The 63,277-nt window shown below is 42.6% G+C and overlaps 2 protein-coding genes and 1 long non-coding RNA gene across 4 annotated transcripts; 1 reads left to right on the top strand and 2 right to left on the bottom strand.

Annotated features, from left to right (window-relative positions):
• Positions 1-5,488: 5,488 nt before the first annotated feature.
• On the bottom strand, positions 5,489-21,047 carry ANKS4B (ankyrin repeat and sterile alpha motif domain containing 4B). Its single transcript, XM_032242894.1, has 2 exons — positions 20,742-21,047; positions 5,489-6,818 (listed from the first exon to the last, which is right to left on the bottom strand). Exons 1-2 carry the CDS (start codon positions 20,903-20,905, stop codon positions 5,729-5,731), a joined length of 1,254 nt encoding a protein of 417 aa, XP_032098785.1. The 5' UTR covers positions 20,906-21,047; the 3' UTR covers positions 5,489-5,728.
• A 3,615-nt stretch (positions 21,048-24,662) lies between these two features.
• LOC116526533 lies at positions 24,663-36,319 on the bottom strand. The gene is made up of 3 exons (XR_004258189.1): positions 36,308-36,319; positions 27,669-27,672; positions 24,663-25,026 (listed from the first exon to the last, which is right to left on the bottom strand). It is a non-coding gene; the product is annotated as an uncharacterized LOC116526533 (long non-coding RNA).
• Positions 36,320-42,629: 6,310 nt separating this feature from the next.
• Positions 42,630-58,830, top strand: ZP2 (zona pellucida glycoprotein 2). Of its 2 annotated transcripts, none has more exons than XM_032242893.1 (19): positions 42,630-42,858; positions 42,949-43,037; positions 44,323-44,406; positions 44,789-44,883; positions 47,439-47,591; positions 48,617-48,661; positions 48,806-48,967; positions 49,975-50,071; positions 50,168-50,349; positions 51,121-51,247; positions 52,066-52,253; positions 52,335-52,426; positions 52,834-52,958; positions 53,106-53,295; positions 56,393-56,528; positions 56,605-56,701; positions 57,407-57,487; positions 58,430-58,522; positions 58,660-58,830. In XM_032242893.1, the coding sequence occupies exons 1-19, from the start codon at positions 42,797-42,799 to the stop codon at positions 58,800-58,802; spliced, it is 2,241 nt and encodes a 746-aa protein (XP_032098784.1). In that variant the 5' UTR covers positions 42,630-42,796; the 3' UTR covers positions 58,803-58,830. The 2 variants fall into 2 exon arrangements, with proteins under 2 accessions (XP_032098784.1, XP_032098783.1); XM_032242892.1 differs by having other exon boundaries at positions 48,803-48,967.
• The last annotated feature ends 4,447 nt before the right edge of the window (positions 58,831-63,277 follow it).

Raw genomic sequence — 63,277 nt, 5'->3', positions numbered from 1 at the left:
AAGGATGTATAGAGAAGAGCATGGAATGATGAGAATATTCATATATTTTTTTTCTTTCATTCTTTTCACAAGAGCCCCTATCATAACCCTGTGCTAGGATACTTAGATACAACAGAAAAGTAGTCCTCAGCCCCAGAGAATGCACTCCCAAAGAGAAGACAGATATTTTAAAAAATTACAGTTCAGTAATTTGGTGTTACGGGAACATGGTTCAGGGTCCCTGCAGGAAATGCAGATATTCCTTGACTTATGATGCAGTCCTGTCTCAGTAAATTCACCAAAAGTTGGAAATATGTGTCCAGGCATGTGGCTCATGCCTGTAATCCCAGCTACATAGGAGGCTGAGGCAGGAGAATTGCTTGAACCCAGGAAGTGAATGTTCCAGTGAGCCAAGATCATGCCACTGCACTCCAGCCTGGGCAACAGAAGGAGACTCTGTCTCAAAAAAAAAAAAAAAAAAAAAAAAAAAAGGTGGGAAATATGTCAAAAATGCATTTAAAATATTTGGGCAAAATCACCTGGTAACACTGTACACTATCAATTGATTACCCTGGATGTTCACGTGGCTAATTGGGAGCTGTGGCTCACCGCCTCTGCCCAGCATCCAGAGAGAATATCTTACCAGTTTCTACTGAATGCATATCCCTTTCACACCACCGTAAAGTAAAAAAAATCTTAAATTGAACCATTGTAAGTCGGGAACCATCTGTAGATGCCAAACTCAAAAGGCGTGATTGAAGAGAATTTAATAAAGAGACTGTTTAGGAGGAAGCGCCCCTGGGTTAGCAATAGTGGGAAATTGCTACCACTGCTAAGCTTGAAAGAGTGGTTGGTGAAACCCAGAAACAACTCCAGCTATTGCAGAGGGCTGCCAGATGGGAGACGCAAGCTTAGATGAAGGCAGCTGCTTCCCTGAATGGAAGAAACAGATGGAATAAATGCCTCAATCTTTCTTCCTTCCTTCCACTTTCTGGTCTCTTGTTAGTACCTCCCATTGGCCAAACCCAACCAGGATCCTAAGGGCAAGGGAGTTCTTTGATGCAGTCCAGAGGCCAACCACCTGGGACACAAAGTAGGATGAAAAATAGTAGAGAGAAGTTCTGGATAGACAAACAGAAGACAGTTTGCAAAGATAGGAAGTTACTCAACCCAGACTAGGGGCAGAGAGACAGGCTATCTCTCCCAGTGAGGGTGGCTGCATGGAGGAAGGCTTTTCCAGGCAGAGGGGTGATGGTGTGCTAAGACATAGGCATGTGAGAGGCATATATTTAGGAAGCCACCAGAAATCTAGTATAGCTGAAATTAGGGGACAGGGAGAGGAATGGTCAGAGATGGGACCAGAGGTTTGGAGGAGAGAATAGGGCTTTTTAATCATGAGGGTCTCTCCTATGTGGTGGTGAGAGTTTGAAAAGCAACAGGGGCCAAGTGTGGTGGCTCATGCCTCTAATCCCAACACTTTGGGAGGCTACCTGAGGTCGGGAGTTCGAGACTAGCCTGACCAACATGGAGAAACCCCGTCTTTACTAAAAACACAAATTTAGCCAGGCATGGTGGCACATGCCTGTAATCCCAGCTGCTTGGCAGGCTGAAGCAGAATTGCTTGAACCCAGCAGGCAGAGGTTGCGGTGAGCCAAGATCATGCCATTGCACTCCAGCCTGGGCAACAAGAGTGAAACTGTCTCAAAAAAAAAAGAAAGAAAGAAAGAAAAGTAATGGGAAGGTAGAAAGTGACAGGAGACTTGCATATTATAAAGATTGCATGACTCAACCAGCCTCGTGGAGAATGAATTAAAGACAGATGAGGATACTTACAGCAATTCAGTGAGTGATGGTTGGGGGCATGAACTAATAGGTCATCTTGCAAACATCAAAGAGAATTTAGCTTTGATACTGAAAAGTTGAAAGGGCCTGGTGACCAACTGGGTGATAAAAAGAAGTAGTGGGTTAAATTTTCCATTTATGAAAAATGGAGATTTAGAGCTGTATGTTTCAATGCAGCTGAAACTGAGCACAATCACTGTTTGGGTCTGCATAATTCATTGTTGTGGTGGGCTGTCCTGCACATTCTAGGATGTTTAGCACCCACTGTTTCTACCCAATGGATGTCCATTGCACCACTGTTCCCTATCATGGCAATCAAAAATGACTCCAGACATTGTCAGATGTCCTCTAGGAGACAAAGGGCAAAATCACCCAGGTTGAGAACTGCCTGGGTGGAAGAAAATGGGTTCAGTCCTGGACATGAGTTTGGGCTGCTTGTGAGACATGAGAGAAGAGATGTCAGGTAAGACTTGGGCTTCTCTGGATTTGGTGCCCAAAGCAATGGCCTGGGCTGGTGACTTGGACTTAGGAATTATGAGCATATAACTGACCTGATTTACACAATGACCTGAAATATAAGCACAACACACATTTACCACAACATAACTTCTCAAACTCTCCTCTTCAGTGAAATACTCCTAACTGGTTTTCCCTCTTGTTGACTTTTATTTCTAGCTACATAGAGGAGAAAAAGAGGAGAAAAGGGAGGTGGTAGGGGCAATCAGATATTATTGGATTGAGCTATTGTAAACATCTAGTTTAAGAGATGGAGGTTTGAGATCAGTGAGTACTTGAAACCCATCCTAGCTCATAATCCTCTTGTCTTTGTCTCCCATCAAGGCCTTTGTATTGCTCTGGCATCTTCTCTTAGGCCCCTGTAGCTGGTATTTACTTTGAAAGATACGGAATTCTTAGAACATTGATAACCTCTTATAACATGGTGGAAACTTTTTTTATTATATAACAATACTCTGTGATGGGATGTTCTCAGCATCAAGAGGCTATATCCTTGATGCTGAGAACTTCGGAGAACGCTCACCTATTAATTCTGTCAATCATAAAATAATAGAACCCCCAACATGAGCATAAAGGTACTTGATGGGACCCCTAGTGGCAAACTTCTTCCCAAAAGGGATGAGAGTCAGTGTTCAAGGTCATTTCTACCAACCTGAGTGATGGCTGTCTTGCTATTATGCAGCAAGGGCAGGAGGTGGAGCAAGAATCCCATTAGGCAGATTTCGGGGAATGGGTGAAGAGGGGATCCTGGCATCTATGATGATGAAATATAATAGTGGCAGGCTCAGACTACAAACGTTTTTTGAGCTCTTTCTATTTGCCAACTGCTTCTGTGCGCATTAATGAAGGCGAGCACAACTTCAGTTTATTCCAGAACAAGATATGGTATTTGTAAACATAATCATCCCCTAATGCAATGTATTTATTCAATGACTAACAAGCTTTCTGAATTTATCTGTTGAGGGAGAATGAGCCAATTGTTCATCAGATTTGAGCATTTGTATCCTCCCTAAGCTTGACTCCTCCGCGATGCCTCTTGGAGTAACCCAAACAGATGTGCATTAGAAAGCAAGCTGAATAGAAACAGCTGTTTCTGTATTATACCCAGAATCAACAGTAAATTCCACTTGATATAAGTCAGGCTGTAGAAAGCTAATGAAGCTTAGCTATTCAGTGGGGTTTCAGTTCAAATTTGGGATTGCCACTGAATGAATGTCAGCAGCAGTGTTGTCAGTTTCTTTTTTTTTGGAGACGGAGTCTCACTCTTGTTGCCCGGGCTAGAGTGCGGTGGCATAATCTCTGCTCACTGCAACGTCTGCTTCTTGGGTTCAAGCAATTCTCCTGCTTCAGCCTCCCAAGTAGCTGGGATTACAGGCGTACGCCACGACGCCCAGCTAATTTTTGTATTTTTAGTAGCGACAGGTGTCTGCATTGTTGGCCAGGCTGGTCTCGAACTCCTGATTTCAGGTGATCTGCCCGCCTTGGCCTTGCGAAGTGCTGGGATTTCAGGCATGAGCCAGGTGTTGTCAGTTTCTATCATGGAACCTACACATATTCAGATATGCGGCAATGTGACAGACAACAGTAAATAAACCATACATCCATAATAAGCATGAAGATGTGGAATTTCCTTTTATGATCAAATCTTCCCTCCAAAGAACTTAGATTTTTTTTTTCCCTTTTTTAAGTTTCAGTGGGTGTTTACCCTTAAATAACTCATCAGTTGGCCAGACACTTTTTTCCTGTATCCTTCTTTGTCTCCTCCCTCACCCTCTTACTTAGGACTATGTTATTCTGCTACGACTGTCATAACAAAACGCCACAGACTGGGTGCCTTCAACAACAGAAGTTTATTTTTTCCACACCTTCGGAGGCTGGAAGTCCAAGATCAAGGTGTTGGCGGGGTTGGTTTCTCCTGAGGCCCCTCTCCTTGGCTTGCAGACAGCTGCCTGAGGTTCTCACTGTGTCCTCACGTGGCCTCTCTGTATGGCTTCCATCTACATGTCTCTTCCTCTTCTTAGAAGGACACCAGTCCTAGGCCAGGTGCAGTAGCTCACACGTGTAATCCCAGCACTCTTGGAGGCCAAGGCAGCTGAATCACCTGAGGTTAGGAGTTTGAGACCAGCCTGGCCAACCCCGTCTCTACTAAAAATAGAAGAAATTAGCCAGGCATGGTGGTGCATGCCTGAAATCCCAGCTACTCAGGAGGCTAAGGCATGAAAATCGCTTGAACCTGGGAGGCAGAGATTGCAGTGAGCTGAGATTGCACCACTGCACTCCAGCCTGGGCGACAGATCAAGGCTCTATCTCAAAAAGAAAAAAAAAAAAAAAAAAAAGAATAAAAGGCCACCAGTCCTTCGGGATTAGGGTCTTGTTCTTATGACATCATTTAACCTTAATCACTTCTTTAAAGGTCCTATTTCCACATACAGTCACATTAGGAGTCAGAGCTCCAACATATGAATTTGACCCAATTCAGTCCACAACAGGTACCCTGTATTCTATTTCTTTCTTCACTTTCCCCACTACCACTCTGTCTGTATTCTCAGGCAGGAGTATTATAGACCCATTTCCATTACTTGTAAACAAGTACACATTTGTTAGAGGGTTAGATGCATTTAAGTTGGGCATCAAGCCTCAGGCCAGGGAATAGCTTTAGTCTCTACCACTAGGCAAAGTCTTAAGCTCAGGACAGAAAAAGAGTTATAATCCCCAGGTTATACACATCAGAAAGCAAGCAGCAGGATAATGTGATGAGATTATAATTTTACATCCAGAGATAGAAAAGTAAAGAAAGTTTCTTTCATTTTCCTGTCATGCACATGACCTTTTCTTTATTCAAAAGTATTAAAAAGATAGGCTCGGTACAGTGGTTCACGCCTGTAATCCCAGTGTTTTGGGAGGATTGCTTGAGGTCGGGGGTTTGAGACCAGCCTAGGCAACGTGGCAAGACCCCAACTCTACTAAAACACGCAAAAGAAGCCAGGTGTGGGGGTGCACACCTGTAGTCCCAGCTGCTTGGGAGGCTGAGGTGGGAGGATCACTTGAGCCCAGGAAGTCGAGAATACAGTGAACTATGATCATACCATTGCACCCCGGCCTGGGTAAGAGAGTAAGACCCTCAACTCAAAAAACCAAAATTATACATATGTATATAACTGCAGAGAAATGCCATCTTCTTGTTATGAAGTCTCCTCAAGTTTCTCATGATTTATTTGGATGGGCATAGTCTACTTCCCAGAGTGAAGTTTGGGCCTCTCTCTCAGGTAGGCATCTCGAATGCCCTAGAATCCATTCCCAGTGACCTGGAATTGGGTAGAGAGGGGGTGCTGCCAGGAGTGCGACCAGCGGGACACAGCATCACTCCAATGCTGTCCACCAAGGCTCTGCATCACAGGCTGGTGTCGACCAGCTGCCCAGGCTGTTGTAGCGCCTGCTTCCTCCTGTTGATAGCATTCAGAACTTTCTTCCTGGGACCCAGCTGCATTTGTATGCTCTGAAGGTCCTCATCAGAGCAGAGCAGCAGAGCTTCTAGATCAATCTGCTCTCTCATAAAGATAGGCAGGAATTCTTCCAGGTGCTGAGACAGCAAGAACACTTCCAGGGGCGTGGCATCAACCACGTCTTCCTCCCACTCCACTTCATCCTCATCCCATGGCAGATCATCTTTGAGGCCGTTTTTCTCTCCCTCTTCATCACCTGCGTCCTCATCAGCTGCTGCTCCTCCTTGTCTTTGAAGCAATTCACTGGGCAGTTTAAAACCCAACTCCGTCTTGCTATCTGAGATGTCTTCAGGACTTGATATCCTGCTCCTTCTAAAAACAATATTTCCTAGACCTGGACGATTGAGAATGGATTCGTGGTGCACACTGCTGTCCTCCTCTGCCGACAACTGGAGCTTCTCTTTGAAGTCCCCTGAGAAGGAGTCTTCCTCTTCCTCTCTGAACACTTCCATCACATTCCTCTGCCCACTTCTGCCTTCCTTCCCCACCTGTTCTGCTGTATCTTTGTTCTTCTTGAATTTGATCTTGAAAGTGTCTTTGATACCCTTAGATAGTGACCCGAATGTGCCAGGAGCAGAAGCATTTGAAGGAGATAACCTGGAGAAGGTGCCCTTGGAAGAAGAGAGAGTCCCAGATTCCTCCTTGCTGTAGGTACGGGCCATCTTATTTTGGTGCTTCTCCTGGAGCCTCTCACACTCTTTGATCTGCCTCCTGGCATTCTTCTGAGCCTGCTCCTTCAGCCTGGCAACTTTCTTGGGGTTCATGATGTTCTGGGCAGTGGCAGCCTTGTCCAGGAGAGCAACACATTCATTCTGCTCCCTGCTGGCAGCAGCCTCCAGTGGAGTCTGTAAATCATTATCCAGGGCAAAGATGTTGGCACCAAAGTTGACCAGGAATGAGACGCAGTAGGCATGGCCATTGGAGGCTGCAAAATGTAAAGGAGTGTTTCCCCAGATGTCACACCTATCAGGGTCCCCTCTAGAAGAGAAAATACAAAAAAAAAATATGTGTTGGACTCTTTTTCTCTGATCATGGGTCCAAAAAAATCAGAACAAAAATAAAGAACTAAAGGCATGTTAACGCAAACATGTTCATCCTGACTTCTTGTTAGAAGACACTGGCTGCAGGTCCAGCTGTCCTACAGCCGTCCCATCTTGAGACCACATGACCAGAAACAGCCCATCTCCATCTCCACCCTGTGCCTCCTTTTTGTTTGTCTCTTTTGTTTTGAGATAGGTTCTCACTGTGTTACCCAGGCTGGAGTGGAATGGTGTGATCACAGCTCATTGCAGCCTTGACCTCCCAGGCTCAGGTGATTCTCCCCACTCAGCCTCCCAAGTGGCTGAGACTACAGGCGTGCACCATCACACCTAGCTAAAGTTTGGCGAGACGGGGTTTCGCCATGTTGCCCAGGCTGGTTGCAGACTCCTGGACTCAAGCCATCCACTCGCCTTGGCCTCCCAAAGTGTTGGGATTACAGGTGTAAGCCATTGCACCTGGCTGTATCTCCTTTTTAGAAGCAAAAAAAAAATATTTCTAAGAAATTCTCCAAACAACTTTCTTGTCTCATTGGCCAGCACTGGGTCACATGCCTAAAAGAAGGGAAATATAGTATTGTGTTTAACTTAGATCAATTAGCTTTTGCCCTGAAACTAGGGATAGATTGTTCAATGGCTCATCAAGGAAATAATAAAATCAAAATCCTATAGCATGTGCCAATTTCTGTGGTGTAAATATATCTACCATTGCAAATTTCAAGCTACTAATGTGACATCACTGGACACAGAGTTTGGAAGAGATACACAGCAGCATATCATTATCAGTTATTTCCACCATGTAGATATCATTGTCGTGAATAATCTTAAGAGCATAGGTAATGGTGAAATGTATTAAAAATAGGATGTGAGAGTTTTGTGTTACCTTTTTAATATAATTTGGTAAATTATAAGTTTACATAATTTTTTTTTTGAGACAAAGTCTTGCTCTGTCACCTAGGCTGGAGTGCAATGGCATAATCTCAGCTCACTGCAACCTCCGCATCCCAGGTTTAAGCAATTCTTCTGCCTCATCCTCTGGAGTACCTGGGATTACAGGCCCCTGCTACTGCACCCAGCTAATTTTTGTATTTTTAGTAGAGATGGGATTTCACCATGTTGGTCAGGCTTGTCTGGAACTCCTGACCTCAAGTAATCCACCTGCCTCAGCCTCCCAAAGTGCTGGGATTACAGTTGTGAGCCACCACACCCAGCCTGTAATTTTATTTTTAAGAATGGCTATGTTCTCAGGAGCTCAAGGCTACATTAAGCTATTATGGCATCACTGTACTACAGCCTGGGCAACACAACAAGACCCTGTCTTTAAAAAAAAAAAAAAATCTAGGCTCAGTGGCTCATGCCTGTAATCCCAGCACTGGCAGGCTGAGGTGAGAGTTTTGTTTGAGCCTAGGAGTTGAAAACCAGCCTGGGAAACAAGACCTGTCTCCATTAAAAACTTTTTTAATAAAAATAAATACAAAGTAAAAAAGAATGGCTATGCTTAACTGTCAAACCTTCTAATATTTAGCAATAACTCCTGAGAAGCTGGTTCCAGCATGCCACTGCTACCCTCCTGAGTTGAGTCACATGTGAGGAAATAAATAACTGAACCAAACTCAGACCCCATCAGCAGGAAAGAAGAAAGAAATGGATGTTGGGGAGGTAGCAAATAGTGTGTTATAAACATTATTCACGAAAAGGGTATTACATTTCTATTTATTCCTCAACTTACTTCTGAACCTGACTGCAGGTTCATATAAGTGTGTCCTACAAGAGTTTATGGTGGAATTGGGGATACTATCAGATTAAGGTCAGAGAGCCAATGCCTGGCACAGAACAGGGACACAGTAGGTGCTTCAGTACTGGTGGAATGAATGAAAACCTACTGGAGTCCTGCCTAAGGCAGCAAACCCTCCTCTTCTATGAAGACTTGGGTTATAAACATGCACAGATGAAAAGTTGAGTAACTTTTTTAAAATTTTTATACTTTAAGTTCTGGGGCACATGTTCAGAACATGCAGGTTACATAGGTATACACATGCCACGGTGGTTTGCTACACCCATCAACCCATCATCTACATTAGGTATTTCTCCTAATGCTGTCCCTCCCTTAGCCCCCCATTCTCTGAGAGGCCCCAGTGTGTAATGTTCCCCTCCCTGTGTCCATGTGTTCTCATTGTTCAACACTCACTTATAAGTGAAAACACGTGGTGTTTGGTTTTCTGTTCTTGTGTCAGTTGGCTGAGAATGATGGTTTCCAACTTCATCCATGTTCCTGCAAAGGACATGAACTAATCCTTTTTTATGGCTACATAGTATTCCATGGTGTGTATGTGCCACATTTTCTTTATTTAGTCTATCATTGACGAGCATTTGGGTTGGTTCTAAGTCTTTGCTGTTGTGAACAGTGGCACAATGAACATGTGTGTGCATGTGTTTACATAATAAATGATTTATAATCCTTTGGGTATAGACCCAGTAATGAGATTGCTGGGTCAAATGGTATTTCTATTTCTAGATCCTTGGGGAACTGCCACACTGTCTTCCACAATGGCTGAACTAATTTACACTCCCACCAACAGTGAAAAGCGTTCCTGTTTCTCCACATTCTCTCCAGCATCTGTTATCTTCTGATTGTTTGATCGCCATTCTAACTGGCGTGAGATGGTATCTCAATGTGGTTTTGATTTGCATTTCTCTAATGACCAGTGATGATAAGCTTTTTTTCATGTTTGTTGGCTGCATAAATGTCTTCTTTTGACAAGTGTCTGTTCATATTGAGTAACTCTTTGTAACGATGGCCAGAGCCACACTCCAGTGCTGAGAACTCTGATAATACCGATATTAAGGGGTCCTTCCTTTGCTCTAGACTCCAAAATCAGAATCTCATTAGACTCTGGCCAGGCTGGCCCCATGGAAAGAGGACAGTGAGTCTAAGAAGTCCTCGTAACATTCCCAGGAAGTAGAGGACAGATACAGAAGGGAAGATCAACACCCTTCCAAATGACCTGTTAGTGCACCATGACCCTTCTACTAGTTCCTGGTTTCTCAAAGTTTGGTCTCCAGACCAGCAGCAGAATCATCACCTGTGAGTTTGTTCGAAGTACAGAAGAATCCCAAGCCAGACTTACTGAATCAGAATCTACACTTTAGCAAGATCCACAGGTGATTTGTAGGCTCACTACAGATTGAAAAGAACTTCAGCAAGGTTTACATGATCCAACCAGTGTCCTATACTTTGATAAATCAGATTTGTAGTTGCTCCATGCGAATCCCTGGCTCTTTGATGCTTGTTACAAAGAAGCACTTTCACATTCTTTGCCGTCAACCATCACAATCTCCCTCTTAGAGAAGGCAGGCAAGAATCAAAACAAGACTCAGCCAAGGGTGATAGGCAACATGCTTTGGATCAGGCTGGTCTCCAAGTCATGTGTTTCCCACATAATACATCCTAGAAAACACAGGAAAAGCCCGTTTTACCAGCTACACAGCCTAAAGCTTAACTTTTCTAGGACTTGGTTTCCTCATCTGTAAATTGAAGATAATACTATCACCTATTCATACAGTTATGTGAATTAAATAAGTTAATCTACATAAAGCATGAGAAAACTGCTTGGCACATAGTAAATATTGAATAAAACTTGCTTATTATCCATCCTCTTGCTTTCAAACATACAAGCCTTAATTTCATGTATTTATTTTTTCTCATATTCAACTAGTAAATTCCTGGAGCGCAGTGACTGTTGTGGGTTTTTAAAATCACTTATAGGCCAGGTGAGCCGGCATCAGCACTTTGGGAGGCTGAGGCCAGTGGATCACCTGAGGTCAGGAGTTTGAGACCAGCCTGTTCGACATGGTGAAACCCCATCTCTACCAAAAATACAAAAATTAGCTGGGCATGGTGGTGTGGCCCTGTAGTCCCAGCTACTCAGGAGGCTGAGGCAGGAGAATGGCTTGAGCCTGGGAGGTGGAGGTTGCAGTGAGCTGAGATTGTGCCACTGCACTCCAGCGTGGGTGACAGAAAGAGACTCCATCTCAAAAACATAAAAATAAAAATCAATCACTTATAGTCTGAATTTGACAAATATTTATGCTCTGTCTCCTTAGTTGCGTAATATGCCCCAGGGGGCAAAGCCTGTGTCTCTTTCACCTTTGTGTCATCCACATGTCCCAGCAGAAGTCTTGACCCCAATCCAAAGAAGCCACCCAAGTCATGTAAGTGACTGAATGGGGTCAAGTTTGTTCTTTGAACAAAGTCACAGTTGAATACATACCCCATCTAGAAAGGACAGCCACAGCTCAGCTACCTTGGGTAAAAGCAGAAATGATATTGCCAGAGCTCCTATTTTTTCAAATGAAGCCACAAATCCAGAATTTCATGTGAAATTTTGTGATTTTCAAGTGTTGGCTCAAATTTAAAAGAAAAATATAGTAAAGTCCAAATAAAACACATTTGTGGACCAGCTCCAGCCCATAAGCTGGCAACCGGTAACCTCCTTCTGAGCAGAGAGAACAGTGTGAGCAGAGGCACAGATGGCTGATATTACAAGGCATATTCGGGGAACCAGGAGTATAGATCAGCGTGACCAGAGTGCAGGGAGTTGAGGGTAAGGGAAAAGAGCGGAAAATGAAATTGAATCTAAGGAAAGCAAATATTAAGTAACACAGTTTTGCTGGGAAGCCACTTTCCAGAAGGTTCTGGTCAGTCAGCCTGATTTGATTGTTAGGGATGAAAGGAGACCCTTCAACCTTGGCACAGACCCGCATCTTATGGGACTGCAGTGCCTCACCTCCAAACATGTGGTTTCACTTTTTATTTTAAATAAGCACTAGAGGCAAAAGACTCCTTAAGTATCCTAGATATCAAAGAGGGATTGTAAAACACGATGTTACTAAGACGTCGTTACTTAAGATGTTACTATAAACAGAAACATACTGATTAAAGATGCCTGAAGTTATCCTTGAATTGGATAAGTTGAAAACAAAATTATTGAGAGGAATGAGCTGCAGTAGGAATGCAGAAGGGTGCTAAGATGTCTGGGATAAATGTAGATGTTTAAGACCATAGAGTGACGGCATTTTCCCATTTCATTGACTTTTTTTTTTTTAAAATTTTGCTTTAAGTTCTAGGATACAGGTGCAGAATGTACAGGTTTGTAACATAGGTATACATGTGCCATGGTGGTTTGCTGCACCTGTCAACCTATCATCCAGGTTTTAAGCCCTTCATGCATTAGGTATTTGTCCTAATGCTCTTCCTCCCTTTGCCCCCCACTCCCTGACAGGCCCCGGTGTGTGATGTTCTCCTTCCTGTGTCCATGTGTTCTCCTTGTTCAACTCCCACTTGTGAGTGAGAACATGCAGTGTTTGGTTGTTTGGTTTTCTGTTCCCGTGTTAGTTTGCTGAGAATGACGGCTTCCAGCTTCATCCATGGCCCTGCAAAGGACATGATCTCATTCTTTTTTTATGGCTGCACCCATTTCACTGAATCTTAAATGATGCCTTCAAAACAGAAGGAAAAACAGTAAACCTGAGGTGACCCCAAATGTGGGTCTTCTTCTGAGAAAATTTCAAATGCAAAATTCCAGATGACACCGTCAGTAAGACAATTTGTGGGTTTTCCTAGTGGCTTTAAGTGATTTCAACTTGCAAAACTTCTATTTACAGATACATTTCCAAACTGATATATGATTTAAATGAAAATATTTTCTACAGACAAGTTGCATGGAGTCCTTCTAAACTCCATACTTGTCATTGTTCACAATCCTTGATAGAACCATTGCATATACCTGCCCAGGTCACAAGCTGGTCTCCCTTGTTTGATAATCTGAGGTCAGCATTGATGCCCTGTAGTTTTCTTGAGCTAAGCGTTTTTTCTATTTCCCCTTTTTCTCCCAAAACAGAAACTCACCAAAGAGATTTTAAAATAATCCATTTTTTCCCTTGGTTTTTGGTAGATGAGTGCATTTGGGCAATAAATTTTAAAGCTGGCTTAGCACTATTGTCACTAAGTAGGCAATTTGCTTAAATTACCCTGAGCATCTGTTCCACTCCAATTTCTCCTCCTGAAGTTGATTTTTTATGACGTTCCCAGAAAACAACTATTCTTTCAAAAATGTTTTTTCTGCATGAAAAGAAATATTTGGATTCACTAATAATCAAAGAAATGCAAATTAAAACAATACTCTGCCATTTGCCAATCAGATAAGCAACGATTAAAAAGAACAGTAATACTTAGTTTTGGCAGGAGTGTGGGGAAAGAAATACTGCTGGAAGAAGCAGAAAGGGGTTCAAATTTCCTGGCACAACACATACAAAAAGCCTTTAAAATGAGGCACCCTTTCGAATCTACAATTCTACCTTTAGGAATCTGTCCTAAGGAAAGAAATAACAGACCTTTGTGCAAAGATGAATGAACAAGAATGTTCCTCCCAACCTTACTTGTAACAGAAAAAAGACTGGATTCAAATTAAGCATCATGAATAGTCAACTGATTACATATATTACGGCATCAACCTGTGTCCATTAGTGGAAGAACGGATAAATAAAATGTAGTGGCTCCACACAATGGAATACTACCCAGTCTCAAGAAACAAAGAAATCCTGCCATTTTCAGCAACACAGATGAGGCTAGAGGACAGTATGTTAAGTGAAAAAAGACAGGCATAGAAAGAAGAATACCACCTGATCTCACTTATATGTGGAATCTAAAAAAGTCTAGAAGCAGAAAGTAGAATGGTGGTAACTAGGGAGAATGGTGATAACCTGTCATTCTAGGCTGGAATTGTGCCAGTGCATGCCAGCCTGGGTGACAGAGCAAGACTCTGTCTTAAAAAATAAATAAATAAATAAATTGCTTGAACCGGGACCCAGGAGCAGAGGTTACAGTGAGCCAAGATCATGCCACTGCACTCCAGCCTGGCCTACAGAGCAAGACTCCGTCTCAAAAAAAAAAAAAAAAAATTCGGATCAGCCTGGCCAACATGGTGAAACCCAGTCTCTATGAAAATTACAAAAATTAGCTGGATATGGTGGCAGGTATCTGTAGTCCCAGCTGTTCTGGAGGCTGAGGCAGGAGAATTACTCGAACCCAAGAGGTTACAGTGAGCCAAGATCCTGCCATTCCACCCCAGGCTGGGTGACGAGAGAGAGACTCCATCTCAAAAGAAGGAGAGGAAAGAGGAAAGAGGAAAGAGGAAAGAGGAAAGAGGAAAGAGGAAAGAGGAAAGAGGAAAGAAAGAGGAAAGAAAGAGGAAAGAAAGAGGAAAGAAAGAGGAAAGAGGAAAGAGGAAAGAGGAAAGAGGAAAGAGGAAAGAGGAAAGAGGAAAGAGGAAGGGAAGGGAAGGGAAGGGAAGGGAAGGGAAAGGAAAGGAAAGGAAAGGAAAGGAAAGGAAAGGAAAGGAAAGGAAAGGAGAGGAGGAGAAGAATCATCTGGGGAAAAATGTCTAGTTTCTGTTTTAAAAAATGAAACCAAGAAATTTCATACACTTTAAAGTAAAATAATTTTTTTTGTAATTGGGCCATTATGCTTCCTAGTGCAGAAAAATACATGCAATGATTGCTTTCCATCTTTAAATTTTAAAAAGACAGAAAGGAATATAGTTTTCTAACAAAGCCAGAGTTTTTATATTAATGGTTGCTATAGGATTTGTCTATCAGGTAATGACAGATTAAATTCTGAAATCATTAGACTGGAATGAAGTTCAGCAGTTGGTTAGCTTCTAAATTCAATTTTTAATTTTCTTTTTTTTTAATTTCAGGTTTGGGAGGTTACATGTGCAGGTCTGTTGTATAGGTAAACTGGTGTCGCAAGGTTTTGTTGTACAGATTATTTTGTCACCCAGGAACTAAGCCAATGTATTCTCATCATTTAGCTCCCACTTATAAGTGAGAATATGTGGTATTTGGTTTTCTGTTCCTGTGTTAGTTTTCTAAGAATAATGACCTCCATCTCCATCCATGTTCCAACAAAAGATGTGATTTCATTCCTTTTCAACTGCATACTATTCCAGGGTGTGTACGTACCACATTTTCTTTATTTAATCTGTCATTGATGGACATTTAGACTGATTCCATGTCTTTGCTATTGTGAATAGTGCTGCAATGAACCAATGAACATTCATGTGACTGTGTGGGTAGTGTTTTGTTTTTTTGTTTTTTTTTTTTTTGAGATGGAGTCTCACTCTGTTGCCCAGGCTGGAGTGCAGTGGCACAATCTTGGCTCGCTGCAACATTCTTGTGGATTCAAGCAATTTTTGTGCCTCAGTCTCCTGAGTAGCTGGAATTACAGGTGTGTGCCACCATGCCCAGTTAAGTTTTTGCATTTTTCTTTTAGTAGAGTTGAAGTTTCAACATGTTGATCAGTCTGGTCTTGAACTCCTGACCTCAAATGATCCACCTGCCTCAGCATCCCCAAGTGTTGGAATTACAGGCACGAGCCATGTATGTGTCCTTACAATAGAATGATTTATATTCCTTTGGGTATATACCCAGTAATGAGATTGCTGGCTCAAAGGATAGTTCTGCTTTTAGCTCATGGTGAATTGTCACACTGCTTTCCACAATGGTTGAACAAATTTACACTCCCACCAACAGTGTATAAGCGTTCCCTTTTCTCCTCAACCTCACCAACATCTGTTATTTTTTGATGTTATAATAGCCATTCTGATTGGTGTGAGATGGTAATTTTCTTCCCTTTTCAGTTTCCTTAAATCTAATTGGAAATTTGACCTGACATTGGTTCCGAGGATTGTCTATGGTCTAAAAGAGAGATCACCTATGAAAATTCTCACAAGAAAAGCAAGGTTAAAAGAATATTTGCACCCATAGCCAGTGTTTAATAAATATTAATATAAGCCAACAGGAAGCTGGATATTTATATCATATTGAAAGAAATTATGTTACCATGTCAAATTAGTGGAGAAAAAGAAAGATTACAACAACTATTTGCATTGGAACGAATGAGTAGCCGCTTGGAGAATGCAGTTAGATCATAATTTCAGATCTTAAACAAATTATATATAAAGTTTTTAAAATAAAAAAGAAACTAAAAAAAAGCACTAAATTATCAGTCAATATCGAGGCATGGCCTCAAAGTTAGAATCACACAACAAAGATTGAAGACTTATATATACTTAAATATATATAATGTTTACATTTGTATTTAAAATACCTGTTGTCAAAAATAGAAATTGTGTATTGTAAAATAGTTGTAACCTATATGACAAAGAGTTGACATTGTTAACTTTAAAAAGCATTTTAATAAATCAAAGAAATGTTGAAACCCCAATATAAAAGTGGAATAAGGTTATAAACACGCAGTTCACAGAAGTGGCATTCAAATGGCCGATTCAAGTATAAAAAGAATTTTCAACCTCATTAGTAACCAAAGAAAAGAACACGAAAGCCACACTGATATAGCATTTTGTTTTGTTTTGTTTGAGACAGAGTCTAGCTCTGTTGCCCAGGCTGGAGTGCGGTGGCCTGATCTCGGCTCACTGCAACCTCTGCTACCTGGGTTCAAGGGATTCAGGAGCAATTTGTGCCTCAGCCTCCTGAGTAGCTGGGATTACAGGTGTGTACGACCACAGCATGCTAATTTTGGATTTTTAATAAAGATGAGTTTTCGCCATGTTAGCCAGGCTGGTCTTGAACTCTTGGTTTCAAGCGATCCCCTCGCCTTGGTCTCCCAAAGTACTGGGATTACAGGAATGAGCCACTGCGTCCAGCCTCATCTATCATTTTGGATCTATCATATTGGCCAAAATGGGAACTCGCTTTCTGAAGGACAACATGTCTATTTACACACACAGAAAGTCTTTAAATTGCACACATGCTACTACGGTTTGAATGTTTGCGTCCCCTCCATAATTCATGTTGAAACTTAATCCTCAGTGTAACAGTGTTAAGCAGTGTGGCCTTTAGGAGGTGATTGAGTCATGAGGACTCTGCCCTCATGATGGGGTTAGGCACCTTTATAAAAGGTCTTGACACAGGGAATTTGCCTTTTTTTGCCCTTTCCTTCCCTTCCTCCATGTGAGGACACAGCCAGAAGATCCAATAACAAGGCACCATCTTGGAAGCAGAGACAGGGCTCTCACCAGACACCAGTCCTGCTGGTGCCTTGATCTTGGAAGTCCCAGCTGCCAGAACTGTAAGAAATAAATTTCTGGTTTTTATAAATTACCTAGTCTAAGTTATTCTGTTATAGCAGTACAAAGGGACTAACACAAATGCCAATTGCTCCAGAAATTTCACTTTAGAGAATTTATTCTCAAGAAAATGTGGCCGTACCCAGTGGCTCGCCCCTGTAATCCCAGCACTTTGGAAGGCCGAGGCGGGCAGAACATCTGAGGTCATGAGTTCGAGACTAGCCTGGCCAACATGGTGAATCCCCATCTCTACTAAAAATACAAACATTAGCTAGGTATGGTGGCACATGCCTGTAGTCCCAGCTACTCAGGAGGCTAAGGCAGGAGAACTGCTTGAACCCGGAAGGTGGACGTTGCAATGAGCCGAGATCGTGCCACCACACTCCAGCCTAAGTGACGGCAAGACTCCATCATCTCAAAAAAAAAAAAAAAAAAACAGCTGAGTGTGGTAGCAGATGCCTGTGATCCAAGCTCCTTGGGAGGCTAAGACAGGAGGCAGAGGTTGCAGCAAGCCAAGATTGCACCATTGCACTCCAGCCTGGGCAACAAGAGCAAAATTGCATCTCAAAAAAAAAAAAAAAAAAAAGAAGAAAAGAAAGAAAGAAAGAAAGAAAGAAAATATCAGCAAAGATATGTACAGGGATAGTCATCATAGCACTATTCAAACCAGGGAAAACAAACTATGTGTCCAAGAGAGGTGCTGGCTGAGAAATGTATTTGTTGAGTAGAGTCCTACAAAGTTCCTGAAATTTATAGAAGAATATTGACATGTATTTATACACACTGTGTTTTATATAGAGACAACTATATCAATCCTAGTAGCATGGCATTATAGGACATTTTTTCTTCATATTTTGTGTGCATATGTGTGGTTTAATTTTCTGGGTTCAGCTCATGTTACTTTTGTAATTAAAGACTAGCAGAATAAGGCTGAGTGCTGCGGCTCACATCTATAATCTCAATAATTTGGGAGGCGAAGGTAGGAGGATTATTTAAGTTCAAGACTTTGAGACCAGCCTGGGCAACAAAGCAAGACCTTGTCTCTAGTAAAAATAAAAAATAAAAGATCGGCAGAACACTTACTGTGACAGAATATTTCAGGCTTTCAAAGGAGAGAGAGAGAACACCTAACCATTACTACTCAAAATGGTCCTCAAATGGAACAAGAGCTCTCTGCTGACGGAGAAGACCCCCAGACCCTCCTCTAGGAGGACAAACTCACTGATTGATATGGTTTGGATCTGTGAGATCTGGTGGAGAACAAATCTCAAATCAAATTGTAATCCCCTATGTTGGAAGTAGGGACGGGTGGGAGGTGGTTGGATCATGGTGGTGAATTTCTCATGAATGTTTAGGACCGGAATCCCCCTTGGTTCTGTCCTCATGAGAGTGAGTTCTCATTAGATCTGTTTTCTAGCACCTCCCTGCCTCACTCTCTAGCTCTTGCTCCTGTCATGTGAGATATGCCTTTTCCTTCTGCCATGATTAGAAGCTTCCTGAAGCCTCCCCCAAAGCAGAAGCCACTATGATTTTCCTGTGCAGCCTGCAGAACTATGAGCCAATTAAACCTCTTTTCTTTACAAATTACCCAAGTGTAGGTATTTCCTTATAGCAGTGCAAGAATAGACTAATACATTGATTTTAAAGTAACTGACATCTTGCAGTTTGTGGAAGGAGGTAAACTTTCAGTAGATGGAGAACGTTGGGGAACCCTAGGCTGAGCAAGAGAAGAGGTGAGACGACTGGAGAAGGCTGGCTGATGGGATCGATGTGTCTGAGGAAAGGAAGTCTTAAATCAGGCAACAGAGACGGGAAGATCTGCTTCACTCACTTCCTCATTCAATCTTACACTCAGGAATTCTCCCAATCCCGAGTTCTTCTGACTCTTCCTAAATGTCCCCTATTTTAATACAGAGTGTCAACATCCATATCCTGGGTCCTTAACCCTCCTTTTCCTTCATCTGCCCACATCCAGTCAATCATGATTGATTCTACAACCAAACTGCCTCTCAAAGCGAACCGCATTTTCCCATTCCCACTGCCACTATCCTAGTCCAACTCATCTCGACCATGAAAACAGCCCCAAACCTTCTCTCTGACCGTTATCCATCTACCTGAGTGAGTTTTGTAAACATAAATCTATTCTGGCGGCTTCCTGGACCCTTAGGATAAAGTCCTTACCAGAGTTGACAAGGCTCTTTGTGATCTGGTCCTATCTCTTGGGAACTTGCCCCGTCCCCACTCCTACTTGAGCCACATCCAGCCATATTCAGCTTCTCTACTTCTCAGAATGTAGTGTTCTGTCTAAGGGAAAACACTCTTTCATCTGGCCAACTTGTTCTCATTTTCCTAATCCCAGCTTAAATGATTTTCCCTTAGGGAAGGCTTCCCTCACCCCTAAGATTGGGATAGATGCCTATGTTATTTAGTTCCCTCTATTTCCCCTTTTGTAACAAACATCACAGATAAGCCAGGCACAGTGGCTCACATATGTAATCCCAGCACTTTTAGAGGCCAAGGCTGTCAGATCACTTGAGCTCATAAGTTCAAGACCATCCTGGGCAACATGGGAAAACCCCATCACTACAAAAAATATAAAAAGTGCTGGGCATGGTGGTGCACACCTCTAGTCCCAGCTACTCGGTAGGATCAGGTGGGAGGATCACTTGAGCCTGGGGCTCAAGGCTGCAGTGAGCTATGATCACAACATTGCACTCCAGCCTGGGCGACAGAGTAAGACCCTGTCTCAAAGCAAACACACACACACACACCCCATAGATGTCTTGTCTTCCCCTCTCAAATCTGATCACCATGACAGGGATTGTGGCTGTCTTTCTGATCACAGTGTGCCAGTGGCTAGCAAAATGGCTGGCGCATAACAGATACTGAATAAATGGGTATTAAATTGGATTCACTTGGCTCCTTTGTTTGTCCTTTTTTCTTTCCTTTTTCTTCTTGAGTCGCAGTTGCCAGCACAATGTAGCCCTCTGATAATAGGCAGAACAAGCAGAAGAGCTAGCTTACTTCATTAAAATCTGGGCAGAGGGGTGTGTGTGTGTGTGTGTGTGTGTGTGTGTGTGTGTGTGTGTGTCTCTCTCTCTCTCTCTCTCTCTCTCTCTCTCTCTCTCTCTCTCCCCACTGGCCAAAGAAGTAACAGAGTCAAGGTAGGCTAAAGATTCCTTGTAGAGCCAGCAACTCCATTCAAAAGAGCCAGACTGTGTGTCAAAAACAAAACAAAAAAAATAAATCATGTGCTTGTACTGGGATTGAAGGTTAATAAAAGACTGGACTTTTAATGGCATAGATGAAAAAATAAACTAAAAACATGTCATTTGTTCCAACCAAATTTGACAACTTAAAACCAAGTAAAACAGTGGCCTCTTTTAAAAGAGTAAACTATTTAAATTTCATGAAAACCATTTTTAAAGGCATAGAATTCAAATATCTCCCCTCTTCTCCACACAGATAATGCCTTACAGTTCAGAATCTCTCCTCTGATTGTGACTAAGGGATGAGCCACTCCCATAGTGCCAGTCCTCAGTGAGAAACGGGAGCCTCTCCGGGTATTAGTTTTCTCTCTTTCTCTAAAAAGCCAATCATTTAGATAATCTAGGAGGAGGATAAAGTATTTGTACTGACATCCCTGCCTCTTGCTGCTGTCTGCAAAAAGCTACCATGAACACTGTTTCCAACTGAAACCATCGGGTTGAACTTACCCTCTACTGCAGATTATCTCTAGGGCTTCCAAGTTCCCATGGTAGGCTGCTAAGAGAGCGGGAGTCATGCCATCTTCATCGGAAAGATTTAGATCTCGCTTGGTAGCCTCTTTTAGAAGTTCCAGGTAACTATCACTAGCAGCTTGGTGGTAACGAGTAGACATTTTTTCTGCTCACCAGAACTTGGCCAGATGTCTCTCCAGGCAGAGCAGGGTGTTGGCAGAGCAACCTTCCTACAGAGCTAGTTAATCAGTGACAAGGAAGAGTGTCACTGGGGCAAAGCTCATTCCAGCTTCCTTTCATGGAAGGCAACAAGGTTCGAGGCACTGAACTTGGACCTTTTCTCTCTGAAATGGCCATGACGTTGACTACTGAAGACTGCTGTATTCATCATGAGTGTTTTGAGGCACACTTAATTTTTCTATGTCCATTAGTTTCTTGAGTGTGATACTGGTCATCTAGGCACAGAATGTAAGAAATTTCTTTTAAAAATGCAGAGCTAGTCTAGTTCACTGTTTTTATTTCCAAAAATAACAGCTTTATTGAGGTATACCACTAAATTCACCCGTTTTATGTATACAATTCAATTCAATGATTTTTAGGACATTTATAGAGTTGCATACCCATTATCATAATTTCCATCAACCCTCAAAGATCCCTCATGCCATTTGCAGTCAATCCCATTTCCACTCCCAACCCCAGGAAACCACTGGTTTGCTTTCTGTCTCTATAGATTTGTGGGTTGGTTGGTTTGTTTTGAGACAGAGCCTTGCTCTGTTGCCAGACTGGAGTGCAGCAGTGCAATCTCAGCTCACTGCAACCTCCACCTCCCGGGTTCAAGCAGTTCTCTTGCCTCAGCCTCCCGAGTAGCTGGGACTACAGGCACACATCCCCACACCCAGCTAATTTTTTTTTTTTTTTTTTTTTTTTTAGTAGAGACGGGGTTTTACCATGTTGGCCAGCATGGTCTTGATCTCTCAACCTCATGATCTGCCTGCCTCGGCCTCCCAAAATGCTGGGATTACAGGCATGAGCCACTGTGCCTGCCTATAGATTTGTTTTTTATAGGCATTTCAGATAAATGAAATCCTACAATATACAGTCTTCATTATATAGCTTTTTTCAATTCATACTTTTTTGAGGGTTGTTCATATGTAGCATGTACAGTAGTTCCTTTCTTTTTACTGCTAAGTAATATTCTACTGTCCTGGCATACCAAATGTTCTTCATCCATTCAACGTTTGATGACTGTGATGAATATTTGGGTTGTTTCCATTTTTTAGCATTGATGAATAATGCTAGTATGAACACTGATATACAAGTCTCTGTGTGAACACATATTTTCATATGTCTTACATATATATCAAGGAGTGAAACTGCTGGGTTACATGGCAATTTACATTTAGATTTCAGAAGTTGACAAACTTTTCAAAGTGGCTATATGACTTCATATTTCTACCAATAATGTATGAGGGTTTCAGTTTTTCCACATCCTTGCCAGCTCTTATTATTGCTTATCTTTTTGTTTATGGCCATCCTAGTGGGTGTGAAGTGATATTACTGTGGTTTTAATTTACAATTCCCTAATGACTAAGATATTGAGCATCTTTTCACGTGCCTATTAGCCATTCTTACATCTTCTATTCAAATCTTTTTGCCCAATTTTAATTAGGTTGTCTTATTAATAAATTATAAGAATTATTTATATACTCTAAATACAAGTCCTATATCAGATATATTTTGGATAGAATGAAAATGAAAATACCACATATCAAGATTTAGAGGATGCAGTTAAAGAAAAGCTTAGGACAAAATTTGTAGCTTTTTATGCATATATGAGAAAGAAAAAAGATCTCAAATCAGTAACTTAAACTTATCAATAACTCAAAGGAAGGAGATAAAGTATAGAAAAATGAGTATAAATAAAGAGTACAATATAAGACAAGGAAATTTCCAGAGCTATATGCAATAAAAACAAAAGAAAATGGACTAAATTTATGATGTGAAAGACTCAGCCATGTCTTGTTTATAATAGACACACTGAAAATATAAAATTGCAGAAAGACTGAAAGCAAAAAATGGAAAAGTTATAGCAAGTAAATACTAACAAAACATTGGTGTACCCATATAGATGGTCTGCAACTTATGGGAGTTTGACCTAATTTTTCAACTTTATGATGGTGCAAAAATGATATGAATTTAGTGCTTCTCAGCTCACAACTGAGTTATCATATTAACTTACGGTGGGTTTGCATTGTAAGTTGAGGAGCAGTTGTATTGGTAGCAAGGGAAAATATAGCTTAAGCCAAAAAAATTTACTAGGCATAAAGAGAGATAATACATAATAATGAAAGGAACAATTAATCAAGAAACTATGATAGTTTTAAACTGGTAGAAATTGAATAACATCGCTGCAAAAAAGGGAAAGCAAAAATTAAACAGAAAAAACTAACCCACAATCATAGGGGAAGATTTAAGATACCATCATAGCGTTCCACATCAGATTAAAAATTGGTATAGATATAGAAGATTTGAGCACAATTAACAAGCTTCATCTAATAGTTGCATAGAGAAAGGACCCTGTAACCCATAGTAAATTCATGTTTTTTCTAAGCACACATAGAGCATTTATAAAACCTGACCACTAGGCCAGGCGCAGCGGCTCCTGCCTGTAATCCCAGCACTTTGAGAGACTGAGGCAGGCGGATCACAAATTCAGGAGTTCGAGACCAGCCTGGCCAACATAATGAAACCTCGTTTATACTAAAAATACAAAAATTAGCTGGGTGTGATGGTGCGTGCCTGTAGTCCCAGCTACAGGAGGCAGAGGCAGGAGAATCCCTTGAACCCAGGAGGTGGAGGTTGCAGTGAGCCGAAAATACACCACTGCACTCCAGCCTGGGTGACAGAGTGAGACTCTGTCTCAAAAAGCAAAAAAAAAAAAAAAAAAAAAAAAAGCAAAAAACCAAACCAAACCAAAACAAAAAAACCTTATCACTGAATAGAGCCCATGCAGTTCTCAACAAATAACAAATAACCACGTTCATGCAAATCGTGTTCTCTGAAGACACTACAACTAAATTAGAAACATCATCCTTACATAACTCATCAACTATGCATATATCCTCCCGTGGTGTATTTTGTACATTGTTTTCATCAAATACATATAATTTTACATTGTCTTTTCCACTCTTTAATCCATCATAAATATATTCCCATATTATTACACAATCTTTAATATATTTGGATAATTGTCCACTAAATTGATGTGAAAAATATCTATTTTTGAAGTCTGTAACTGTGTATTCCTCTTATCTCTTTTTGTCTAAGTCTTTATTCCAAGATAAATTATTTACCCACTCAAAAAAAGTATAAAGAAATAAGCTCCAAGGGTCACTGTTTGTTCCTTTTTCTGGCTTCTAGGTGAACAGCAGTAGAAGCAGCCTGGAGGGCAGCATTATTTAGCTTTTTTTAAAACATTCTTTTTAGCCCAGAGAGAGGGACATATCCAAACATGATGGTGAATACTTGGAGAAAACAGTAAGGTTGTTCCTCAATTTTTGCATGAGCCACTTTAATTTAGATACAACTGCATTCATTAATGCACTTTGAAATTTAAAAATAGGGCAGGTGCGGTGGCTCACTCCTGTAATCCCAATACTTTGGGAAGCCAGGGCAGATGGATCACTTGAGGTTAGGAGTTCAAGACTAGCTTGTCCAACATGGCGAAGCCCTGTCTCTACTAAAATAAAAAATTAGTTGGGCATGGTGGCGCACACCTGTAAGCTGAGGCAGGAGAATCACTTGAACCTGGGAGGCTGAGGTTGCAGTGAGCTGATATCACACACTGCACTCCAGCCTGGGTGACAGAGCAAGACTGTCTCAAAATAATAATAAAAAATATATACATAACCCGAGAGAGAACTTCTGAAAGATGTATTATTTATAGTAGTATCCTAAGACTCCAACCAAAGGGTCAGCTATCAGAAAAAGATGATGAGGAAGAGGAGCAGGAAGAGAAGAATGGCGGCCACTAGGATGGCCATCAACAAAATGAGGATGAGGAGGAAGATTGTCAAAGTCAAAAATCTAGAGCTGAATCTCTAAATTTAATGTTTTATTTGGAAAAAGATTTGCAATTTGAGATACATACATAGGCCAGGTGGTCTTCAGTATGTCTAAAGAACAAAGAGAAGTTCAGAGGTTTTATTAAAAAGAGAAATGTTACATATTGCTCTTCAAGAAAGTTCATTGGCACTAGTAAGGGTTTGGAGAGCCGGCAAGTCTAGTGGGCAAAATTAGTCCTAGAGTTGCAGCAAGTTATCTCAGCAGCTGTGTATAAAAAACTTCTCTGGGGTTATAGCAGGCAGTCCCAGCAGTCAATCTTGCAGAGAATTACATTCTTGGAGCAATTTCTTTTTTGTACTCAGAGTGCTACCCCACCGCCTCTGCCACCCAGCCCCTCAACCCTGATTTAGTTGGGTATAACAAGAATGACACAATTTACATGACTAACTTTCACGGGATGGAGGCAAAGGGTAAAGAGGACAGAATGATTATAGGTATGAGGAAGAAGGATTGGAGACAGAAGACAAGAAAGAGAAAGAATTTCTTAGCTCCAACAGTACTTAAGACTTGAAGTCTCCTGTGAAATGGTGAAATATATGAACTTTCCTTAAATGGTAAATATCCTGGCATCCTCTAGCACTTCCTTGGGATAACTTCTTCTTTGGGAGAAGAGTGGGGCAGGGCAGGGGGAAGAGAAGGGTTTAAAAAATTCTTTTGAACTTGAAGATCCTCTTTCTTCCACCTCTTCAAGGTGAGGTTAGGAAAGAGGGTTGAAGATCTAGAGTTCATATTATAATCCGAGGAAAGTTACTCCATCTATTTGTGTCTCCATATCCTTGCGGATAAAATTGCGGGATGTTGCTAGTGATCATATCATCATCATCAGCTAACTTTACTGTAGTAAAGATGAAGAGATAAAATTTTTTTACAACTCAAAATGTATGTTTCTACAAACTAGAAGTAGCGTGATTGTGGCTTAGGGGACAGAGAAAGTTTTAGCCCAATAATAATGTTTTAATTTCTCAAAACCTAAAGGAAACAAAATTGATGGGAAATGGTAAGGGCAGAAATTATTGAAAAGAGCTAACACAAATTTGTATATAATGTAGACACTAACTCTTTGTGAAGAGTCATGGTAATTGTGGGGGCAGTTGTGGTTTTTTTCATTGCATTGATCTTGTGGAAATTAGTATTTGAGTGTGTTCCAGCAGTATACAGCGAAACTCCTGGAAGACCAGAGAATGATATTTGCCACACACACTGGAGAGACGCTGAGGCTCAAACCTGAGCGGCCGTGACCCCAAGTCAAGACTCTCATCAACCTTCCTGTTGGAGCCACACCATGCCCCCATATCTCCCGATACTCTCGTTCTATTAGTGTATCTGAACTTAGAGAAACATCCTGCCTGTAACCTCTGTATTTCCTTGACTCTGGCTGACACTTAGGTTTAGAGAGGCAGGTTTTGCTTCCTCCTGCACTGTTCTAAAACTCTGGAAACTCCCAGAACCCCAAGCATTTAGTTATTTAATGATAAGAAGCCCTTCTCCCCAGACACCACTTCTTTTTTGCCAAAGACCCAGAGAAAACATGATTAATCCCTTTCTAGGGGCAGCACCTGGAGAGACTCTCCCATGAATGGGTCCCCTCCTTCCCCCAGAACAAGGACATTGTCAGCTTCTCATCATTGTGTTTGTGATTTTACAATCTCCCCTAACATCAAAGTAGCTGACAGTAGCTAACAACTGGTTGGTCTAAACAGGTGTTCCTTCTACCATGGAGTCCAATCACAGCCCAGAGGAAGTGGCATTTGGATAAAGAATTTACCTTACTATCTATAAAACAGAGGGACTCTTAGTATCTATAAAACAGAGTTGTGTGTGTCCCTTTGCTCAGGGAGAGGAAAAGAAGGGACAGAGATGATGGTAGTTGATATTTCCAGTCTACCCTGAAGGAAAACAAAAATCTTGCAAAGTGCAAACCAAACTTCTCCCTCATCATTCTGAAAAACCATTCACTGCTAATTGGGAAAAGAAATTCAATGGCTTGTGCAACCCAGAAACACATATTTTTAGTAATGAGATTGCTCCTGTGTCCTAAGAGATCTGGCTTTCAAAAGCAGCCTGTGTTTGATCTCTAAAGCTATTCATGTCTAATTAGAGAAGAAATTCACTGGTATGCTGGGGAAGCACATTTTTTTACATAAGAAGGAAAAGATCAGTGTAGAACACTGCTTTTAACAAGATTACTTCATCTAATGAGGATCTTATTATGAATTTTAATGAAAATAGAAACAGTAACAAGGAAAATTAGAGGGCATTACAAAAGTCCTGTTGTTCCACAGAAAACTTACAGGAACCACACAAGGACAAAACAAGCCATCAGTAGCACATTGCTGTATGCGCTGCACTCGGGTTTATGAGAGACTATCTGTTAAGGTAAAGATGTGCTCAATGCATTGTCCAGAAAACGTCACTTACATGTGTATTTTCTCTTTAGCACAGTAATGCAACTGTTCAACCTATTTGATACAGATTTCTCCTATTCAGAAAAAGTTTCAACAACCTCACTTCTAACTTAAACACATATATCGACTAGCCTGGCCAATATGGAGAAACCCTGTCTGCTAAAAATACAAAAATTTGCTGGGCATGGTGGCAGGTGCCTGTAATCCCAGCTACTCAGGAGGCTCAGGCAGGAGAATTGCTTGAATCCAGGAGGTGGAGGTTGCAGTGAGCCAAGATCGTGCCATTGCATTCCAGCCTGGGCGACAAGAGCAAAACTCTGTCTCAAAAAATAAATAAATAAACAAAAAAACAAATGAATGAATAAACACATATATCACTGTCAAAATGAGAAACTTTCCTTCCCACATTGAAAGTCATTGGTGTTTTCCTTAAAAGCATTGCATCATGTTTGTATTCCTTAACAATCAAAAAGAACCATTGTCTGTCTGACTTTATGTTTCTTCTTTTCTAAATGAAAACATTTATAAAAATATTTAGGTGGATAAGTTGCCTATTGAAATTGTAATGTCCCTGAAGTATTGGTTAAGCTTAATTTATTCATATAAGTTTCAAGCCATTCAAAGGCCTATTTTTCTGGCAGAAAACTAAAGACAGAGCTGTTATTGTACCATCTGGTTTGCATGAGGAGTCTCTTGGCATCTCTTAACTGCATATTTTATAAATGCTAAATCCCAGATGGCATACATTGTAACAGTGAAGAGTTTTATAAAGGCTTCCAAAAACAAATTCTTTCAAATTTGAATACTGGATAGTCTAAGCAGGGCTAAGAATTTAAATTCTACACTTGATTCAACTGGCTTTGTTAGCTGAACAAGTTTCCCTTTTTTCTTATGTCTTTCCTCCTTAATTATTGGTTTTGTGACTTGAAGATTTCAATCCATGTAATTCTTCTGCCAACAGGTCCCCTCTATAACTCAAGTTCTAGAAAAACTGCAGGAACAACAATCATTGAAGAAAACCTGTGTTAGCTGCCATTTTGTTTCAAGATGGCAGAATTTACCACAAGGGAGGTGTGTTACAGCACCCATTAGCAGATCATCAAATACCATCAAAACTGTTCAACTCTCATGAAGCTGTGGTTGGACTGAGTGATATAGAATAAGGGGTTTATTGCAGAGATTAAGCTTATACCTGGTAGCCAGGTAAGCTGTCTAGTAAAGCTATTTCTTCTGCACCAGGTATTTAGACCCAAAGTCCAGAGGGCCAGCAATTGAGAAGTAAAAATGGAGGGAAAGTGAAGAAAAAGAACAAATTGGAACATACAGGGACAAAGTGGAACCCCAGAAAACAAAATGAAACCCATGCCTGTCTCTCACCAACCCCAACCTCCACAACACAGGTGTCTACAGGATAAGCTGTCACCTTTCACCATAGACAGAGCTGCAAACGCAGCTGGCCTAGGATTCAAAGAAGCTGAAGGGGGAGATCTGGAGGGAGAGGGAGGACCTGCAGGTTTGCCTCCTGCCCATTCCCACAAGGTGAGCAGCAGCTTAGCCACAATATGCATGGTCTCCATGGCTTTGGAGGTTATAGGCTCATGGTTGATTGGATAAATACGGCCAGAGATAGGTCTTGTTTGGCAGGTGCAGGATTTTGAAAATATTTTTAACATTAAACAACAACAGTAAAATTGAGGAAATTTAATGGAATCTGGATATTCAGCTTCCAGATGAGAAACTGAAGATTATGACAATAACCTCAGCCTGAGCTGAGCAGTTATTTCTCTATATGCGGCCTGGATTCAACAATCCACCTCACCTCCAGCTGCCCAGAGCTGTAATCCTGACCCTGAGGGCAACAGTTAGTCACTTGCCGTTCTTATCACACTAAAGCCATTTCCTTGCACCCAACTGACTTTACTCAAATACAGTATTTGCTTTGTTCCAATAACCATGTCTAATGGCCTTTTGAGTGTGACAATGTCCTATCAGTTCCTCTCACATCAGTTACATCCTAACCCTCCCTCATTTCCTTCTGCACCAATCAGTCACCAAATACATATTGTGCACCTATGTGAAATCTCTTCTAGTCCCCATTTACAGCATTTCTACCAAACTCTCAAGCATTACAAAGGCTGTTCTCTTGGGGATGTGGGGATATTTACACCTGCACTTATAGGGTTATAAAACTTAAGCAAACTTGCGTATGGCCCAATTGCAGCTGAATTACTGATTAGTAGAAAGAACACACACACACTTGCAGGATGATTTTCCAGGTTAGCCAAGGATACAGAAGTGGCTACACAGAGCACAATTAGCTGCTATGTGTTTTAGTAACACTTTATCCTGCTCCCATAGTGCCATTGCTATGTGGGCACTTTGTAGCAGGAGCGGCCACAAGAAACAGAGCTCTCGAGCACCGAACAGAAAGGAAGGAGTTTATTATTATTATTATTATTATTATGGCCGGGAGCCGGGCAATGATTTGTCTTAACAATGAGAGGCTCTGCCTTTATATAGGCTTATACTCTAGATATTACACGTGAAAGAATCTCAGGTTTACAGCCTTAGAAATTACAGGTGAAAGGGTTTTGGGTTTACAGCTCCAGTCTCGGGTTTACAGTTTTAGAAATCACATATAAAAGGGTTTTGGGTTTACAGCTCTACTCTTGGGTTTACAGTTTTAGAAATCACATATGACAGGGTTTTGGGTTTACAGCTTTAGGAACTACAAGTGAAAGGTTTCTGGTCTCCGGATGGAGGAGCGGGGTGGAGGTTTGATCTTGTTTAAGTAAAAACAGTGTCTTCCGGAGAGATTTCCCAATACCAAGCATTCTATTTACAGGAAGGTGATTCAGGAGGCACCAGTCAGCCAGCCTTTTCTTCTATTGAAATGCAGTGTGGAAATCAAGGGGGAGGTGATCCCAGATGTCTGGGTCTCCTTCCTCACCTTACACACTCTCTGAACAAGTGGAGTCCTGCCATAGTTAAAAACAGCAGCTTAGGTCAGATGCAGTGGCTCATGCCTATAACCCCAGCACTTTGGGAGGCCCAGGCGGGCAGATCACCTGAGGTTGGGAGTTCGAGACCAGCCTGACCAACATGGAAAAACCCCATCTCTACTAAAAATACAAAATTAGCTGGGCATGGTGGCTCATGCCTGTAATCCCAGCTACTTGGGAGGCTGAGGCTGAAGAATTGCTTGAACCTGGGAGGCAGAAGTTGCAGTGAGCTGAGATCACGCCACTGGACTCCTGCCTAGGTAACAAAAGTGAAACTCCCTCTCAAAACAAAACAAAAAAACCCAGCAGCTATATCACTGCCCTTTTATATGCAAGCTACTCTAGAAAAACATATGTATATACACGCATGCATGCACACACACACATATACATACCACTCATCTCTTTCAAATATCAACTTCTCTTGGTTCTTGAAACAACCTCAGCATAGGCAAAGCCACATACCCATCGAGGATAAAGACAACCAAATCAGTATCCAGGTCTTCTCAAACAAGTAGAAGAACACTTCAGAGCTCGAAGAAAAGGCTTTCGAGTTAAGCCAATCCAACAAAGACAAAGAAAAAAAGATTTTAAAAATGAACAAAATCTCTAAGAAGTTTGGGCGTATGTTAAATGACTAAACCTAAGAATAACTGGTGTTCCTGAGGAAGAAGAGAAATCTAAAAGTTTGAAAAACATATCGGAGGGAATAATTGAGGAGAACTTCCCTGGCCTTCTTACAGATCTAGGCCTCCAAATACAAGAAGCTCAAAGAACACCCAGGAAACTCATCATAAAAAGATTATCATGTAGGCACATCAGGTTATCTAAAGTCAAAATAAAGGAAATCATCTTAAGAGCTGTGAGGCAAAAGCATCAGGTAAACTATAAAGGAAAAACTATCAGATTGACAGCAGATTTCTCAGCAGAAACCCTACAGGGTAGAAGGGATTGGGGTCCTGTCTTTAGCCTCCTTAAACAAAACAATTATCAGCCAAAAATTTGGTATCCATTGAAACTAACTTCATAAATGAAGGAAAAACAGTCTTTTTCAGACAAACAAATGCTGAGATAATTAGCCACTACTAAGCCAGCACCACAAGAACTGCTAAAAGGAATTCTAAATCTTGAAACAAATTCTCAAAATATGCCAAAATAGAACTTCCTTAAGGCATAAATCTCAAAAACACAATGAAAAAAAAAAAAAAAAAAAAAAAGAAAAACCAACACAAGTTATTCAGGCAACAACTAGCACAATGAATAGAATAGTGCTTCATTTCTCAATATCAACGCTGAATGTAAATGGCCTAAATGCTCTACTTAAAAGATATAGAATGGCAGAATGAGTAAGAATTCAGCAACCAAGTATCTGCTGTCTTCAAAAGACTCATCTAACATGTAAGGACTCACATAAACTAAAGGTAAAGGGGTGAAAAAGGACGTTCCATGCAAATGGACATAAAAAGTGAGCAGGAGTAGCTGTTCTTCTGTCAGTCAAAACAGACCTTAAAGCAACAACAGTTAAAAAAGACAAAGAGGCTAGGCACAGTGGCTCACGTCTATAATTCCAGCACTTTGGAAGGCTGAAGTGAGCAGATCACCTGGGGTCAGGAGTTTGAGACCAGCTTGGCCAACATGGTGAAACCCCATCTCTACTAAAAAATCAAAAATTAGCTGGGCATAGTGGCATGCTCCTGTAGTCCCAGCTACTTGGGAGGCTGAGGCAGGAGAATCGCTTGAACCTGGGGGCAGAGGTTACAGTGAGCAGAGATCATGCCACTGCACTCCCGCCTGGACAACAGAGCAAGACTCCATCACACACAAAAAAGGACAAAGAGGGACATTATATATGGTAAAGGACTAGCCCAAAAGGAAACCATCACAATCTTAAATATATATGCATCAAACACTGGAGCACCCAAATTTATAAAACGATTACTACTAGACCTAATAAATGAGATAGATAAAACAATAATAGCGGGGACTTCAATACTCCAATGACAGCCCTAGACAGGTCATCAAGACAGGAAGTCAACAAAGAAACAATGGACTTAAACTATACCTTAGAACAAATAGAACTTAACAGATATTTACAGAACATTTTACCCAACAACTATAGAATATACATTGGATTCATCAGCACATAAAGCATTCTCCAAGATAGATCACATAATAGGCCAAAAAACAAGTCTCAACAAATTTAAGGATGGGCATGGTGGCTCACACCTGTAATCCCAGTACGTTGGGAGGCTGAGGTGGGTGGGTCACCTGAGGTCAGAAGTTTGAGACCAGCCTGGCCAACATAGTGAAATCCCATATCTACTAAAAATACAAAAATAACCAGGCATTCTGGTGAATGCCTGTAATCCTAGTTACTCACGGGGCTGAGGCAGAAGAATTGTTTGAACCCAGGAGGCAGAGGCTGCATTGAGCTGAGGTCACCTCACTGCACTCCAGCCTGGGTGAGGGAGTGAAGCTGTCTCAAAAAAAAACAAAAAACAAAAAAAAACCCACCAAATTTAAGAAAATCCAAATTATAGCAAGTACTGTCTCAGAGCACAGTGGAATATAATTGGAAATTAGCTCCAAAAGGAACCCTCAAGATAATGCAAATACATGGACATTAAATAAGCTGCTCCTGAATGATTGTTGGGTCAACAATGAAATCAAGATGGAAATTAAAAAATTCTTCAAACTGGACAATAATGGTGACACAACCTACAAAGCAAGCCCAAACCCAGCAGAAGAAATAAGAACTAAATGAAATTGAAAGGGAAAAAATGCAAAAGATAAATGAAACAAAAAGCTTGTTCTTTGAAAAGATAAATAAAATTGATAGACTTCTAGTGAGATTAACCAAGAAATGAAGACAGAAGATCCAAATAAGCTCAATTAGTAATGAAGTGGAGGTATTACAACTGATGCCACAGAAATACAAGAGATCATTCAAGGCTACTATGAACACCTTTACACACACAAACTAGAAAAACACAGAGGAGATGGATAAATTCCTGGAAACATACAGCTCTCCTAGATTAAACCAAGAAGAGACAGAAACTCTGAACAGACCAATAACAAGCAGCAAGATAGAAATGGTAATAAAAACAAGGCCAAGAAAAAAAATCCAGGACCAAATGGATTCACAGTTGAATTCTATCAGACATGCAAAGAATTGGCATCAATCCGATTGACACTATTCCACAATATAGAAGAAGAGGAAAACCTCCTTAAATCATTCTACAAACCCTAATACCAAAACCAGGAAAGGACGTAACAAAAAAAGAAAACAACAAACCGATATTCTTGATGAGCATAGACATGGAAAACCTCAACAAAATACTAGTTAAGTGATTCCAATAGCATATCAAAAAGATAATCCACCATGATCAAGTGGGTTACATACCCGAGCTGCAGGGATGATTGAGTGGCTGGGCTCACTCATTCATCACTAGTTAACTAGCAAGTCAGCTGAGGATTGGTCACTCTAGGATGGCACCAGGTTTGATGCCCTGTCTCTGCCTTTTGAGATTGTTCATTATCTACAGATTAGCCTGGGCTTGTTCTCATGGTAACAGCAGGGTGTATGAGGCCTCTTGAGACCTAGTCTCAGAAATGGCACATGATCATTCCCATCACATTCTATGGGCCAAAGCAAGTCACAAGGCCTGCTAGATTTTGGTGGTTGGGGTGGTGAAACCTAAGTTGACAAGAATGGCATGCCAGACTGGGGACAGAAATGTAGCTACAATTAAGCATTAATCAGGCTGCACTTTGGTCCACTTTCTTGTTGCTGAAAGTTGCATAGCACTAGATACTGACCATTTGCTTCCCCATTGTTCCTACAGATAGGATCTCTGACATTAGGGTCATGAGACTGTTTAAGAATTTATTTGCATCTCTGTTGTTCCTATAGACAGGTTCTCTGACATCAGAATCTAAGGCTTTTTGCTTAAGGATAACTTAAGAGATTTTTCAGACTCCAAATTCCAGCAACCATTTTTCTTTTGAGACAGTTTCATTCTTGTCACGCAGGCTGGAGTGCAGTGGTGTGATCTCAGCTCACTGCAGCCTCCATCTCCTGGGTTCAAGCAATTCTCTTGCCTCAGCCTCCCAAGTAGCTGGGATTACAGGCGCCCACCACCATGCCCAGTGAATTTTGTATTTTTAGTAAAGACAGGGTTTCACCACAATGGCTAGGCTGGTTTCTCCTGACCTCAGGTGATCCCCCTGCCTCAGCTTCCCAAAGTGTTGGGATTTCAGGCATAAACCCCTGCTCCTGACCTTTTTTTTTTTTTTTTTTTTTAATTGAGGCAGAGTCTTGCTCTGTCACCCAGGCTGGAGTGCAGTGGTTCAGTTAGAAACAAATTTTCAGTGCTACAAAAGAAATAGCACTTGAACATGAATTTTCTCAGCAAGGCAAATGTTCTTCTATAAAGGATGTGTCTCAGGAATGGAATAGTGGCAAGAGCACACTGAACAAGGGAAGAGAAGGGGTTGTTATCCCTAACACAGCTAGTCCCTACTGCTGTGTCATTCCCCCATTGGTTTGGTTTGGACAGCACAGTCTAAGCTTATTCTGATTGGTTAAAAAGAGCAGGGGTATGAACCAGAGTGGCAGGTGAGTAGTTTCCATGGGAAGGACAGTTACAGAGCAGGTGACTAAGGATTACTAAGTACAGAGCAGATGACTAGGGATGATGAAGGACTCCAAATATGTGAGTATAGAGGTTAGGAGGGGGTTGTTTACTGGAACTAGGGGCAAGGAGGTATAAAGAATGAGGAAGTTACACTTTAAAATGGAGAACAAAAACAGAGAAACTGAACATACTGACATATTGGTTCTTTGAAGAGAAACTCAGAACTCATTGTACTTAACAATTTTCCCCCTCTTGAATTTTAAAGGAAGTTAACAGGCTAAACCTTTGAAGAGGAATTTACTGTATCCTACAGTGTGATTTCGACTCACTGCAACCTCTGCCTCCTGGATTCAAGCAATTCTCCTGCTTCAGTCTCCTGAGTAGCTGGGATTATAAAAAATATAGGAGCACACTACCATGCTTGGCTAATTTTTTGTATTTTTAGTAGAGACGGGGTCTCACCATGTTGGCCAAGGTAGTCACAAACTCCTGACCTCAAATGATCTGCCTGCCTTGGCCTCCTAAAGTGCTAGGATTATAGGCATGAGCCACCATGCTCTGCCTTCCAGCAACCATTTTGAGGACTGTCCCCTCCCCTGCCCAGAGAATGGGATCACTGTCATGAAAATAGTTTCTTCATCTCCCTGTCCCATGTCTTTACCCCACACTCTACCAATCAATGATCTCCATACATTGGTCCATTCCAAAATCCTTAAAAACTCTAGCTCCAGCTGGGCACAGTGGCTCACACCTGTAATCCCAGCACTTTGGGAGGCTGAGGTAGGTAGATCATGAGGTCAGGAGTTCAAGACCAGCCTGGCCAAGATGGTAAAATCCCATCTCTACTAAAACTACAAAAATTAGCTGGGCATGGTGGCAGGCACCTGTAATCCCAGCTACTTAGGAGACTGAGGCAGGGAACTGCTTGAACCCGGGAGGTGGAGGTTGCAGTGAGCGGAGATTGTGCCACTGCACTCCAGTCTGCGCGACAGAGGGAGATTTCGTCTCAAAAAAAAAAAAAAAAAAACCAGCCCCAAACTCCTCAGGGAGATGAATTTGAGGTTTCCTCCCATCTCCTCATTCGATGACCCTATGATTAAACCTCTTTCTCTGCTGCAACCCAGTGTCTCAGAGTATTGACTTGCTGTGGGTATTGGGCAATTGACCTATTATGATTACAGTGGTGGTAAAGTAGGCTGACTGCAAAGGCACATTACAAAGGGTAGGAGCACAGAGAAGGGTGCAAGATTGAGACTTTAGCACTCAATCTACTGCATCACTCTAAGAACTTCAATACTGAACATACCTTATATTCTATCAACTAAAAGAAATATGCTACATTGCTAAGAGTAACCATTCCCTAACTACTTAGCCATAGGGTCATTTGTGTTAACATTTGTAAGTAAATGAATTCTTATTTAGAACGTCTCCACTGGGCACGGAAATCCCCGCACTTTGGGAGGCCGAGGCAGGTAGACCATGTGAGGTCAGGAGTTCGAGACCAGCCTGGCCAAAATAGTGAAACACCATCTCTACTAAAAATACAAAAAATTAGCCAAGTGTGGTGGCACATGCCTGTAATCCCAGCTACTTGGGAGGCTGAGGCAAAAGAAACTCTTGAACCCAGGAGGCAGAGGTTGCAGTGAACTGAGATCACAGCACTGCATTCCAGCCTGGGTGACAGAGCAAGACTCGTCTCAGAAAAAATAATAATAATAAAAAAAAGAACTTCTGGGCCTTCTGTCTTCTGAATATTGATACTGCCTTATCTTTATATTTATAGATCAATAAAGCTTTCATCCTAGTTCTTTCTGAATTTATTACTGTCAGAAGGCTCATTTGACTTGGATCTGCCTAAAGGACCCAAGGAGAAAACAACATTAACATTGTATATTAGATTGGTGAAGGAACTACCATATGATGTTCAAGAACATTCTCCTTGACATAGTCTATCTTATTTTTCCAAGTTAAATTTATATTTGATATTTGAAAGCTATTTTGAGCTGCATTAGCATAAATGGGAGAAGTTTTTATATTATTTATCTTATATTCTAAATTCTAGTTAATGTCATCTTGTACTTTTAAAGACAAGTGAACTGCAAGAGAAGCAGAGTTTTAAAACACCACATGCACACACACACACACACACACACACACACACACACACAGAGAGAGAGAGAGAGAGAGAGAAAGGGAGGGAGAGAGAGAGAGAGAAAATCAAAATGAATTAGAAAAGGCAGGAGTGGCATCAGGAAACCTGGTTTCTCACTGGAGTTCTGTGTGCTACTAACTTGGTAAATGACCTGGAGCAAGTCACTAAACCTCTCTACATATTAAACCTTTTAATATCTTCATTTTACAATAGGGAGTTGGACTTTGTTTCAAAGCCTCAAGCTCTGGATCCATTCATTTCAGCATTTACCTTTATGCTACTGAGTTTTCATCCTTGAACCTTAGACTCTGTAGCTTATGTAGATCACTCAGAAATCGGTCAAAATTATATTAAAAAAAATTTTTTTTGGCCAGGTATGATGACTCATGCCCATAATCCCAGCAATTTGGGAGGCCAAGGCAGGTGGATCATCTGAGGTCAAGAGTTCAAGACCAACATGGTGAAACACCATCTCTACTAAAAATAGAAAGCTTAGCCAGGTGTGGTGGCACATGCCTGTAGTCCCAGCTACTGGGGAGACTAAGGCACAAGAATAGCTTGGACCTGGCAGGCAGAGGTTGCAATGAGCAGAGATCGTGCCATTGCACTTCAGCATGGCAGCAGAGTGATACTCTGTCTTAAAAATATAAATAAATAAATAATAGTTAAGAGACAGGGTCCTGACATGGTGTCCAAGCTGGTTTTGAATTCCTGGCCTCAAGTGATCTTCTTGTAAGGTCTTTTAGGCTAACTGACGGCACCATGGACACCATGTTAACCTCTGTGACTTGCAGACACCCCAGATGAGTTCCTGAAAAGTCTGAAGTAACTGGAAAACCACAAAAGGAGAAAGAATGATCAACCCCTGCAGTACCTAATTAACTTGAAACATTCTCTATTGTTCCTTATTCCTGCTTCAATTGATAAGGCAATTGGACTTTGTAACTGACCTTGGTCAGCCTCCTGACTCCAGATCCTATGACTCCCTCCTCCCAGCTTGCAAAACCACACTGAACTGTAATTTCTGTAACTTTCCACTGCCTATCCCAAACCTATGAAACCAACTCCTATCCCACTACCCTCCCACTACCTTCCAATGACTCTTTTTGGACTCCCCGCCCATACCCTAGTGAATAAACAGCCATGTTGCTCACACAAAGCCTGCTTGGAGGGGTCTCTTCATTCAGAGCACACGTTTGAACAATTCTAGCCTCAGCCTCCCAAAGTGATGAGATTACAGGCGTGAGCCACCATGCCCAGTCTATAACGATTTAGTTGGTTATTTTATCACTAAAGCAATTCAACCAAAACAGAGGTGAACAGAGTTGTTGCAGACTCATCAATGCACCTTAATGTAGCAGTTTCTTATTGTCTGAACTAATACCCCAAGTTCTTTGTCCTATCTCCAAGAAAATTAAGGAATGTGGACACAAAGGTGGGGTTGGAGCGAAAGTTTAATAAGTGAAAGAGGCCGGGTGTGGTGGCTCACACCTGTAATTCCCGAATTTTGGGAGGCCGAGGTGGGTAGATAACCTGAGGTCAGGAGCCTGAGACCAGCCTGGCCAACATGGAGAAACTCCATTTCTACTAAAAATACAAAATTAGCCAGGCATGGTGGCACATGCCTGTAATCCCAGCTACTTGGGAGGCTAAGGCAGGAGAATCTCTTGAACTCGGGAGGCAAAGTTTGCAATGACCTGAGATCACACCATTGTACTCCAGCCTGGGCAACAAGAGTGAAACTCCATGTCAAAATAATAATAAGTGAAAGAAAAAAGCTCTCTGCAGCAGGGGAGTCCAAGTGGATTGCCGAGTTACAGCTGAACTGAAAAGCTTTTTAAAGAACCTCCTCTCTCATCTCTAGCAGTTTGAGTAACTTATCAGCAAAGCTGTCTGTGCAACGCCCCCTATTTTACGCAGCTGTGGGTATGTACCTAGGCAAGCATAAAGCCTGCTTCTCTTGTTTTAATAATTGTGGGTTTGTTTTAGGTAAGCACCCCTATTCCCTGTGTAAGTTCCCACCATGCATCACTAATCTAAGTTGCTTATCTTTTTGCAGGTGCAGCCTGAGGTTTTCCCAAATGATTTTTCCTTTCCCTCTCTCTCAAAGTCAAAAAAGCATGAGTTACTTATTCTCTTAGAGGGTGAAGGAGGAAAACTCCCACCTTTGCACTCTGAAGGTTCACTGAAAAACTGACCAAAGGCAGATGAATAGGAGAAAAATGCATACAAAGTTATTAATGTGTAGGGAAGGGAGGTGGAAATCACAGAGTGATTGCCCCTAACCCCTCAGTGAGGTACAGATGCATATATACAGTTTTTCATCGAGGAGGAAGGAGATGGGGACTGTAGACAATTCTTTTGAGGGGCAGTAATGATTATTAGGGAGAATAAACAGAACAGGGAAAGAGAAATTAACTTGTACATAATTATCTTTGGAATTTGAATGGGCTTCAGAGGCTGACATTACCTTGTGGAAAAGTCTGTCCATGTGTGGTTGCATTACTTAGTCTTCTAAGAATCATTTTTGTGAAGACATTAGTTTTTCCTACCTGTTAGGAGGCACTGTTTTACGGAGCAGCTATTTCTTCCTTGTGTTCAAAGTCAGCTGCCGAACACAGTGTAGCTTCCTGCTTTTCCGGAGCAGAATCCTAGACATCGATGCTCATGGGCCTGGAGCCATTTGTTCAATGACTGTCCCTAGGGCACCACAGGTCTGGGTTAGGTGGAACAAACAAAACCAATCTCTGGTGCATGCACCAGCTTCCCCAGCTCACAGCCGGCATTCTCACCACATCTCCTGCTTGGGGTCTCTGTGCTGCCCCTTAAACTTTTAGAAACCCATACTTTGGGGGCTCTGACAAAAGCTGCCCCCTTCCAAGGCAAAAACTTCCCACTCTGGAGAAAAGACAGCGTCCTGAGGGGAATGAGGTGGGGAATGAGGTGGGGAGGGAGGTGGGGTCAAGGGAGGCTGAATAAGCACATTAACCCATCACTTCTCTGATCACCTTCTCAACAGGGCTCTGAGTCTCACGTCTTCGCTCCTTTTTCCTCTAACGTCTCATCAGAGTCTTCACTGTTGTGGTAATAAATTACATTTGTAGAAAAAGTGCCATTTTTCGGAAAATACTCATAAAAGGAGAAACTATTGCTATCATGCTTTGGCTGTAAAATGAGATCCTTTTACCATCTCTATCCCCAAAAACTTTTCCGTATTTTGCCCCCTCTCCCCAATTCCTCTGGGATATAATCTACTCCATCCTATAAAGAGTTAACCACTGGGCACCACAGATGTTCTCACCTCACTCCCTCCAGGTATTTTCCAGGTTTTCCTGATCATAAGAATCACCTGCAGTGCTCATTAAACAAACTACCCAGGCACATCCTCAGGAGAGTCCAATTCAGCAGCTCTTGCCGGGGGGGAGGACCCAGAAATCTCTGATATTAATGAGAGCTCCAGGTGACCCTTTTGATCAAGGAAGTCAGGGAAACGCTACGATAATCTACGATGTTATTTCAGATGCCTCAGGGTCCACCTCAAAGGCAACACATGAATGAATACTGTTTAGGTTGGTGCAAAATTGACTGCAGTTTTGGCCATTAAAAGTAGTGACAAAGGGTTGGGCACAGTGGCTTATGCCTGTAATGCCAGCACTTTGGGAGGCCAAGGTAAGTGGATCACTTAAGATCAGGAGTTCGAGCCCAGCCTGGCCAACATAGTGAAACCCAGTCTGTACTAAAAATACAAAAATTATCTGGGTGTGGTGATGCACACCTGTAATCCCAGCTACTGGGGAGGCTGAGGCAGGAGGATCGCTTGAACCCGGGAGGCAGAGGTTGCAGTGAGCTGAGATTGTGCCACTGCACTCCAGCCTGAGCAACAGAGTGAGACTCCATCTCAAAAAATAAATACATAAATAAAAGTAGTGGCAAAAACCACAATCACTTTTGCACCAACCTAATAATTGCAAATGTCACCCACTACTTGTATGGAATCTAGCATTATATTCACCTATTTTGGAACATGGGCTGCAGACATCTAGTTATCTCAAAGAGCAATGAGAGATGTTGAAAAAATAAATCGATCAGCCCTCAGGAAATCTGAGTTTTCCACCTGGCCCCTGATATTGTTTGGGCAAATTGCTTTGCTTCAGTTTCCTCATCAGGAAACTTCCAAGTGCTTTACAACCACATAACATTCTTGTTTATTTCGATCACTACTCCCTTTTACCCAGTTATACTTTCAGGAATTTATCTTGACAGTTAACCAAGAAAATGTATCAGAATGCTCATCATATTATTGCTTATAATGTTAAAAAACTGCAAGCCACCTTAATGCCCATAATTAAGGAAGTTATATGAACATGGATTTATCTAAACATTGAATACTATGGATACTTAAAATGGTGACGGAGAGCTTTATGTTTAACAGGTTGTAAAGTGGCAGTAGCAGATTACAAAACAGTATTTAAACTTTCCTCCCAGTTTTTGGCTGGGCGTGGTGGCTCACGCCTGTAATCCCAGCACTTTGGGAGGCCTAGGTGGGTGGATCATGAGGTCAGGAGTTTGAGACCAGCCTGACCAACGTGGTGAAACCCCATCTCTACTAAAAAGACAAAAATTAGCTGGGCATGGTGGTGCATGCCTTAATCCCAGCTACTCGGAAGGCTGAGGCAGGAGAATCACTCGAGCCTGGGAGGCAGAGGTTACAGTGAACCAAGATTGCGCCACTGCCCTCCAGCCTGGGCAATAGAAGGAGACTCTCTCAAAACAAAGCAAAAACTTTCCTCCAGTTTTTTTTTTTAATTGTGTGTGGTGTTTGTAGAAACACATCCGTAAAGTGACCCACCTAAATATTAGCAGTGGCACTATTATGAGTGACTTTGGCCTTTTCTTTGTATCTTTCTGTAATTGCCTGTATTTTTTGTGGTAAGCTTAAGCTTTTATACTTGGGGGCGAATACAGCTTCATTAATTATTTTAAAGACACTTCATCTGTATTATCAGGGTGACTTCTGCAGTAGCCAGGAGACTAGATGTTACTTAAAGGTTTTAGGTTAGGCGCAACAGCTCACGCCTACAGTCCCAACACTTTGGGAGGCTGAGGTGGGTGGATCACCTAGGTAAGGAGTTTGAGACCAGCCTGACCAGCATGGTGAAACCCCTGTCTCTACTAAAAATACAAAAATTAGCCAAGCGTGGTGGTGCGTACCTGTAATTCCAGTACTCAGGAGGCTGAGGTAGGAGAATTGCTTGAACCCAGGAGGTGGAGGTTGCAGTGAGCTGAGATTGCACTAGTACACTTTAGCCTGGGTGACAGGGTAAAACTGTGTCTCAAAAAAGAAGCTTAATTGTGTGAACAAGACATGTTTTTTTCCCTCAATAAAGCCCATGATTTTCTTTCACTCTACATTTCAGTTGTAAATCATTTGCTCAAAAGATCCTAATTTTCCCCCAAAGGTATAGGGAAAACACCAGTTCACTCACCTGGAGCTGATTGCAGGGAACTCTGATTTCATGCCTGGCCCACAGGGGCAGCTGGCCGAACATCCAGTGCAAGCTGTCAGGAATCAGAGGCCACTTCCTTCTCCAGTCCTTTCTTTTCAGCTGGGAGAATGGGAGAAGATTCAGGTGCCCCCAATGGGGAGTGGGTGTGGATGGTACTGGCTTCCTGATATAAAGACACAGAGCAGCCCACCCTCTGCCTGGTTGATCTGCTAGTGCCTTCTGCTATGGCGTCCAAGCAGAGAGGATACTCTTGGAGTCCCCCAGGCTGGTTCAGTGCAGGCTGGAGGTGAGTAATTCTGGAAGCGGAGGGAGGGGGTAGGATACCTTTGTTTGTTGAAGTCCATTCTTCCTTAACTATCCCCCTGTCTTTTTCCAGCACTTACAGGTCGATTTCTCTTTTCTTCACCCTTGTGACTTCAGTGAACTCAATAGGTGTTTCTCAGTTGGTAAATCCTGCCTTTCCAGGTATGACACTTGGGTGAGGGAAGTCCTCTTAGCAGAGAAAACAGGTTGCAGCTGGAGGGCCTAGCCGGCCAAGAAACACAAGCCTGGCTCAGACAACCTCCATTCACTCCTTTTTTACCTTGGTTAGGTTACTGGATTATTTCTCTGCTAATCTGTAGACTTACTATCCCTGCTAAATGAAAGAATTCAAAAAAACACCTGCACTGCCTTCTAGTCCCTCACTGCCTCAAGCTTTATGGTATCCACAGAACAGCAAGCCACAACACTAAGCCCTCATCTTTAGGAGCAGCAATTCTTCCAAAAAAAAATTTTTTAAGACCAAGTCTTGCCCCTTATCTGACACTCTGCAACCTCTGGCTCAAGTGAATGTCAAGTGAGTAGCTCTGTAATCCCAGAACTTTAGGAGGCCGAAGCAGGTGGATCACCTGAGATCAGGAGTTCGAGACCAGCCTGGCCAATGTGGTGAAACCCTGTCTCTACTAAAAATACAAACATTAGCCAGGCGTAGTGGTGGGCACCTGTAACTCCAGCTACTTGAGAGGCCAAGACCAGGGAATTGCTTGAACCTGGGAGGCGAGGCTGCAGTGAGCTGAGATTGCAACATTGCACTCCAGCTTGGGTGACAGACTCCATCTTAAAAAAAATAAAAATAAAAAGTGCATTCTCAGACTTATCCAGGATTTTTTTTTTTTTTTTTTGAGATGGAGTCTCGCTGTGTTGCCCAGGCTGGAGTAGCGCAGTGGCACAATCTTGGCTCACTGCAACCTCCGCCTCCCAGGTTCATGAGATTCTCCTATCTCAGCTTCCGGAGTAGCTGGGATTGCAGGTTTGTACCACCATGCCTGGCTGCTTTTTTGTATTTTTAGTAGAGATGAGGTTTCACCGTGTTAGCCAGGATCTCCTGACCCCGTGATCCGCCCGCCTCAGCCTCCCAAAATGCTGGGATTACAGGAATGAGCCACTGCGCCCAGCTGGCTTCTTTTAACTTCAATTTGCAAAAGCTATTGACAAAGCTTTTGTCAGTTTTTCGGACCTGCTTCCGCCATCTCCACCATCAAGGTGTTGACCTGGCTCCTTCAGAAAGCCTCAGTGCCTGATACTTTCCTTACAATTCTTGGCATATTACATTGTCATTGTTTTGCTTGTTTGTGAGCTCTCTTAGGGTAGGGGACAATCCTTGCCTCTCTCATCTGGCATCCTTCCCATCCAAGAGGAGTCTATACATTTTTGTAGGAGTTGCATCTTTTATGGCTCAAAGCCCCAGAATGCTTCCTTTGCTCTCTAGGCACTGTCATTTGCGATGAAAGTGGAATAACAGTGGAGTTCTGGAGCAGTCCTGGCACCAAGAAATGGCATGCATCTGTGGTGGGTAGGTAATGTGTGTTATCTCATCACAGTCCTGATTAGCAGGGAGCTTTTGGCTTGGGCCAATCCTGTTTGGGGAGCAAAGTACCCAAACTCCTGCAGCAATGGCATCCAACTCCCATGATGCCATGGGGTACCTGATTTGCATGAGGCCACCCAGCATGGAAGACCTGTCTTCTTTGAAAGTGTGTCTTACATCAGCATCTCTGGGGAAACTGCTGGTTGCAAGTCCTAGTATCCCAAAGCTAAAGTCCTATCATCGAGTTGGGGCAGAAGTGAAGGGACTGAAATGCCTTAGAAATGGACTAGTAGTCTTGATTCTGCAGCTTTGGACTGTCGCTGAAATGTACTCAGCCCTCCTGTCTAACCTGCTCTGGCTTTGGCAGATCCCTTTGGTCTTGACATGCCAAACTGCCCTTACCTCCTGGACCCAGAAAAGCTCACCATGAGGGCTACCTATGATAACTGTACCAGAAGAGTGGTAAGTAGTTGCTTTGGGCAGTACTTGGGGAAGTACATAGTAACCTATAGTTACTGGTCGTAAACTTGGCTAAGAACTTGTGCTTTGGAGTAAAGCAGTGGCTCTCGACCAAGGGGGTGGTGTCTTGTGTCTGGCTCTTTTTTTCTATTATCTGTCCAAGCTTGGCATGGGGCCTCACACCTGTAATCTCAGCACTTTGGGAGGCCAAGGCGGGTGGATCAGCTGAGGTCAGGAGTTCAAGACCACCCTGGCCAACATGGTGAAACCTCATCACTAGTAAAAATACAAAAAATGAGCTGGATGTGGTGGTAGCCACCTGTAATCCCAGCTACCTGAGAGGCCAAGACAGAATGACTTAAACCTTGGAGGTGGAAGTTGCAGTGAGCCAAGATTACAATCCAGCCTGGGCAGCAAGAGCGAAACTCCATTAAAAAAAATCTGTCCAGAGGACATTTGGCAACATCTAGAAACATCACTGGCTATCACAACTGGGAGTAGAAGAGTTGCTACTGGCATCTAGTGGGTACAAGCCAAGGATGCTGGCAGACAACCAACAATACCCAAGATGCTTCATCATAATCGAATTACCAGGCCTGAGATATCAGTGTTGAGGATCAGAAACCCTGCTCTTCCAGTACTTGAGCCCTTGAGCCCCGGCTCCACCACTACTTGGGAGTAATTTCCAGCAAGTTATCTAGCCCTTTCAAGCCTCTGCCCATTAGAAGATGAGAGTCATGGTACCTGCTCCGTGGGGTAACTAAAGACACTGATGTTCTAGAGATTAAGATCTGGTTCCAAACCTGGATACAACAAATGCTGAAACATTAGCTATTTTGATCTGTAAACCCTCACGTGAGATGGAAGGCTATTTTGGTGCTAGCAGATAGAAAACACTACCGTTATAGAAACAGGTGTTAAAAGGCAAACAGCAGCTAAGCAGTAAGGGTTTTTCTATTGCCAAGCAACAGTTTTGCCCAATTAGGAATATTAGGAGCAATAAAAGCAACCTGTCTAAGCAGAAGCTAGCAAGTTGTAGTTTGGAAAGTTTGGATGTAATTGACTAGCTGGGACATAGGCCTGGGTGAGTTCTGGGAATCTGCATGCCTAACAGTCTACACCATCTGATTCCGGTACAAGTAGTCAGCTGTATAAACTTTGTGCAGATACATTTTTAGATGCTACTCTGTAAACAGGCTTGAACTGTAAGTCATATGGTCCACTAAGGCCCTCTATGATCAACCAATGAAGTAATCATATGTCCTTCATGAAAAATCCAGTCATTTCTTTCTAAAACAGACCTTCTTAACCATAGAGGGCGTAGAGTTGCATTCTTAGACCCAGGGACTGCCAACCGTAACCTGTGGATGGCCAAATCCAGTCCATGGCCTCTTTCTGAGATAGGCTTACTTTGTAGCTCAGGCTGGAAAAGCAGTTGCTGCAATCGTGGCTGACTGCAGCCTGGAACTGCTAGGCTCAATGGATTTTCCCGCCTCAGGCTTCCAACTAGCTGCGGCTACAGGCATGCAATACTATGCTCATCTAATCTTTGTCTTGTAGAGATGGGGGTCTCACCATGTTGTCCAGGCTGGCCTCAAACTTCTGGCCTCAAGGGATCATCCCACCTCAGCCTCCCAAAGCACTGGGATTATAGACATGGGCCACTGTGCCTAGTTCCATGGCTGCTTTTTGTTTGTCTTCAAACTAAGAACAGGTTTCATGTTAATCTTGAGATGGGGTCTCACTCTGTTGCCCAGGCTGAAGTGCAGTAGTGTGATCTCAGCTCACTGCGACTCCCACCTCCTGGGCTCAAACAATCCCCTACCCTATGGCTCAGTACCACCTCAGCCTCCCCGGGGGCTGGGACCACAGGCACACACCACCATTCCCAGTTAACTTGTATTTTTTTTTTTTTGGTAGAAATAGGGTCTTCCTATGCTGCCCAGGCTAACCTTGAACTTCTGAGCTCAAGCAATCCACCTGCCTTGGCCTCCCAAAGTGCTGGGGTTACAGGCATGAGCCACCATGCCCACAGAGCATAAACTTAAAAACTTTATCTTTTTAAGTTCTCTTAAGGAAATACGTTATGTACTTAATGTGGCCCACAGAGTCTGAAAGAGTTGCTAATATATAATGGAAAAAGGTTGGCTGATCCTGCCTTTATACTGAGTTTCCTAAGGTCAGGGGTAATAGCAAAGGTAGCTCTAGCCAGCACAATTGCAGCTACTTAAGTGCTTAATAAGTATTCACATAACCTGGGTAGAAGCCCTATATCAACTCCATTCAGCCAGGACCATGGTATTGAGACATAGGGTAGACACAAGAGAAAAAGAAACGGAACTCCATTTCCTGATGCTAAAACTGGCCTATCAGCATGAGTCTTCACTAACAAATTGCAGTGGGCTAGCTAATCTCCTGGTAGAGGAATGAAGTGCCTTCCAGTACTTGTAGTATTGGCAACTTTAAGGGTTTTGCCACTCAGGTGGGTCAGATGGTATTCTAGAATCCCATGGAGGTACCAGCACTTACTCTGTTCCCATTATGCTATTGGTACACAGCATGGTGGACACCAGATGACCCTCAAGTTCATGAATGACGGTGCTGCTGTAAGACACAGAGCTGTCATGTACCAGTTCTTCTGTCCAGCTATGCAGGTAGAAGAGACCCAAGGGCTTTCAGCAGCTACAACCTGCAAAAAGGATTCAATGTCTGTGAGTGAAATGGGCTGACTACTTGAAGTATACGGCAATTGCAGGGGAAATGTGATGTTCTAACCAGGGCTGGGCTTAGAAATTGGACCAGGATTTAATCCTGTACTTGCCGATTTTCTGTGTGATGATGGTTTAACCACCCTGAGGCCTTGTTTCCAAGTCCAAAATGATAGAACAATCATGTTAACTCATAGGGTGGCTCTAAGAATTGGCTGAGTGTATACATGATACTTGGCACATGGGAATAGAAAGGGTTTTATTGGTAGTTATACTCACACTAATCATCTGACAAATGGAATGTGTGTCATGTTCCAGGTCCTACCCCAGAGGCTAAGATGCAATAAGCGAACAAAACAGCCCAGTCGCATCTTCAGGGATTTATAGTCTAACATGGCTAATGTCAACAATGGACAACAAAAAATAACACTGACATAAAAGCAACACCATAATAATGATAGAACTGCATGGCTTTACATAGTACCTGATTTCCGTGGACACAGGTGAAAGGGTGAATGTTTAAGAACTGTGTTCCAGCCAGGGGCAGTGGCTCACGTAGTAATCTCAGCACTTTGGTAGGCTGAGGCAGGTGGATCACCTGAGGTCAGGAGTTCAAGACCAGCCCAACCTGTCTCTGCTAAATACAAAAAATTAGCTGGGTGTGGTGATACATGCCTATAATCCCAGCTACTTGGGAGGCTGAGGCAGGAGAATTGCTTGAACCCAGGAGGCGGCGGTTGCAGTGAGCTGAGATTGCACCATTGCACCGCAGCCTGGGTGGCAAGTGCAAAACTGTCTCAGAAAAAACGCGTCCCAGCTTAGAGCTGGAAAGGAGCTTAGATCTTCCAACTGCCTCTTGGGATCAGAATGACATCTACGGGCTCAGTCAGGATTCATGTGCTTTTTCCACTGCATCCCACAACCAGGCTTCTTGGTGTGATAACTACACAGCAATTTCTCTGACAGGTGACATGAATTCAGAAACATCCACCTCCAAATCAAAGTCTTACATCACAATTCTCTTTCAGTTTTCCTTGCCACGGATCTTCTCTGGTTTGGCTGATGCCACTCAGGTATGAAAGCAAATTTTAAAAATCAGACCATAACCTTTAGTTCTGTTAAAGGTGATATTACCTTTAACCTGATCAATCATTAGACTACTAGAGACTTGGTTAAGTGAGCACCAGCACCCTAAACAAAGCTTTTGACTTCAGCAGACAGAAGTTCAGATGGGATGGAGCATTGAGGTTGGTGATGGTGCAAAAGCCAAAACTCTGACCCTGTCGGAAGCTATGATGGAAGGCTTCAATCTCCTATTTGACAACAACAGGATGACCTTCTACGTGCCATTCAATGCCACTGGAGTGACTCACTATATGGTAGGTGTGGAGTCTTTCTTTGTACAACCAAAGCCTAGGCCAGTATTCCTAAATTCAAGCATGATCTCAATCATGTCTTCACATTAACTTACAATACAACCCATTCAAGCATTTTAATGCCTATTAAGTACCAAACACTTTCCTGGGTATTCATGCCTGTAATCCCAGCACTTTGGAAGGGCTGAGGTGGGCAGATCACTTGAGGTCAGGAGTTTGAGACCAGCCTCGTCAACATAGTGAAACCCTGTTTCTACTAAAAATACAAAAAAATTAGCTGGGTGAGGTGGTGCATACCTATAATCCCAGCTACTCGGGAGGCCGAGGTTAGAGAATCGTTTGAACCTGTGAGGTGGAGGTGGCAGTGAGCCAAGATGGTGCCACTGTACTCCAGCCTAGGCAACAGAGTAAGACTCTTTTTCAAAAAAATAGACATGATCCTTACCTCAGTCTGGTCTCTTTTTCATAGTCTTAAATCTATAGAACAACATAGAACAGGCATATTCCTAAAAGCTTTATGGGTTAACAGGCTCTGTTTGGGTTATTGTTGTCCTATCTTTTATAGCAAGTATTGGTGCTTTCCAGGCCAATAGTCTGAATACTATACTAAATAAATTCATCTGTTAAAGTACCTCGGACAGATCCTGACACATAAGGGCTCAAACATCAACCACTTCAAGAATAGTCCTATTTTCCATTAAGAACACAAATGGATTGAGGCTTAAAAACATTGCCTGGCTGCTGATACTTTAAAATAGTCATGGAGTAAGGACAAATCTTAGCTGCCCAGAAGTGACTGGCTACAGGTGATCTAGACAGCACTCTTCCAGATGTTAGAACAAGGATTAAAACTAGTATACCTCCAGAACAGTCATTGGACAAACACCTAAATCCTACTTGTGTCCAGGTAGTGATCAGTACTTGAATAGATGCTTGCCAAAATGATGCTTACTGGTTAGAGACTCAAGTTACCAATTTTTTTTGAAGTTCACTGTTATTTATCTCCCTAGCAAGGTAACAGTCATCTCTACATGGTGTCTCTGAAGCTTACATTTATAGCTCCTGGGCAGAAGGTGATCTTCTCTTCACGAGCTATTTGTGCACCAGGTAAGGTCCCAGATAGCTGCCACTTCAGTGTGGGAGACATTGTCGTAGAAGCTTAATCAAGGCTGGCAATTGGCATTTTGCTGTCATTCCTTCCAGATCCTGTGACCTGCAATGCCACACACATGACTGTCACCATACCAGAGTTTCCTGGGAAGCTTAAGTCTGTGAGCTTTGGAAACCAGAACATTGAAGTGAGCCAGTTGTATGACAGTGGAATTGATCTAGAAGCAACAGATGGCACAAAATTGCATTTCAGCAAAACTCTGCTCAAAACGAAAGTATGTTCAATTATCAACCACTGAACTCCACAGAGTCCTGACTTGAAGTACGCTGTTGTGGGTAGTCCTGATACAGCTGATAACTTGCCCATAAACTAATTACCAACATAACAGATTCAGACTCCAGAAGGCCTCATTTGATCATCTTGTATAAGTGAAATATCAAGTAACTGAAGTTCATTCTCTAACACGAAACCTCTTTAACCTCTGTCATGAAAAATCGTTTAAGTCTTAAAATTGTCTAAGCCCCCAACTGAGCAGTAACAACTACCTGTCAAATACCTAATGGCGAACCTGTCCTGGTCAATGAACAGGACACCTTAATCTAAACAAAAGGGTCCCATACTGTCACTGTTGAAGTTAGTCTTCACTAGAACTGCCAGGGAAACCAGAGAATAACCTTAGGTTGGGGGTACATGTTATGCAATAGCATTTTATAACATCTGTAGAGTCCTTTTGACTCAGACCTGGCTTGGCAGAGGATTCCACTATTGTTTGGAATTTGATCTGTTAATTCAAGCTTTAGTGCCTAGTACAAAGAGTACAGTGCTGGGTACTCCAGGGCATGAGTTTAAAGCAATAAATCTCCTGCCTGGGGATGCATCCAGATCTGAGGAAGTGATAGGGTATCTCTTGTTTTGGTTTAAAGGGAAGCCAGATAAGTCTGGAATGTGTCCTGCAAGTATTCAGTGGACTTCCTTCCTGCCCCCTGTGATGGTTCCAGGCCCCAACAGGCTATGGCTGCTAATTGACATTCTTTTCTCATTTCAGTTGTCTGAAAAATGCCTATTCCATCAGTTCTACTTAGCTTCACTCAAGCTGACCTTTCTCCTCCCGCTGGAGACGGTATCCATGGTGATCTATCCTGAGTGTCTCTGCGAGTCACCAGTTTCCATAGGTAAAGGCCTTTTATTAAAACCATGTTCCACCTTTTCTCTCCCTTAGTTCTTTTTGTAGGAAAATGTATAGAAGGTCACATTCGGATGTATTGCTTACAGATTGAAGAAACTAAAGAGTAGACAGATTAGAAACAGTCTAACTGCTTTGATGGGGTCCTAACTGTAAGATTTTAAGATCTTTACATAGGTAGATCTCATGGTAGCTGCTCCATGGTTAAGCAGTTTAGATATTTTGGCTTAGGAGCCTGAGCCTACCATCTAGGTAAGAATGTTCAAATATCTAATTAGGATTAAAAGTTTAAGTTTCTTCCTCCCCAAACTCCTGCAAATTCTTAAAGGAATAGAGTGAGTATCTCTAGTTGAGCATTGCCTCCACCCTGTGCTTCTGTTTAATCTGATCTGCACAGGTCAAGCCACATAGGGAAAATAAGTTCCTGCTTCAGTTTGTCCCCAAACTACTCAGGATTTGTGAGTATACAAAGAAAGGATGCAATAACATAGGTGCTGTACTTAAAAACACGTTAAGTTTAATCTTAAGTCACTTCTGCCCTTCATCAGGATTCTCACTGGTCTTATGTAGCACTTCTTCCTACATTTCCTGGTCCCTCCTTTGGATGAAAAGTTCTACTCTTATACAGAGCAGTTAACTTCAGCTCCCCTTGTAATTCAAGCTGCTGATCAAGGTGTCCTCACAAAGACTTTAAGATTCTGAAGCCTCCTGCTAAGATAGAATCTCTCCCTTGTAACACATCAGGTTGGGAGAAGACAGTGTAATGGCAGACAACCTTGTTCTCTCTAAACCTTCACTGCTGTCTAGTTACAGGGGAGCAGTGCACCCAGGATGGGTTTATGGACTTTGAGGTTTACAGCCACCAAACACAACCAGCCCTCGACCTGGGTACTCTGAGGGTGGGAAACTCATCCTGCCAGCCTGTCTTCGAGGCTCAGTCCCAGTGGCTGATACGGTTCCACATACCCCTGAATGGATGTGGAACAAGATATAAGGTTAGTACTGGCCAGATGGTATGAGGTTAAGACTCATCTTTGACATAACTGGCTGTTAATCCACTTTCTCTGACATTTAAGTTTGAAGATGATAAAGTCATCTATGAAAATGAAATACATGCTCACTGGATGGATCTTCCTCCAAGCAAAATATCTAGAGACAGTGAGTTCAGGTGGGATACAATTGCTATTTGATTCTTAAGCTCTAGTTTAAACTCAAGCAATTTTTTTTTTTTTAAGAGAGAGAATCTAGCTCTGTCACCAAGGTGGAGTATAGTGGTGTGATCTCGGCTCACTACAACCTCTGCCTCCTGGGTTCAAGCGATTCTCCTGCCTCCACCTCCCCAGTAGCTGGGACTGCAGGCGTGTACCACCATGCCTAGCTAATTTTTATATTTTTAGTAGAGCCATGGTTTCATCATGTTGGTCAGGCTGATCTCGATCTCTTGACCTTGTGATCCACCTGCCTCAGCCTCCCAAAGTGCTGGGATTACAGGCGTGAGCCACTGTACTTGGCCCTAACTCAAGCAATTTTTTAACCTAAAATTCTCTGTACCCTACCTCCTCCAAACTCTTACAGAATGACAGTGAAGTGTTCTTACAGCAGGAATGACATGCCACTAAACATCAATGTTGAAAGTCTTACTCCTCCAGGGGCCTCAGTGAGGTCAGGTCCATTTACCTTAATCCTGCAAAGCTACCCAGGTAAGAGACTGCAGTCTGTGAAATCACTTAAATATTCTTGAACTCCTCCCTAAAATGAACTTCCTGATACTACCAGACTAACAGAGCAGTGGTGACCTGTGAATATGTGTTGCAACCGTCAACTACTTGAATACCATTCAATTTCAGGTAATTCCTACGAACAGCCTTATGAGAACAATGAGTACCCTCTAGTGAGATTTCTTCGCCAACCAATTTACATGGAAGTGAGAGTCCTAAACAGGGATGACCCCAACATCAAGCTGGTCTTAGATGACTGCTGGGCAACGTCCACCATGGATCCAGAATCTCTCCCCAAGTGGAACATTGTCGTGGATGGGTAGGTGCTCCCTGTACTACCGAGTTGCCCTGCTAATCCATCTGAACTTGCCAGTGATGGGAATAAGCCCTCTTGGGCTTCAGAAGGGCATTCAGTCATGTGAGACCCTGATGTAGTCCTTGTTTTCTAATCAGGACTTGTGTTGCCTTCTGGGTTTTTTTTGTTTTTCTGAGATGGGGTCTCAGCCTGTCACCCAGGCAGGAGGGCAGTGGTATGATCTTGGTTCACTATAGCCTCTGCCTCCTGGGTTCAAGCAATTCTTCTACCTCAGCCTCCTGGGTAGCTGGGATCATAGGGGTGTGCCACCAAACCCAGCTAACTTTTGGATTCTTTGTAGAGACAGCGTTTTGCCACATTTGCCAGGCTGGTCTTGAACTCCAAACCTCAGGTGATCCACCCACCTCAGCTTCTCAAAGTGCTGGGATTACAGGTGTGAGCCACCATGCTTGGCCATGTGCTGCCTTCCAATCACCTTTGAATCTTAAGAAATGAGATCTTCCGGCTGGGTGCGGTGGCTCATGCCTGTAATCCCAGCACTTTGGGAGGCCGAGGCGGGTGGATCACGAGGTCAAGAGATCAAGACCATCCTGGTCAACATGGTGAAACCCCATCTCTACTAAAACTACAAAACATTAGCTGGGCATGGTGGCGCGTGCCTGTAATCCCAGCTTCTCAGGAGGCTGAGGCAGAAGAATTGCCTGAACCCAGGAGGCGGAGATTGCGGTGAGCCGAGATTGCGCCATTGCACTCCAGTCTGGGTAACAAGAGCGAAACTCCGTCTCAAAAAAAAAAAAAAAAACGAACAAAAAAAAAAAAAAAAAAAGAAATGAGATCTTCCCCAGCCCCAGAAAGTCTAGCTCTAATACAGATTCATTGTCTGAAAAGACTGATCTCTAGTCTCTATCCATCTGTTGAACAACCACCATGTGCCAGGCCCAGTGCCATGTATTCCATATCTACTAGTTGTACTAGTCATATTACTTCATGAAGAAACCCCGAGCCTGCTGCCTAAATAACCAGCCCAAAACAATACCTAAGCAATGGAGCTTGGATTAGAAATACCCATCTGACTCTAGAATCTGAACCCTATGAGGCTCTGAGGTTGTAGCCACACACTTGTACATATAAGTGTTCATCCTCATTGCTCTGCTGCCAGGTTCTATCATACTGGATCTCACTCATTCTTATGGAGGAATAGTCTGCACTTAGCTAGAACTGCACCTTTGCTTTCTTGAAGCTGTGGTAGCTCAGTTGCTAAGCTTTATCTTTTTTTTTTTTTTTTTTTTTTTTTTTTTTTTTTTTTTTTTTTGAGATGATGTCTCACTGTGTCACCCAGGCTGGAGTGCTGTGGCACAATCTCAGCTCACTGCAGCCTCTATCTCCCAGGTTCAAGTGATCCTTATGCCTCAGCCTCCTGAGTAGCTGTGATTACAGGCACATGCCACCACAGTTGTCTAATTTTTGTTTACTTATTTTTTTGAGACAGCCTCACTCTGTTGCCAGGCTGGAGTGCAGTGGCACGGTCTGAGCTCACTGCAACCTCTGCAACCCTGCAAGCAACTCTCTGCCTCAGCCTCCTGAGTAGCTGAGATTACAGGCTCCTGCCACCATGCCTGGCTAATTTTTTCATATTTTTAGTAGAGATGGGGTTTCACCATCTTGGCCAGGTTGGTCTTGAAGTCCTGACCTCATGATCCACCCACCTAAGCCTCCCAAAGTGCTGGGATTACAGGCATGAGCCACCGTGCCCCGCCTCAGTTGCTAAGCTCTTAACTTCGGGTATACTCCAGCCTCGGGACTGTGAGTGGCCAGTGCATCCACACAGCTGACTCCTGTACCTCACTGAAGACAGTGTTCCCCCTTATCCATGGGGATGACCCTACTTTCCCTTCGCCCTGGTTTATCTCTTCTTTCCTAGGTTATTATATTTACTACCTAACTTGCTATGTTCTTTATAGCATCATTCACCTGCTGGCACATAAAACTATAAAACATAAAACTACTTGTCACCAACATGCACTGCCTGAGATACAATCATATTTCTTCTCCGTGGGTACATTCTTATGGAGTTTGTAAGATGTTTTGAAACAGGCATGCAGTATGAAATAAGCACATCATAGAAAACTGAGTATTCATCCCCTCATTCATCATTTGAGTTATATGCCACCCAATCACACTTAGTCATTTAAAAATACATACATACATACACACATATATATATGATTTTTTTTTTTTAGATGGAGTTTTGCTCTTGCCGCCCCAGTTGGAGTGCAATGGTGCAATCTCGGCTCACTGTAACCTCCACCTCCTGGGTTGGAATGATTCTCCTCCCTCAGCCTCCTGAGTAGGTGTGATTACAGGCGACTGCCACCATGCCCAACCAATTTTTGTATATTTAATAGCAATGAGGTTTCACCATGTTGGCCAGGCTTGTCTCAAACTCCTGACCTCAGGTGATCCACCCACGTTGGCCTCTCAAGTGCTAGGATTACAGGTGTGAGCCACCGTGCCTAGATTATAATTTATTATTGACTATAGTTGCCCAACTGTACTATCAAATAATATCTTATTCTATTTTGCTTTGTACCCATTAACCATCTCTCCATCACCCCCCAGGGCCTCTCTACCATTTCTAGCCTCTGGTAATCATCCTTCTATTCTCTGTCCATAAGTTCAATTGTTTCAGTTCTTAGCTCCCACAAATAAGTGAACATGTGATGCTTTTCTTTCTGTGCCTGGCTCATTTCACTTAACATAATCTCTAGTTCCACCATATTGTTGGAAATAACTGGATCTCATTCTTTTTAATAGAATAGTCATATTTGGAAAGAAGCCAGTAGTGTCTCCTGAAATGATATAACTTGTGCTTATCCTTTAGTTGGAAAATGGGTACTGCTAAAGAGTTAAAATATAACTAGCATATATAACTTACAACTTCATAGGTATTATAGGTCAGGTATGAAATGCTGAATAAAACAAAGGTGCTGGTAGAAGGCAAATATGGTAACAGTCCTGAAGACATGACATGTGACTAAATCTGGGCAGATGTTGAATTTGACTCCAGGATGCATGTGACTTCCTGGTGTATACCTCCTAGCTGTGCATACAACCTGGACAACTACCTGACTACCTTCCATCCAGTCGGCTCCTCCGTGACCCATCCTGATCACTATCAGAGGTTTGACGTGAAGGCTTTTGCCTTTGTATCAGAAGCCCACATGCTCTCTAGCCTGGTAAGTGATTCAGAAGTCATCAGGGACAGGTTAAATGTTAGTGCATGGATTCCACTTCATGCTCTTCTGTCTCCAGGTCTACTTCCACTGCAGTGTCTTAATCTGCAATCGACTGTCTCCTGACTCCCCTCTGTGTTCTGTGACCTGCCCTGTGTCATCTAGGCACAAGCGAGGTAAAAACTTCACATCCCTGTTTCTGTGATTCTAATTCAAAGCAAAGTAAGTATCAACTTTTCGGAATAGATGATCTTAAGGACAAGTATGACTAATTCTTTACTTAGTGCCAAGAGCTCTTGTTGTCTCAGTCAAAACTTCTTGGCCCACTCTACCTTACTCATGTGATGGGTCTAAGATGAATAGGTTCTTGTCTAGTTCTATAGACAAGTTCTTTAAGAATCAATCTTTTTTTTTTTTTTTTTTTTTTTTAAGACTGAGTTTCACTCTTGTTGCCCAGGCTGGAGTACAATGGTGTCATCTTGACTTGCCACAACCTCCGCCTCCTGAGTTCAAGCGATTCTCCTGCCTCGGCCTCCTGAGTAGCAGGGATTATAGGCACATGCCACCATGCCTGGATAATTTTGTATTTTTAGTAGAGTTGAGGTTTCTCCATGTTGGCCAAGCTGGTCTCAATCTCCTGACCTCAGTTGATCCACCCACCTCAGCCTTCCAAAGTGCTGGGATTACAGGCGCAAGCCACCACACCTGACCCCAAGAATCCAACCCATTTTTACAGTAAAGGGCATAACCTCTCCTGCAAAGGCAGGACAAAAGACATGCACTAGATATCCCAGAGAGCTTCTGCTTCTAAGCATCCCATTGACACACGTATTGAACCACTATTCCAGAGGCCAAACACAAACTCAATTGTCTGTCTCCAGCCACAGGGACCACTGAAGCAAAGACAATGACAGTCAGTCTCCCGGGACCCATTCTCCTGTTGTCGGATGACTCATTCAGAGGTATGGACCTAAAGCCTGGAGTACTTCCTGGATTCAAGTTCTTGGCTTTTTATGCCAAGAGGTCCATGCTTACATATACCATGTACCTGTGGTAAGTCTAAACAATAGAAGAATAAAAGGCTGTCTCCCTTCCCAGAGGTAGGCTTCTATTAAGTCTGTGTACCCTCCGAGAAATCACTTCAAAGCCAATGGGATCATATCTTCTACCTACTGATCCAGAGCTTGGTCTCTAACCTGTTTTATCTACCTTATATCTGTACAAAGAGCCATACAGGATTCTACATGGCTCTACCTTAGTCATGATCCTCATTCATGGATATCTATAGGTTATGGTTATTTCCAATTTTGTCCTCAGTCCATATTGGAATCCTTTTTTTTTTTTTTTTTTTTTGGAGATGGAGTCTCATTCTGTTGTCCAGGCTAGAGTTCAATGGCACAATCTTGACTCACTGTAACCTTCACCTCCTGAGTTCAAGCAATTCTCCTGCCTCAGCCTCCTGAGTAGCTGGGATTACAGGCATGCACCACCATGCTCAGCTAGTCTTTGTATATTTAGTAGAGATGAGGTTTCACCATATTGGCGAGGTGTGTCTCAAACTCCCGACCTCAGGTGATCTACCCACCTCGGCCTCCCAAAGTGCTGGAATCACAGGCATGAGCCACCACACCTGGGTGGGAGTGGAAGGAAAAGATTCCTCTTAAATCTTTGACTACTATACAAGAAATTCAGGATATGTTTCTACTAGGATTAGGTCAGAGCATGTGCATCTTAACAGGCTATGGCCAAACTTGTCTGTATTAGTTTATGTTCCTGTTATCCCATGTCTTTACCTGAGAAAGTCTTAATGAACCTGCGGGATCACACCCTCAGGGGACAGCTAATCACATCGACTAGCATGAAATGTTGTATTAAACAGTCTGAGACTCTCGGGTTCTTCCCAGGTGTCAGCCCATCTGATCTGAGGCTGCTAAAAGCAAGTGGGAGCCGTGGGGAGAAGAGTAGGAGTGAAACAAGGGAGGAGGCAGGCTCACAGGGTAAGTTTATTCAATGCTGCAAACTTCCCAAATAAGCTTCGTTTTATCCCCTTCTCTGGGGAGCCTTATGTAAGGCTTCAACTTACCCTTGTTTAAAAATGCTGATCTTAAGACTCAGATGTCTGCTTCCTTTGTAGATGTTACGGACACCAAAGGGCACAAGACTGCTGGGGATGTTGCTTCCAAAGCTGTGGCTGCTGTGGCCACCTTAGCAGGTGTGGTGGCAACTCTAGGCTTCATCTGCTACCTGTGCAAGAAAAGGATTGTGTCAAATCACTAATAGGACTTATAAATAAAGCAGTCAAAATCAGCCTCTTGCCTCCTGTGTTCTCATCAAGATGAGATGACAAGGGATCGTTTCTTTCGTTCTTCAGTGTAGAGGCATTACCTACCCACAGTCCTCTGGGCGGGCTTTGTGTATAGATACAAATAGGGGAAGTTCATGGTAAAATTGATTCCTGTCATTTGGCTTCTTCTGATCCTCTAACCCCAATACATGGATCCTCTGACGCTCCCAGGCAACAGTAGGGCTTAACTACAGCCCACCTCTGGGGGATACACTTGAGTCTACACTCTTACTTGCACAGGATAAGAAGCCAGCAAACGACCCTTGATCACTAGCATAAATCCTACCCCCTATTTTTTTTTTTTTTTTTTGAGGTGGAATCTCACCCTGTTGCCCAGGCTGGAGTGCAATGGCTTGATCTTGGCTCACTGCAACTTCTGCCTCCCAGGTTAAAGTAATTGTCCTGCCTCAGCCTTCCAGGTTGAGCTGGGATTACACTATTCTGCTTTCATGCCTGGCTAATTTTTTGTATCTTTAATAGAGATGGGGTTTCATCATGTTGGCCAGGCTGGCCTTGAACTCCTGACCTTGTGATACACCCACCTCAGCCTCCCAAAGTGCCGGGATTACAGGTGTGAGCCACCGTGCCCGGCCCTCCCATCCCCCCTTTTTAAGGGAAGGGAAACCAGATGTTCCTAAGAAAATAATGTAAGAGCCTACTCCAAGGTAATTCCTAACTCAAGTTACACTCAAGCTTACGACTTTCCTGAGCTTAAAAGGACCTAGTTACCTTCTCACTTACAGTCATAACTAAAGACATGCAATCTTTAGTAGGGAAAGGAATACCAGCTTCCTAAGGCTCAATTATAACATTGCAAGTATCAGACTCTACCATTAAACTGAGCCTTCAGTTACTTTTCCACTACCTGCATTTGATCTTGATCTCCTGAGGCCCTCTTCCTGAGGGTGTCCAGTCTTATTCTAAGCAACAATTATGTCACCAACATGACTAGCATCTGCTTTACACTGCAGCTCTTCAATACCTTCAAGATATATGGAAATTCGCTTGTATTCCACTAGAAAACTCGAGTCTAAAATTTTTGCAAGGAAACATTTCAAATCTATACATGGCAGGGGGTAGAAAAAGTGATGAAAGCTTCTAGTGGCTGGACTTAAATGTCAGCTCAGAGTCGTCATATTCTTGGGTTTTTCAATATCTAACCTTGAGGTTGAACATTGTGCTGGTATCTGGTCATCTCGTGGTTTTCTGTAGGCATGATCTCGGCTGATTGCAACTTCTGCCTCCTGGGTTCAAGCGATTCTCCTGCCTTAGCCTCCCGAGTAGCTGGGATTACAGGTACCTCCTATCATGCCAGGCTAATTTTGGTATTTTTAGTAGAGATGGGGTTTCACCATGTTGACCTCGAATTCCTGACTTCAGGTGATCTGCCCACCTAGGCCTCCCAAAATGTTGGGTTTACAGGTGTGAGCCACCGTGCCTGGCACCTGTTCTAAAGTTCTGCTGCACAGACATAAAAGGTAGCTTTCTAAATCCTTTAGTTAGGTCTTATAGGTAAGACTCAACTCTGCTGTGTGGAAAGAACCACTCCTACCTTGTTGGAGGGTCTGGCATTTCTAGAGTAATAAGGTCAAAAGCTCAAACCATCTCATCAAAACCCTTCTTTGGACCTTGCTTTTAAGGATATCGGGCATTCTGCTAATGATAAAGCAAGAAATAGTCTTAGATTTAAAATTCTGTGTGACTTTATCAAGTTGTATTATACATCATAACTAAATTTCATGTACCATGCTTTTTAATGGCATTAAAAATAATGGCCACTTAAATGGCTTCCTGACCCTATGTGGTAGGCTGAATGACACCTACCTTCTGACCCACATCTAGGAATTACATCCTATTCCTAGAGTCTGTGAATATTACTTTCGCATGGCAACTTGGACTCGACAGATATAATTAAGGGTCTTGACATGGTAAGATTATCCCAGTGGGCCCAATTACAAGTGTCCTTATAAAACAGGAAGGTCAGCCAGGCATGGTGGCTCATGCCTTTAATCCCAGCACTTTGGGAGGCTGAGGCATGGGGATCACCTGAGATCAGGAGTTTAAGACAAGCTTGGCCTATATGGTAAAACACCGTTTCTACTAAAAATACTAAAAACTAGCTGGATATGGTGGTGGACACCTGTAATCCCAGATACACAGGAGGCTGAGGCAGGAGAATAGCTTGAACCCAGGAGACAGGTTGCAGTGAGCTGAGATTGTACCATTGCACTCCAGCCTGGGCAACAAGAGTGAAACTCCATCTCAAAATAAATAAAAACAGGGAAGTCAGAATTGGAAGTATCCATGGAAGCAGAAATTGGAATGATACAGGGTCACAGGGAACATAGGCAGCCTCCAGTGGGGGAACAAGCATATATTTTCCCATAGAGCCTCTAGAAAGAGCACAGCTCTGCTGGACCACTTCAGACTTCTGACCTCCAGAATTATGAGATTGTTTTATGCCATTAAGCTAACTTGTTACAACAACAATAGGAAATTGAAACACCGAGTCACCACCCACAAGTTGAAACACATGGCTTAAAAATGTGCATTTTACAGATGAGCAACTTGTGCTCTAGAGAAGCTTGTCCAGGATGTCATCGCCTCTTGATTGCAGTGCTAGAGCCTCTCGTCTGCAAGTCGGTCCACGCGTGTAGAGTCACAAGTTGGGATCAAGGTCCCCTGGGTCTCAAGGCAGCCCACAGTGTGACTTGGTTCTGATGAGTTTGTCAAAAATGCTAAAGCAGAACTTTAAGAGTGGAAAGCCAAGCTGGTGTGGAGCAGCTGCCGGGATGAACACTTGTTGCCATGGTAGCCTGGGAGCAGTTAACTAAAGTCATGTTCTCGCTTCTGAAAGTACGCATCCTACTATATATGGGGGAGGCAGCCTCCTCAGACAGGAACTGTGTGGGAAGAGAGTTCATCTTAAATCCTAAAAGACTGCTGCTTCAACCACACTGGAGTGCTTGCAATCTCCCTTATCATGTAGTGATGGGCTGTAACTGTCATACAGGTGTCAAGAGTAGAATGATGGAGCTCTGGGACTCTAATAGTTTGAGCAGTTCTGATTGATGGTGAAGGTTGCAGGAGTTGAAAACAGACTTGTGTTTCCTGGGAAGCCAGCTGTAATGTACTACTTTCCCCTGCCCTGTTCTGCATTAGGAAGCTCTGTGGAATGCATAAGGCTCTAGAGCAAGAGTTGAGTTTGGGTTCTGGATCTACAATCTCCTGGCTATGTGGCTTTGGGCAGACAGAACAGTCTCTGAGCCTGCTTCCACATCTGTAAAAAGGGAGTACAACCTACTTTGGAAGAATGTGAGAGTCCAAAGAGATAACTATTGTATTTTTTTGTTTTTTTGAGACAGTCTCGCTCTGTTGCCAGGCTGGAGTGCAGTAGCGCCATCTCGGCTCACTGCAACCTCCACCTCCTGGGTTCCAGCAATTCTCCTTCGTCAGCCTGCCAAGCAGCTGGGACTACAGGCGCACACCACCACGCCCAGATAATTTTGGTATTTTTTAGTAGAGATGGGGTTTCGCCATGTTGGCCAGGATGGTTCGATCTCTTGACCTTGTGATCTGTCCACCTCGGCCTCCCAAAGTTCTGGGATTACAGGAATGAGTCACCATGCCTGGCTACTATTATATTTATGTATGTGCTGCCCAGTCAGTATTGGAGTATCTGAACATCAAGATAATAGCACTGTCCTAAGAACTCTAAATAAAAACTCATAACATTATGGACAATAACTGTAGGTTGAATAAATCTGTGTGCTAGACCAAGGCATATGTAATCAAGCACATATCTGGTAGAATGTGCACCTCATTATACAGGCCTCTGGCCTAGACACCATCTGCTAAACTAGAATCTTTAGGAAGATACCACCTACAAAACTAGACACTATCGGCTGGGTGTGATGGCTCATGCCTGTAATTCCAGGACTTTGGGAGTCCGAGGCGGATGGATCACCTGAGGTCAGGAGTTTGAGACCATCCTGGCCAACATGGTGAAACCCCATCTCTGCTAAAAATGCAAAAATTAGTCAGGCGTGGTGGTGTGCACCTGTAGTCCCAGCTACTTGGGAGGCTGAGGTAGGAGAATCGCTTGAACCTGGGAGGTAGAGGTTGCAGTTAGCTGAGATTACGCCACTGCACTCCAGCCTGGGAGACAAGAGCTAGACTCCATCTCAAAAAACAAAACAAAATAAAAAAAAACTAGATACCATCTACTAAACTAAAATCTTTAGGGAGTGGAGTCCAAGCATGTTTAGGCTCTGTAGGAGGCTAAATGATGGCCCCAAATATATTCATGTGCTAGCCCCCGGAACTTGTGAATTTTCCCTAATATAGCAAAAGGGACTTTGCAGTCATAATTAAGGTAAAATGTTCAGATGGGGATATTATCTGAATT

The sequence above is a fragment of the Sapajus apella genome, unplaced genomic scaffold (genome assembly GCF_009761245.1).
Source record: "Sapajus apella isolate SASKATOON/1434 unplaced genomic scaffold, GSC_monkey_1.0 scaffold51, whole genome shotgun sequence".
Classification (NCBI taxonomy): Eukaryota; Metazoa; Chordata; class Mammalia; order Primates; family Cebidae; genus Sapajus; species Sapajus apella.
The sequence above is the reverse complement of the archived record's forward strand: the minus strand, read 5'-3'. Positions and strand labels throughout refer to the sequence as shown.

Coding starts and splice junctions, on each gene's coding strand:
- ANKS4B (XM_032242894.1), bottom strand. CDS start 20,905: ATGTCTACTCGTTACCACCAAGCTGCTAGTGATAGTTACCTGGAACTT. Junction 6,819..20,741: donor GAGATAATCTGCAGTAGAGG/GTAAGTTCAACC, acceptor TTTCTCTTCTAG/AGGGGACCCTGATAGGTGTG.
- ZP2 (XM_032242892.1), top strand. CDS start 42,797: ATGGCGTCCAAGCAGAGAGGATACTCTTGGAGTCCCCCAGGCTGGTTC. Junction 42,859..42,948: donor TGGTTCAGTGCAGGCTGGAG/GTGAGTAATTCT, acceptor GTCTTTTTCCAG/CACTTACAGGTCGATTTCTC. Junction 48,662..48,802: donor GTTTGGCTGATGCCACTCAG/GTATGAAAGCAA, acceptor TTTTGACTTCAG/CAGACAGAAGTTCAGATGGG.